General features: G+C 41.3%; 1 protein-coding gene across 1 annotated transcript; it reads left to right on the top strand.

Moving 5' to 3' along the window:
* The first annotated feature begins 43,859 nt into the window (after nt 1-43,859).
* LOC115267934 (uncharacterized) lies at nt 43,860-49,586 on the top strand. The gene is made up of 2 exons (XM_062858118.1): nt 43,860-46,591; nt 47,105-49,586. Exons 1-2 carry the CDS (start codon nt 43,860-43,862, stop codon nt 49,584-49,586), a joined length of 5,214 nt encoding a protein of 1,737 aa, XP_062714102.1.
* Nucleotides 49,587-72,089: the final 22,503 nt, after the last annotated feature.

The following is a 72,089-nucleotide window of genomic DNA, read 5'->3' as shown; positions in this document are numbered from 1 at the left end:
GCAGTGAGCCGAAAATACGTGGCTTTTTTTTGGAATTTTTTATATACTCTACACGTTTTTGTTCAAATTCCATCGTTTTGCTAATCATCAATAGTGCTCACTGATCCTTAACATGTAATGTATCATTACCCATCATAGTCTGTTGAAGTTTTGATCCCAGAGCTATTCTAAGGCCTCCAAAGTACTCTGAAGTTTGTGACACAAATCCAATATTTTCAACCAAATTGTATACACGATGAATGGTCACAGAACATAGTCTACGGTACTCAAAAAGCCGCAGAGCACCCCTAGAATATTCATGGTACATATATGAATTGGGTGATCTAGGTCATCCAAACCACTCTGGAATTCATTTTCTTAAGATCTACAACATCTACCAACGTGTGTGCTCACTCTGTTCAAGAAGTTTAGTCACGTTGATGTCCATTAGACCTCGCAATGCTATGAGCAACTTGATATTGTGGTAGTTGGACGTTCCGTGAAATACAAATGGCCTCCAATACACTTTGAAGTTTGGGTTTTGATATGTACATACTGTATCATGCTTTAGTTGTAAAAAATGTTTGTGGAATGCATTCTATACTGCTTATGGAACCTCAGTGTACAGCTATAATGCTTTTGATGCATTCATGGGATATGCCAGGCTTTCCAAACTATTCTGGAATTAGGACCTTCAAGGTCTACAGGCTCTAATCTTGTTTTTCTTTACTACATCAGCATAATTCTTTTACCATTGTATCTCATTATATTACGAGTATCTCTATTTGTTGCTATTTGAGTGTCCACTGTCATACAAATGGACCCAATGTATTTTGAAGTATGGGACGCAATATCTGTAAATCTTAGGATATTTTCATTGTAGCGAATGCTCGCGGCACATAATCTACGCTACTCTTAGAGCCTCAGAATGCAATTCTGATAATTAGCAACATTCACTTGGTGATCTAGGTCATCTAAACTATTCTGAAATTAAGACCTTCATGCTCTACAAGCTCTACTTTTGTATCTCTTTACTTTATCGATGTAATTCTTTCACTATTACCTCTGTTGTATCTCATAATATTTTGAGTATTTTTTGTGTTACTTTTGCATCCACTGACATACACATGATCTTTATGGCTAAGATGGCCAAAACTTGGTCAACGTGGTTTATGAACAGTAATTTTTCCTTAAGCGATTCCTTCAGAAATTCCTTCAGGAATACTCCCAGGGATTCCTTTACGAATTTCTCCATGGATTCATCCAGGAATTCACTCGGGTATTCCTCCACGAATTCCTTCAGGGCTCCTTAAAGAATTCATCCATGATTTTCTCCAACAACCAATTCAGGGACTAATCTTCAGGAATTCCTCAAGGGATTTTTCCAGAATTTCCTCCAAGGATTCCTCCAGAGTTTCCTCGTCATATTGCCCCAGAAATTTCTCCGGAAGTACCTGCGGGAAGCCCTCCAGGAATTCCTCTTATAATATCTCCAGGAACTCTCCAAAGAATTCCTCAACGAATTTCTCCAAGAATTAATCCAGGAATTCCTTCAAGACATCTGCCTAGAATTCTTCCTAGAATTCCTCCAGGAATTCCAAAAACTCCTACAAGACCTTCTTCGAGAATTTCACCAGAGAACCCTCTAAGGTTTCTGCCAAGAATCCTTTCAGGAAATTCTTCAGATTTACCTCCAGGGATTTTTTCAAGAAATTCCTTCAAGAATTCATTCAAAAAGTCCTTCAAAAATTGCTTTATGAATTCCTCCTAGATTCTTCAGGAAACCTTGAATTCCTTCAAGGATTTCTCCAGGAACTACTCCAAGACTTCTTCCAAGAATTTCTCAAAGAAATACTCCAAGAATTTCTCATGGAAATACTCCAAGAATTTCTCAAGGAAATACTTTAAGAATTTCTCCAAAATTTTCTACAAAAATTCCTCCAAAAATTTTTTTTTAATAATTTCTCCAGATATTCCTCTAAGAATCCGTCCAGGCATTTCTCCAGAAATTCTTTCAAGAATTCTGGCAGGAACTCTAATAAGAGTTTCTCCAAGACTTACTCCAATACTTCTATCAAAAATTCCTCCAAGAATCCCTCCAGGAATTTGGGCAGGGATTCCTTTATAAATTAATCTAGGGATACCTCTGGGGATTTTTCAATAAATACCTTCAGGAATTCTACCAGGAAATTCTACATGAATACCCTCAGGAATTCCTCCAAGTATTCCTTCAGGAAATTCTCCAAGAATTCGTGCAGGATTTCCTCCAAGACATCCGCCAAGAACTCCTTCGACAATCCCTTCCAGAATTCCCTTCCATTAATTCATCTACAGGAATACCTCTAAGAAACCTTTAAAGAATTCCTTCAAGAATCTGTCTATGATTTTTTCCAGGAATTCTTTGAAGATGTTAATCAGGAATTCCTCTAAGAATTTCTATAAGAATACTTCCAGGATTTTTTCAAGAATTCTCTGAAGGAGGAATTCCTGGAGTATTTCCTGGAAGAATTCATGGAGTAATTCATGCGAGTAATTCCGACTTCACGCGAGGAATTCCTAAGGTATTTCCCGCAATTACTGGAACTGAAGGAATTTCAGGAGAAATTTCTGAAGTAATTCCTACAGAAATTCTTGTAGGAATTCCTGCAGTCATTTCTGGCGGAATTCCTGAAATATTTCTTGTAGGAATTCCATGGGTATTCCCCGGAACAATTTCTAGACGATTTCCGGTCGTAATTCCAGGAGGAATTCGTAGAGTAATTCCCGGAGTATTTGCTGGAAAAAAAAATCTGGAATATATACTGGAGTATATCCAGGAAGAATTCCTGGAGGAATCTCTGGAAGAAGGACTGATGAAATTCCTGGAAGAATTTCAGGAGGAATCCCTGTGAGGAATTTCGGGAAGAACCCCTGTTGGAATTGCTGAAGGTATTCCGGGATAAATTTGTGAAGGAATTTTTGGAGGTATTCCTGGAGGAACAACTGGAAGAATTTCTGGATGACACCGTGGAGTAATTTCTGAAGGAATTGCTTGAAACCTAAAGAAATCTTTGGATTAGTTGTTGGAAGAAATCTTGGAATAATTACTGAAAGAGCTCTGGAAGAATTCCTGGAGGAATACCTGAATGAATTCCTGAATGAGTCTATGGAGGAATTCATTGAGGAATTCGCGAAGGAATCCCTGGGGGTATTCCTGATGGAATCCCTTAAGGAATCCCTGGAAGAATTTCTAGAGAAATCGCTGGAGGAATCCCTGAAGAAATTTCTAGGAAAATTCCTGAAAGAATCTTTAGAAAACTTCCTGGAGGAATCCCAGGAGAAATTTCTGGAGGAACTCTAGGGAAAACTTTCTTGAGGAGTTTCAAGGGAACGCCTGGAGAAATGCTTGGGGGACTCCCGTGAAATCCTCGGAGAATTTAGGGAGGAATTCCTGAGGAACTTACCGTGTGCAACACCATCAGTGAGAAATGTATCGCCAACAGCACGCACACGCATGAGAGAAAGATGTATTGAAACAGCCGCTGCTTCGGCTGCTTGTCTGACAGTTGCATACTCGAGTCGTATCGAGCCGAGTGGGAAACGTCGGGAGTATTGTTAGCCGCATGGCGATGACAATCTTTGGCTAACCAAGCCGGTTGTCGCATAAAGGCTGTCATAGGCTGTCACGGGACCACATGGCTTAACGCTAAAAGTTATTCACAAAATATGTGCTCAATAAATATTTTTTTACAAACATGATATGCCTTTCACAAAATGCCCCAGGGGCGGAAAGAAGTTTGTGCCAGCTTTTTTCAAAATTGTAATCTGGCTAAAATATACCACTGATGTGAGATTAAACTGTCTTTTATATTGAAAACATGGCAGTGCATTTCACATGCTAATAAAAAATAATGCTATGCAAAATACTCTACTAGAACAAGACTTACAAGTACATATTCTCTATTTAAAAAATTACATAATACATTAAATGCGTCGAAAATTTTGAGCGTGGGATATACCACGATACTCGACACGTTCAACAGAAGTAAAATGCTCGGGCCGAGCGCAGCGATTTTCTTCACTTCGTGTACAGCCAACGAGAGACGGTTTGGGTGAGAGCCGAGGTTGTCATCGGCGAACGAACGCACAGCGAAAGCAGACGATGTGAGCAGTTCCCGACAGTGATGTTGTATGTCGCATGAGTTTTATTCTGTGGGCTGTCATGAACCATGCATTTACAAGGCTGTCATGGGAATAAGAGTGCGACAGCCATCAAAATGCTATCATGATGCGGTACTTTTGGGAAGCCTGGTCCTGAGGCATTCCCTAGGAACTCGAGGTGGTATTCTAGGAGAACATCACGATGAATTTCTGAGGAACGCCTGGAGGAATTTCCGAGGAACGCCTGGAGGAATTCTTGGGTGATTTCCGACACTTCAAAATACCATTAATAGCATTTGTATGTCAGTGAATGCAAAAGTAACACAAAGAAATACTCAAAATATTATGTAATGTATTAGGTAATCTTGAAACAGTTACATCGATAAAGTAAAGTGATGCAAGAGTAGAACTTGTAGAGCTTGAATGTCTTAATTCCAGAGTTATTTGGATGACCCAGATCATCAAGTGAATGTTGCTAAGTTATCAGAATTGCACTCTGAGATTCTAGGAGTAGCGTAGATTATGTTCCGCGACCATTAGCTACAATGAAAATATCTTAAGATTTACAGATATTGCGACCCAAGAAATAGAACAATTTCATTATTTATATTTTCTCATGGACGTATCACAATTCTCCCTATTCTATCATTATACACAAGAGAGCAAAGCGTCAAAAGTAGTCCCGAATTGTATCTGGAATTGCAATGTGAATTGTTTTCACCTCTGCTGGCAAGCGAAAAGCAAGAGTTTGTGGGATAATAGCTTCACCACCATCCAAAACAGTCAGCGAGCGAGCTATAGGAATGGTGGAATCCCTGGAAGAATTTCATATCTATACACTCAGACTCACGCGAGGCAGTCGACCGTGACTTCACGCTCGACAAAGTGTAGGAGTTTATTTTTCACGGTTTCATAAAGTTTTTACTTCTTCCCCACCGCGCACCGTAATGGAATCAGCGTAGCCAGCCAACCACGCGAAACATCAGAGGTCGCCACTAGTAACTGCCGCGTATGTTCATCGGGTTGCGATGCGGCGCCGGCGACGGCGACGAGGGGATTTGTTTTTTAATGTTGGCAAAATTGTTTTCGATGTAATTGGCCGGAATGATTGTTTCCGAAGTTTAATGGATCGGTGATGGGACTTTTTTGTTTTTTTTTAGGGGTTGATGTGTTCTTTAACTCTTCGCTGTGTATAAATTGATGGAAAAATTGTGTGTTTGATTGTCATGTTTGCCTCAGCCAGAAGTTCTACTTGGCTAACGCTTTTCCAAAACCTGTAATGCTTGAAATAACCATCAATAATTTGAATCTTAAGGGAAGGTAGCATTTTAAATTTGAGGAAAACTGAAAACTGATGGAATTCTGTCTCAAGTCAATAAGACACTTTGCACAGCAAACCGGAAAGATGTGAAGAACTTGCAAATAAATCATGTCATTTAATCAAACAACTGTTTTTAAAATGTCCAGATAATATCAAAATTTGATATTTAAATATCAAACGATGAACTTGCTGCCATTTAGTTTACTTGAACTAAATATGATATAATGAAACTCCAAAACAACATTTCAGATGATATTTTCAGATTTTTTGTATCTAATATAACTGATAACAGTTTGTCTTTATGAACCTCATATCAAAATATGTTATTACTAGTCGTTTTAGTTTCCTCGGAAGCATTAAGTTGCACATGATTCAATGTACTAACAGTTCGATGACTCGTTTACATTCAAAACTTATAAATTCTCTCACTTCCATGTCTCAAATCTCAACCCATACTTTCCACTTTGCATTCAACTGCATTCCAATGATCCTAGGTAGATTTAAGATCACCCTGCTAGAAAATCCCATCCGCCACTACTGCACTGGATCCACACAAATAGAAACAAATGCCACAGTTTCACTTCCGATTTCGAAATCTACTCATTCACTTTGTCGACCCAAAATCCACCCAGTTTTTGCTAGTTTGTTCAACCACCAGCTCCTATTTAGACCACACGAAAAACTTGCCAGACTCTTTCGGTGTTTTTCCCACGTCAATGTCCACAAACCCGTTGTTGGTCTCGCTCGATGGTGCTGTGGTGGTTGGTGCCTGGTGGAGAAACTGTGAAGGTCATAATTCACCCAATTTCAGTTGCTTTGGTGAACAAAACCACCAAATGCGGTGCGATGGTGGTGGTGGTGGTGGTCTGTAGCCAAACAAAGCTCTAGGACATTTCCAAAAGGGACATTTATGTGATGTGCTTGTGGAAGCCTTTCTTTTCCGAGAATGGCGTTGTTGGGGGAAATTGGTAAAAATGATCAATTGTAGAAAAATGAACGGTGGATTCGTTACTCAAATCATAACGATAAGATATGATTTCATGATAAACGAGAGTTTTAAGAAAGTGCATCTCTATTTATCAAATGTTGGAAATATAACCTCTGACAGTAAGTACTAGTGCGTATTTATATTTCCCGTAGTGTACACCTTATGTGTCCAGCTTTTCGCTACCTTCAGTTTCAGTGTGCCAGAGGTAAACATTAGTAAATATGAGATGCCTTGAATATATGTGACTAAGCGTTTTATCGAGTATAGTTAAATTCTTGTTTCTTCCGTAATTCTGTGTCCATCCGAAACTTTTTCATAAAATTGAGTTGACGTTTCATTTCAGGCAACAGGATGATCCAATCAGCATTTGTCAATTTCTCGATTTTTGCTTAGGCTAACCAAGTAAAGTGGAAATTACTACGTTTGATTGCTCTAACATTCATGCACACAACAGAAACACATGTTTGGTGAACAAATTTAGATTTTAATTATGAAAAAAAAATCCACATACTCCGGCGGGAATCGATTCCACGACTCCCAATTCTCTAGATGGGCGCTTCTTTCCTCCAAGCTACGGAGCCACTGCACGATCTCCGTCTCCAGAAGGCACAGAACTGAACTCGATTCCACTAATGCACATGGTTTATTCTTTTTCTCAATCCAAATATCCTTCGCATGAAATAAGATGAACATCTACGTGTCTCTGTTTTGTGCAATGTGCATGAATGTCAGAGCGGGAGAGGAATTATTATCGAAAACTGTCGTAACCCGACTAGATGGGACAAACACAATTATTACAGGTTGTGTTATTTTGTTACAATGATTTTTGTAACAACGGTTGATATAAAACATGTACCGTTAGTAGTTAAAATAACTAAAATTCTATCAAAACTCGTTTCGATTTAAACAAAAATATAACAAGTTGAGATATAATCTTAACAAGTTCTGTTATATTCTTCAAGTTTTGTTATGAATCTCTTGGCTCGAGTGACCAAAATAACAATAATAATCCATCTTTTTCGCGACAAATCTTTCAAAAATCTTAAAGTTTCTGAAACAATTTTGTTAAAAAGATATAACAAAGATTGCAATAAACGTGTTACGAAATTATGTTACAGGCAATTGTATTACAATTCATAATTTAATAAATCTTATTATACATCTGTTTGAATGATTGAAACAAGTTTTGTTTATAATTTTGTTACAAAAAATAAAACAAATGTTAATATAATTTTGTTATAGATATAAACACATGGAAATATTCTTATAAATGAATTATATCAACTATTGTTATTTCTAACAACAGTTATCATAATTTTGTTATGATCTTGTTATATACTTCTGGTCGGGAAGCTTCGGAGAAATCACCGTTACGGTAGGAATTAATGGAAGAATCCATTGAAAAAAATCTCTGCCGAAATTCCCTCAGGAATCCTAGGAGAAACCTCGACAGAAATCATAGGAGTTTGAGCAGGCTCGTGCACAGAAAAGGCGACAAGGGGTGAGTTTTTCCTAGTTTTGGCAATGAACGGAGGAGTGCCTAGTGTATGAAACATCGGCAATGGGAGAGGTTTAACCTCCAAAACCTGTCCCTTGTGCATGGCTTTGAGTTTGAGGGTGGATTTATGGAGAAATCTGATGGGATTTTGTCAACTTTCATCCGGTTTTTTTTTTAAGTCGCCCTCAATCGATCATGAATTGATACTAGTCTATTATACTCAAGCGGCCATCTAATATCCGGAACCATTCCGGGGATATTCCGTATTATGCCGGAGTCAAGGGGTTGCCCAAATGGCTAAAATTGATTACAGTGGTTTTTCGATTTTGTCACGGTTCTATTTAATCACGCTCCATTTTATCACTCTCGATTTAAGCGCTGTATTTTTTCGGTTATATCACGTTATGATGATTGATATTGCCAAGCATATATTCCAAACAAGTGAATCGTCATCAGTCTGATACTTTGCACATTAGTAGAGTAATACGGGGCAAAAGTTCGCATCTAACAGTCTGTACAAATAATAATATTGAACGAAAAGTAAATAATATCGTTTTTCTTCCTAGAAGATGTCGTATTATGCTTCTTTCAAAACGTGATACTAGTTTTTTTCGAGTTCTGTTGTTCTGTGTAATAAAGTATTTCAAACAAATCTTCAATGCAAACTTTACCCAAGACTTTACCTCATACTGGGGCAAATTCGTACATGAGAATTTCATGTTCATCCTTTCATTTAACCACGACATTTGTTGCTTTCCCTTCATGACACTACATTCCAACTGGAACAATGTCTGGTTTCAGCTTCATGTATGCTGCAACAACTATAAACTAAGAAATTTTCTTTCCAATGCCACTAAAGTAATTATAATACGTTGTAGGTAATCATGGAGATACGTATGGTTGATAAGGTTAGATTAGATAATCATAGTAGGTGACGACTTAGGCTAGACGTGAGATAAATTGTAAAATGACGGACATTCATCAAACAACCCTTGAACTGGAAATAAGTCGTTACTTTAATACGTCTTGAACAAAAAACATAAACATATTTAAAAAAAAGTAAAATTATTGAACGGAACTGTAACCCAATGCAACTTCCGTCAGTGTGATGATGAAACATAACTACAAACTTATCAACCAAACTATAGAAGTAAATCAATATGAGACTCCCAAAGACTTACAAAAGATGATGCAAAAATGTTTCGCAATGTTTTTTTCAGACATACAACATAACGTTAGCCATATAGCTGATCTGTTTCCAAAACTAAGTTCAACCCTAGGGGCAAGACAGATACAGCGATAGTAACTCTGTCATCGAAGTGTTGCTCAGAATTCCTCTGGATAGCTTCGGATCACTCTGGTTTTCCCAAAGTGTTGCCTGATACCAGTGAAAAATCGAGCAGTCTTGCCTGATTTCCCGCTTCGTAGAGACGTTTCAGAATGGATTCGAACAAAAAGAGTTACTCAGGATTGCTCAGAGTTGCTCCGGATTGCACATTGTCTTGCCCCTAGGTTCAACCCTGACCTCTGTCGGAATGAGTTGAGGGTATAAACTACAAAAAATATACATTTATTGCATACATACATTTAAATATTAAATCAAGCAAGCCGTGCTATAACCAACACTTTTTTCTAAAGTCATGCCGTGGAAACAGCTGTTGTGGATCAAACAATTGAATTGTAATTCATTATTCAACAGAAATCAGTTGCATTACGAACAAATGGAGGGCGTTGTGTGGCAAGCATAAAATCACAGAGAACAGACGTCCAAGCTCATGCAGTGCGATAGTGTAAAGCATTGCAACGGTTGTTTTGAAATAACTGGGAATATGACCAGGTGTGCACCCCAATTTAGTTCCACCGAGAGAATGTGTTGGATTTACTAGGAAAACAATAATTGTATTGTTGTTCAACTTATTTATAGGGGAGCGGACCCGGTGTGATAATTCCCAGTAAACCACATATCGTAGTAGGATGTCTACGCAACATCGCATTTGATGCCATCAAATATCAGAATCGTTAAAAAAGATGAAACTTATAACAAAAATTATAAGAATAATTGCATATAAATCATCATTGCGGTTTGATATCGATTAACTGTGAATAAGCCGTAAAACATGAAAATCGAAATCGTCACAAGTTGTATGAGCTGACAGGTCATACATAGAGTTAAAAGAGTTTTGATTTCAATCGCAATTACTTGATAAAAATTGTGTCCCAAGCAAACTACGACGACGCTGGCGGATGTAACTCACCAATAAGATTGGTTTGATGTTTTATTTGCACATTTGATTTTCCCCAATCTCCATCATAGCATACCGTCTCAGTAAAAGTTTGCCACTCAGGTACCGCAATCACAGCTCTCTTCACTGAAAATTGAACATAAATTTGTTGCACGGAGATAGGCACCGCACAGAGCTGATTGGAGTGATTATGGCACATCATACACTGCAACCGATAGTATCATGTATGTATTCCTTTATATTACACAAAACCAAATGTAACTTTTAGTTTAGTGTACGTCAGGCAGTCAGTCGTTTTCTGAAGCGAAAAATGGAATCGTGTGTCGCGTTCGGAATTAGTTAAATAAACGTAATTTTGTTGTAATAGTATATAAAATATCTCGTTAATATACTCGTCGCGTTACCGTTAAGGTAGTGCTTCCGGAAATACACATGAAAACACAATAGATAGCCTGAACAACTGGACTTGGCTGTGATTTATTCTTTTACCTTGCTCACCCCGTATCAAACATTTAGCACAAATTATTCCTGCAACTGAGCCTGCGATGGATTCCGATGCTCAAGATGAATCGAATCCAGAGATCCTCCCCGGGAAAACGTTCCTCTCGTTCGCCCTGCATTCGGGTTAACTTTGGTTGGTATAATGCTTCCAATGCACTGCACACACCGCACAACCAGAAACTAAGCTACCATTAAAGGATTGGAGCACTGGATAAATAAACATCTAAATTTGCGGGACATTTTTTCGGCGACGATGGCGACGACGACGACGCGCACGGATGCGAATGTAAACAAGACTAATTGTAATTATCGCAAATCAAACTCGCAACAAGTTGTGTAAGCTGACAGATAATAATGTGATACATCATAGTTCATGTCAGCACAGCATTGCTGCTCTGTATAAACAGTCTGCAAAAAGGATAAGATAAATGTGCCGGCCAAAGAACTTTTAGTTTATATTATCCAAAATTCTTATCATTTTCAAGATAACTTCGTTGGTGTACTGGTATGGTATTGCATCATTGATCTGGAGGTGCTGTGTTCGATGCTGGATATCGATTTTTTTTTTCTTTATTTACAATTTAAAGGAATCGTATTATGAGGACGGTGGCGGACCCAGCGTGCATCAGTGTGATGGGATTTCGTCCGGGTGCCGGTGTCGCGCGCTTTTGCTTCTGTCGTTCGATTTTTCTTTTTCCCTATTCGGAAATGAGCATCTCGTTGTTTCACGTTTTTTGTAGCAACACTGAACGATCACCTGACGTGGGTGATCAGTTGTTTGCTTCTCATATGAAGTGAACAATAGTGCGTCAGCTTGCATGTTCGGTCGTGTCATTTATGGCCCGTTTACATATGTGATAATAATGCGTGACAATATTCTGTCGGACAATTTATTCCACGCTAGTATCGTTTACATTGCCGGTAAAAATTTTGCTGCTAAATCTGGGACAATAAATTGTCCGACTGTGTTGGTACCAAACTATCGTAATGTAAACACTCCCCTATCTGCCAATAAAATTGGCGTGATGGCATAATTAGCTGACAGTTCGTCTACAGACCGTTTACATGATGCTAATTGTGTCGGACAATCTAATATCCTTATAATTGTCCACTAGTTTTAGCACCGAATTCAGAAGCTTCTGATTTTGTCATGCTAATTTTATTGTCTGCTAAAAAGTGTTTACATTGCGCTAAATTGACGCCAATACTGCTCGAAAATGAACTGTCGCGTAGAATTAGCAAATATGTAAACGGGCCATTACAGTTAAATATTGGCGACTAGCTTCCGCGGTTCGATTCGAAATATTAAGTGACCACCTGACGTGGGTGATCGATTGTTTGCTTTCCGAGTGAAGCGAATAATAGCGTGTTAGATTGCATATTTTGTCGCGTCGTTTGCAGTAAATATTAAGCGACCACCTGATGCGGGTGGTCGATTGTTTGCTTTCCGCGTAAAGCTAACAATAGCGCGGCAACCAGCATGACACGAAGGTCATATTACTTATCAAAGTGAATCCAGACCCAACGATACCTTTCTTACTAACAAACACTCCTTCCTGCAGCCTTTGGTGGAGTCGCAGCGGTAAACGCGGGCCTTCACTTAACAAAGGTTGTTACTAATATTCCTTCCCTTTTCCAACCCAACTGCAAGGACGTGGCCGGCGCCGTTATTGTACCATTAAAGAGAGTCTCTGAAGCGTGCACAGTGAGAATATTGACCACTCCCAGTCAATTATTCAGTTGATTAATTGTGCAACTGTCATTGGTTCGGGTCAATCACGAAATAGCAACCATAGATGTGTGCAGTCAGACTAAGCTAAGCTAAGCTAAGCTAAGCTAATTTAAAGGAATCGTATTATGAACCGTAACAAGTCGCATTTTATTCTTTTCATCGACGATTTGGGACATCATAATATTTGTTGCCCGGAATCGAGAAAATTTGTCACGAGTACGTAGGTGGCCTCCACTTTGGTACGCATATAGCAGTTTTGTGCACTTTATGCGAGTGAATTGGATCTTATATGATGGTGTATAACACAAATTATATAGACCAAAATGTTTACTGGGTTAAAGCATGTGACTGTCACGCCGAGGACCTGGGATCGAATCCCACTCCCGACAAACTCGCAAAATGTGAGCTCTTCCTTCGGAAGGGAAGTACAGCGTGGGTCCCGAGATGAACTAGCCTAGGGCTGAAAATCTCGTTAATACAGATAAGAAAAAACTTATTTATAATTAAAAGTGATGAAACTAATTATCAAAATGTTGCTCAAATGCTGTTGTTAAATAAGTGAAATAATCATAAACATCTTGTTATTTGGGCAAATACAGCACAGTGTCTGAGTAGGAAAAATTAAAGTCGCGCTCGTGAAATATTTTTTCAGTAAGCGCCATCATGATGTCGGAACGAGTATTTAGGTGGGAATGTCACCGTCGATGTCGCTACTGAGCTTTTTTTTTCACAAGATTTTCGAGCAATTTTGTACGAGCATGTTCGTCTGTTCTCTGTGATAAAATGCAATACATATGAATAGAAATCAAAAAAATCATTACAAGAAAATAAACATGTATCAGACTTCAATTGCTATGTTTGATATATTGTTCGTTTTTTGTTAGCGTTTTCTGTATACAGGGTGTTAGGTTTTTGAGTGCACACTTTTTAAAGGGTGATAGAGGACCATAAATGGTGAAAAAAATTGTTCTACGCATATGGTCAAATCTCAACCGTTACGTAGTTATTGAACTTCCCATATTTTTGACTCTTATTGCCTTAACTGGCCATAACTTGAAAACGGTCAAATTTATCGCAGTTTTTTTTTGTCCTTATTCGAAAGATTATTGAATTTTCTATCAAATGGCATCTTTGAATCGATTGGTTTAGTTAAATAACTAAGTTTTTTAGAGCAAATATCTCAAAATAGTGTGTTTTAATTTGTTTTTGTCAATTATCTTGGAAACATGTGTAATAAATTAAAATTCTTTCTCTGGCAAAGTTGTGGTTCCTGTTCCACTCTACAATTCGTTGTTTGCCACCAAACTTCTAGCTCTTATCGTATTTTTGGAATTTCAATTTAAATGTGCGGCACAGTGCGCAGCAAAAAAGTGCTTACCTTGACAGTTGCAAATTCATGATCTGAAATGCGATGTTTAAATCGAAATTGCAAGAAAATGATATGAGATAGAAGTTTGATGTCAATGATTAAATTGTAGAGTGAAACAGCGGCCACAACTTTGCCAAAGAAAAAAATTTAATTTATTACACATGTTTCAAAGATAATTGACAAAAACAAATTATTGATCGAAAAACGTATGAGCTGCTTAAATTGCACTTTGAGAATAAGTGGAGTGTCCCAGCCTTTATTCATTTGGATCTCAGTGCAATTGGTAGGGTAAACAGGTATAATATGCCCCCATAAGCAGAAATGGCAATATATCTGAAACTGGCGCCTTATTCCATCTATTGTTCACTGCAAATCGTTGTTACTAGAGCTAGTGAAGTGTTGCATGCGAACTTTGCCATTGGAGAGGTGGTTCCAAAATTTGCCTTTTCAAAACAAACAGGGCAATACGCCCCATCAAAAGAAAAACGTCCAGCCACGTGATAAAACTGTCCCAGGGGATAATTCCAACACATGCTTTTCCTAGGAGGGTCTTTCAACAAGTGTTTAACTGCATAAAAGTTGCAAAGTAACACAAACGAACAGAACTAGCTTCGTTTACAATGAAGTCAGCTCACAAGAGGTAAAATATTACACCAAAAGCCTCGATTTCAGACTTTTTGATATATTTATTGCTTTTCTGTATCAATACACTTACGGACTAGCTTGATGGCAATAATTCTTCAATATTTGATTTCTTATCGATCACGCATGCGCTTGAATCGCTAGGAAATGAAGAGGGGCGTTTTGCCCCGGTGGGGCGCATTATACCCTTTTACCCTACCAGCTCAGATCAATCACAGAGGAGCAACCATTGACATGTAGAAATAGTTAAATTTGATCGTTTTTTTTTTTAAACATGCCGTGCGACATATCAATCGTTATGATTTCGAACGAATGAGAAACAATAGACCAGGGGTTCCCAACCTTTTTCAGGTGGCGACCCTCTCTAAGAATTGTCAAAACATCTGGGGCCCAATGAAAATTCTTGACAAAAAATATGAATTAAATGAACGAATGCGAGTTTTTTGGGTACAATGACCAGGCCCGGATTAAGGATTGTGGGGGTCCGGGGCCCGAGCGGATGTGGAGGCCCTTCTGAGAGATGACCAAAAATGTTTTTCGTTATTTTCGAACAGTACTTGAGCAATGTGAAAAATAAAGCTTATGTTAGCAACCAAAAAAGGTTTATGTGGGGGCCCCTAAAATGTGGGGGCCCGGCCCCCCCAGCCCCCCCTTAGATCCGGCCCTGACAATGACGTAGCCAGAAATTTGCTGTGAGAGGGATTTTCGACGATCAGCGATACTTTTTTTATTCGACACTCACATTTCGTAAACAATGATGTCATGTACATTTAATTTGAGTCGTAGCTGAAGAATAGCGGCGCAGCCGAAATTTTTTTTCTTCTGAAAGCGTTTTATACTGAAAATATGTTCCTTAAATTGTGGCTTTTGGAGGTAGCGGTATTAAAAATTAAAAATTAGTATAATTTGCACAGAATAGAACGAAAATTTAACATTTTATCACAGAGAAACAGACGTCACACTCTACTTGCTTCCCATCGATTATCTTTTTATCGGTTGATTCAAATATTCGATAGTTGGTCAATTGACCTGTCGTGGCGCTGGCATCGTTTTTGCTTCTGCTTGACGTTTGCTCACTACCGCCATCTAGCGGCGGCTTGTCCAAACACAACATGATTAACATTGGGCGATTGGTTTCGTGACGATGATTTTTAATATAATTTGTTCTAAGTGTAACGTCTGTTTCTCTGTGATTTTATTTTGTAACATCCCGCTGGCTTCACGGCCCCCCAGGGGGCCGCGGACTTCCGGTTGGGAACCCGTGACTAAAGTCTATATCAACTAATATGGCCACCTCAGAACATCTAGCACAGGTTCCACGGAGATGTCATCGGGGACCAGAGATACCAGATATAATTTTTTTTCTGTATTATACAGATTTTTGACCTCATATGTAGACCAGATACAGAGTACAGAAAAATACAGATTTTTTAAATGTGATGCAGATTTCTCCAGGAAGCATAAAATTCAAAGTTACTTTTAGTAAATTTAATGAAAACTTTATAAATTGCTGCTTAAACTTTGAAGAATTTATGAAAATTTGTACATTTTCACACATGTTTTAGATGAATAAATACCAGTGAAAAAATTAAAACCGTCAAAAAGTTGTACTTTTTTCGTTAGTTTCTATTGAAATCTAGGACTCTCGGTGTCTGCTATATCCTCAAATCCGGCGATACAGAAAAATCTGTACTGATACAGATTTTTGATAAAATAACCTCACGGTGTGCCAAAAACCGTTATTATCAAAAAAAAAAATGTCCACCAATTTGGCACCCGTCATTCGAAAGATATACTATCCTAGTATCTACTCTGAAAATTTGAAAATCTTTCATCGAGGGAAATTGAAGTTTTTGCCATTTGAGCATATTGCGTTATTTCTATAGAATTTTCATATATGAGTAAATATGGACATACCGTCGTGCGGGGCTTCTTTATACACTTTTTCATGGTTTTTCAACTTTTTGACATTATAACTCCCAGAGTAGTGAATGGATTTCCAAAATTTTTAGACATAATAATCGTGAGTATGTATGTAGGATGTATGCAAAATTTGAACTAAATCCATCAATAAACAAAAAAGTTGTTCATACACCAATCGGACACATGTCATATAGAACCGGATGGGGGCTACTTTGGACATTGTTATCTATAACAATACTACATTTCAAATTCCAGGGTTATTTAGAAAACGACTTTGTACCAATACTGTTGTATGCTGTATCATACATAATATCAATAAAAATATGCGTTTTAAGAAGGTTCTGTGCTACCTTTGGTATTATGAGCAGCGTGATATTGCTATATAGATAGCCTGAAAAAAGGGACCATCAATCCTTTATTTAGGTGAAACGGTCATTTACAATGTATAACGATACAAATATTCGATTGTATATGCTACGTTGATACATTTTGAATGAATTGATCAACCCTTTGAAATTTATGAACTGTAGAAACAATGCTTACAGACCAAATGTTCTGATACGTTATGTATATTTTATTGGTTTATTCGATGTTTTTTCGCGCCCTGACAAGCAATAAACGGTCTGTTTGAAAAATAATTTCATCCAAATGAAGCGAAAACTATTGCTTCACAATAGTCCCAAAGACATCAAACAGATTTGAACCATATTTTGAGTTCAAAAAATCCATATTCAAAAGTGTCCAAAGTAGCCCCGCACGACGGTATCGTGGTTCTACGGCTATTTATGATTTCATCATATATATGTACATTAGTTTTCAAGTACTTATCAACATGTATGATATCCATCCATAGTTTCTGCAAATTTGACAACATTTTGTTAGATGAATCACAAGTTACAGTAATTTGAATAGTTTACTCTGATATCCCAACACAGAGGTTCTCAAACTTTTTGAGCATGCGACCCACTTTTGATTGTTATAGAATTTGGCGACCCACCAGTACGAATTTCCATATCATAAGTCGTTTTAGTAAATTTGGACTGACATTATGAACACACATTTTATTTTTTGAAAAGTTGAAATATGGTTTTAGGGGCCAAGTGATCAATTTCAGTAAACTCTCTGTCTTGAGAACTTCAGATAAGTTTCGAAATGATAATGATGAACCTGGGCGTTTCTGAATACATATTTAACCACACTGGTTCCACAAAACATTATAGAACTCTGCAGATTTCAGGTATTCTACCCCACATTTAAATAAAGAAAACGTAAAATTTATACAAAGGTTTTGGAGATATAGGGTGACATAGGGTATTATCGGCAGGTTTGTTCTCTTCGTCATGGGGGGTTTTGTTGGCCAAATTATCTGAAACTGGGTCATATCATTCAGCTTGATTGGGAAAGATTTGAGGCCAATTTTGAGTTCAATAGGTTTCAAAAAATCTCCCATGACGAAGAGAACAAAACGGCCGAAAATACGTAAGTTCCCCTATTTAGTGGCAATTTTATGCTTCTGTGGAACTTCAAAAGTTTGTTTTGGAATCACTTATTCAGTTTTTATTTCTGTTAAAGTTAGCATTATTGAAATTCAGCATAATTTTACCGAAGGTAAGTTTTTGTGAAGCTCGATAAAAAATAAACATAACATTTGGTGGATATTATTAAATATTCGGTGATTGCAAGGAAAATTGATAATTTCAGCTGATTTTTCGTATTTCAAAGTTTTCTTGAATTTTTTTCTCTTAAACGTGATAAGATTTTCAGCTGTTTTTACAAGCCAAAAGTGACTAAAAATCTTGCTAAAAATGTAATTGCAAGCAACAACTTCAACTTTTTTTTTCGGAACGCAAAGAAAATCTAAAATTTAATCAAAATCTAATCTTGAAAACTAATAGTTTTAGATAGAATCGATTTCAAAACGCAGACAGTAGTTTAAATGTTGAAAATACTTCAGACTAAGTTTGAATAGATTAATACGAATCAAATTTCTAGAAATAACTCTGCAAATTATTTAAGAGAGTATTTATAAATTCAAAATGGCAAACAATATAATTTGACATAAGTTTAGAAAGACATTTATTACTTTATCGTCCAAGCCTCCGCGACCCACCAAAAATCAGTCCGCGACCCACCAGTGGGTCGCGACCCATAGTTTGAGAAACGCTGTCCCAACATATTTCCCTAATATGTTACCTATAATTCAGTTACATATATGTTTCAAACCCGTATACGTCATCAAAACATTTTTTTTAGCAATTTGTATTGAATATACGTGATTGTTGGGCATACATGCGATAAATTTTAAACCATTTTATTGCTGGGTTTGATAGTCACGCTGGTTTAAGAGTTTAAGACATTTATAAAATAATTTGAAAAAGTGTTAGGAAGAAAAACTACCACATGTTTAAAATATTTTCTAGTCTATTATAAAAGAGTAAAAACGTGTCTTTAACATGGATAACCGATCTTTTTTTTAAATAAAAAAAAATATTCCGTCAGATAATTGGAGTTATAGCTTATGGTATTGGATATCAACTCCAATTTATCAAAAATTAAGTGAGATTATGAGATTATCATATTTACACCCTTAAACAACTGCCATGAGGTGTTTGAAATTGTAACAACAACAATATATTAGCATGGGTAGAAATAGACATTTCACTCCTGCACACTTTTTGAGTTCCATTTTGGCCCCATATAAACTGTGCAAAATTTCAGCACGATCGGAGAAACTATATTTTAGCGCCAGCCGTTTTAAGTTTTCATACAATTTACTATGGGAAGAATCACCTTTTCAAAGAAAAATTGCCACAGGTGGCCCCTTATTCCCTAAAAATTAGATTGATGAATGATTTCTGTAGGAAATTTGACGAGGAATCAATCCTCTGAACACCGCAAATCAATTTAAGGCATGTTGAGAAAGATATTGACTGAAAACCGAATAGCATGGCAACGCCGTTTAACATGTAAGGATTAACAATAAATAATAATATATCGTCATTTTATTGATCGGGTAAAGCTTTATGTTTTTTTTAACGAACATTACATCGCTTTGGGGCTGTCCATAAACCACGTGGTCATGAGGGGGGGGGGTTTAGGTCAATGATCATTTTGTATTGACGAATAAAAAAAATTGTATGGACTGATGACCACGCGGGGGGGGGGGGGTGGTTGAGAAGTCCTAAAAAATGACCACGTGGTTTATGGACAGCCCCTTTGCGGTTTTCGGAGGTCTGAATTCTCGTGAAGTTTTCTTCAGAGATCACATCATTCATTTTTAGGGATCAATGGGCGATTTTCTTTGAAGAAGTAAATTCTTCTAATACTAAATAGTATGAACATTTAAAAAAGACGGGCGCTAAAATATAGTTTCTTTGATTGAGCTGAAATTTTGCACAGTTGATATGAGGGCAAAATGGCACTCAAAAAGTATGCTGGAACGAGAGTTTTACCATTTTTCCCATATAACCGTGTCCCAGACTAATACATATGGAACAATACATATAATCCTGTGTTTGACAGTTAGGTTGAAAATTGCATAAACAATTTATATAATTTTCTTATACTTCAAAATGATTAGCTATTGTGCTTCTTGTCGTATTTAATTCAAAGTTATCTTTTTGTTCATTAAACGGAATATAATACTTCTTTTAAACTTCCGATCATGATAAACCGTGCATTGACATAGCATTTCAAGTACAATTTAATAACACATAATAAATCTATTAGACGTACGCAAGGATTTCTTATCATTGATGAAATTTCAGTCGTTGCATAGCTCAGATCCAGCTCGTAAGAAGATACTCAAAGATACACTTTTTAAATTTATTTTATAAACGTCTTAAGCTCCCATACCATTGTGATTATCAAACCCATCAATAGAATATTTGCAACCTATCGCAAATTGGATCAAATATCACGCATATTAAATACTAATTTCTGAAAAGGATAACATTTTTGCTCTGATGACATATACGGGTTTGAGAGTCGCATGGAAATAATTGGATTATAGCGATTATAAGTAAAATTTAGAGAAATAGAATAAATTATTCAAATAACTGTAACTTTAGAGGAATCTCAAAGGAAGGAATTTATCAAAATGTTGTCAAATTTGCAGAAACTTTGCCTAAATATTATATATGTTGGATAGTATTTGAAAAACTAATGTTTATTTGGGTTGAAATTATAAATGGCCGTAGAACTACGATATGTGCATATTTATTCATATAAGAAAATCCTATAGAAATAACGCAATATGCTCAAATGATAAAAACTTCAATTTCCCTCGATGAAAGATTTTCAAATTTTCAGAGTAGAGACTAGGATAGTATATCTTTCGAATGACGGGTGCCAAATTGGTGGACATTTTTATTTGTTAATAACGGTTCTTGACACACCGTGAACCTGGCATCTCTGTCGGGGACATTTCTGGTTTGCAACCAAAGCATGCCGTGCGACGTATCAATCTTCATGATTTCGAGAGAATGGGGTAGAAAAAAATGACTGAAGGGCGATTAATTTAAATACCAACATGTAAGTTACTTTAGTATAATTTGTGTTAATGTATATAGAGTAAAGGAATGAATTTCAGCATTGAAGCTGCTATCAGGAAGCCGCTTTCGATGATTGGTTTATCGCTCCGAAGATGACTGCATACTTCAACAAAATATATCGAGGTTTTGATCACATTGTTTGTCGTACAGATTTCTCAACTTATCGGTATTTTGTTAATGATGTATTTTATTTTTTAAAATAAATTGTGATGTCTTTGTACTTCTATATAATTTTAAAAAAATACTTTTAAAGCGGAATACGAACTTTAAATTTCAACATGATTATTTGTTTAGCCTAACGAATCATTTCATGATGAAGACCTTGAAACATTTTCAATTTTTATGGAAATTGAGCTGGCTTAACATAGATCTCAACATTCAGCAAAAAGCGCGCCTAACTCCGATCGCTCAACCGACAATTCTCCGTTTCGCCATTGTAAGAGAAGTACAAGCTTTCTTTCTCCGGCCGGACACCCCGAACCCCCCAGCTTGAGCATGAGCATTGAATAGTCGGAAAATCTATTTTTTTTTAATCCTAAAACTAATGTTTCGGAAAATTGTCAGCTCCTTGTTCTTGCTGCTTCTGCCGAGGTGCTTGGGCCATCTGGTTCTTTTGGTTCTATTGTGTGTCCCAGGGCTCAGCAGCAAAGGATACCGAAACATTTGTTTCGTTTTACACATTCGTTGCCGCCGTTTCCGGAGTTGTTCTCGTGGTCTTTAAATCTGTGTGAGTGTTTCGCTTGTATTGTGGTATTTCGATGATGGGTCATAAAACTAGGGGGTCGCTCGTAATATTGTATGGTACGTTTTTCCTATTGTTTCAGGTTGACAGTTATGTATGTTGATGTGTACAGTTACGAGTTTTTACTATGGGAACGCACATCTTGTATCCGCTGGGGAGAAAGTTTTCATAGTGGACGCTGCAAAAAGTTGGTCCAGTATATTTTATCAATTCTTAATAAAATCTACGATCACAGTTACATTACATTTCCATATGGAAAAATTCCCAGACATAATATAGCTTTTTATCATGTATTGAACCTTTCCTTTCTCAATATTAGTCACATTTCGATCTTACTTCTGGATCAACATGTGGAAGGGGTGAAACTGCCATTGTCCGTCTCAGCTTCTCTCGTCTCTATTCGCGTATATAAATATAAATTAATTTAAATACGCGAATAAAGACTTATCAGACTTATCTCATATTCAAATAGAGAGAAATCTGCCCTGCCTGTTCGTGGTAAGAGATTGTATAAATACTGGGAAGTGGAACGGAAGATGCAGAATTTCGCAATGGTTGTTGCGCCTGTTTCAAATGGTGGTCTGAACTTTCAGATGATAGGTAAATATGGAAAAATCTCATTATTTGAATTTGGTTTCAACTGCGTAAGATTCAAGTATGATCCCAATGAACGCAATGAACAACAGAGTAATAGCAATTTAAAGCAAACATCAACCTACCTCATCAACTGGGACTTCGAATGAGTAGTGCTCAACCCACTGAAACGCAACCTCATGATAAATTTACACACTATACCGGCTCGTGTGTACAAAGCGGAGTCGTCCGTGTCGAATCTGTCTCCATGTTCCAGCAGTACGGAGACGGAGAGGGTATCCTCTTTCCTCTTGGTTCCGTATTGCTACTACTTACAGTTGCACAGAAACGAGTTGCGGCTTCTATCCCCACCTCTTTATAACCCATCCGATTGAACGACCAACACTGGTGACGACGATGACGACGACGACGACGAGTTCCTCCAATCCGAAAAGAGGAAGTTCAATTTGTTTAGCCGAGCTGTGATTGAGTTAGGCCAAGCCTTCCTGGTTAGGGTTTGGGTGGTGTGCAATCAATTATTAAAGTCATTGTTTTCAGGCTGGGGTAGTGATTTGATTCGTTAGGAGAAGGGTAGACTGAAAAGTGATATGACAGGATTGGGACTAACGTTTGTTGTGATGGAATAACAGTAATTTGAGATTGGGAAAAAGTATGTCAAATTGAAACCGTGTCCAGTTTAGACTGATACGAAAAAAAGAAAATTTCTGCCAGTGGAGTGATCAGAAGTATGGAAAACCACCACCACCAAGGATTGTAAGGAATTCACCAGGACAAACAACTTCGCAGAAAGCCAATCAGTTCCTTCAGAACTTCCTCTTTAGCATCCTCCAGAAAATTCTCAAAGAATTACTCTAGAAAAGCATCTATGAGTTTCCTCAGATATTCTTCCATTGATTCTTACGAGAATTCTTTCAGGAAATCATTCACGGATCCCTTCAGAAATGATTTGTGCGATTCCTTCCAAAATTTCCCGGAAGATTCTTCCAAAAATTTGTCCCAGGATTTCTTTAAGAAATCTACTATGGATTCCTTACGAAATTGCTCTTCTAAACATTATTTCACGGATTCGTTTAAAAAATCCTTCAGAAATTTCTCTATGCATTCCATCAGAAAATCTTTTAAAGATTTGTTTTTATTAATTCGTCCATGGCTTCCTTCAGAATCCGTTCAAGAAGTCTACCAGAGATTTATCAAATTGAAAACTCCCGCAGGAATGTGTCCATTTTTTTACAGAGTTTTATCAAGAAAATGCTGCAGGCATGTTTCCAGAGATCCTTGCATAGATACTTTCAGAAATTCTTCTAGAGATTCTTTCGGAATTTCTCCAGATGTTACTCGAAATTTTTTTTAGTAATTTCTTCGGCATTTTCTCTAAGAATAATTGTTGAAATTTCTTGTGAACTCTTATAGGAATTAATTCAAAAAAAAAATCCTATTTATTTCTACGAGAATTGTTCTAGAAATATGTCAAGAGTTTTTTCAAGAATTACAAAAGCTCATCTTGGCATTTCTGCAGGTATTCCGCATCCAGAGATGCGTCCACAGAATATTAATAAAGGTTTCTCCAGGAAATTTCCTAAAAAATCCTCAATAATGTTTTCCATGAGCCCATCAAAGATTATCCCAGGGGTTTCTCCAGCTAATTTTTCTAAAATTTCTTACAGGATTGTTTCCAATATTTTCTTGGGATTTTTATCAGATAATGCACTAGAGATTAATTCCAAAGTAGTTTCGAAGACTTCTTCACGGATTCAGAGGAGATTTCTTGAAAAAATCCTGCTCGGATTTGTTTGGAAATTTATTCAGGGATTTAATCAAAAACATCAGCAGAGAATTCTTCAAAGTTTTTGGGATTTCTTCCGGAATTTCAGAAAGGGTTTTCTTCAAAACTTACTTACTCTTCAAAACTTACTCAATCACAAATGTTTCCTGGAGTTACCTTAGTAATTTCAGCAGGAATTGCTAAGGATATTCCTCCAAAGATTTTTTCAGAAGTTTTTTCCAGAAATTGCAAAAAACGTTACCGAAAAAAAATCTAGAAAGTATACCTGAAGGAATATCTAAACAAATCCCTGAAGAAAACCCTTGGAAACTCCTGAAAATTTTCTGCAAAGATCCCTGGACAACAATTCCTGAAGCAATTTCTGAAGTTACTTCTGGAGGAATTTCTGGATGAATGCCTGGTAGATATCTAAAGAAATTTCTTAAGATACCTCCTAAATTCCTAAAAAAAATCATGATAATCTTGTAGAAGAACTTATTTCAAGAAGTAATTTCAAGGAAAAAAAGTTTGCAGAAATTGCAAATAAAGGTACTGGTGCTATCCTTTTAGAAATCTCCCAATAAATTACTGATGGATCCCCGGAGGGACTCCTGAAAAAGGATTTTCCTTTTTTTTAATTCCTGGAGATTTATCTGGAGAAATTCTTAGAAGAATTTCTTATGCAATTTCTTATGGGCTCAGAAGTCAGATATCTCTGACCCAAACAAAAAAAAAACCTGAAGGAATGTTTAGGATAAACAATAAAAAAACCTGGAAAAAATTCTTCGAGAATCATTGATCAAATTTCTCGAAAATAAATGAAATGTTTGTAGGAATATTTGAACGAATGCATGGAAGAACCGGAGAACCCTCGACAGACATTTATGGGAGATTTTTTTTTTATCTTTGTTAAATGCAGTGCTGTCATGGTAAAAATAGATAATCCTTAAGTAGTAAGGAAATACAAAAGAAACCTTCGAGTGAAACTTATTTCTCTCATAAGCCTTTGTTTAAGAAATGGCGTACAATCAGTCTAAGTTTTTTCGCACAATCAAGAAAACAAATATTCTGGGTTCTCAAAGCAAAACAACAACCACCTCTCAATAAAATCAATGAAAACTCAAGAAACTTTTCATGGAGTTTCTGGGAATCTTTAAGAGAAATCCCTACAGAAATTAGGCCGATGCAAATATTTAATTTGTTTTATGTCACCCCCCCCCCCCCTTCAAAAATCCGAAAATATTGAAGGGGTGAAAAAAAACATGGCGGCCAATGACTCCATTTTCAATAGATAAATTGTTTTCAAGCAACAATTTTTAAATAGTCGAAAAATATGTTTTCAATAGTGTATATAATTTTAAATTTTTCAATGGTTTTTTTTTTTCGTTTGCTCCTTATTATTTTTGTCCCCCGAGGGCCCAATGAGAGGTCTCGGACATAAAAGAAAAATAATATTTGCATCGGCTTTACTAAAAAATATTTTGTAAAAAAATCTGAAGAAATTTTAGCTTTATATATGGAATTCGTTTTAAAAATCCTAGCAAAGCACGAAATCGTGATGGAATATATGTACGAAATCCTGAAGGAATCTATGTAACTTCTAAAAAAAAACAGCTATAGCATATTCTAAAAGAAACATTGAAAACAACTCTGATAAAATTCTGAAGAAATTTCTTGAGGGTTTTTCGAACAAATCCCTTGAAGATTTTGTGAACGAATCCTTGAAGAGATTTCTGAAGAAATTTGTGAAAGAATACTGGATGATGTTCCGAACAAATTGCTGGAAAAATGTCTGAAGAACTCATTGAAGACATTCTTAATAAATTCTTGGGGAAATCTTTGAAGGTAGAATGCTTGAAGGAGATTTTTGAAGAGTCCCTCTTATAATTCCCAAAGTAACTTCTGGAGAATTTTCTGAAGAAAATCTTAGAAAATGTTTTGAACCTATAAAGAATTTCTGAAGTAATTTATGAAGAATTTATGGAAGGTTTTCTAAAAGAGTCCCTGGAGGATTCTCTAGAGTTTTCCATAGAGCAATTTTTCGGCAAATTATTGTGATATGTTCTTAACAAATTGCTGAAAAGTTGAATGAGGAATAGCCGAAGTGAACCATGGAGATTTATTTGGATGAATTCATGGAATAATGCGGGCAGAAAATATGGAAGAAATTCAAAATGTTTTGATTTTTAAGGTACCACTAGAGGGGCTTGTGGAAAAAAAACTTTGTAGAAATTACCGATTAATTCCGCATAATTATTCTACAGGAATATCAAAGAAAATAATGAAGAAATCTCTAGAGAAATTTCGAAAGATATCCCTGGAAAAATTTCTGTAGAAATCCGTTGAGATATTTCTGTTAGATAAAGCAAAAACAACGCAAGGAAGAGTTTTTAAAAGAATTTCTCAAAAAAACGAAGTAGGAAATTTTTAAGGAATGCAAAAAAGGTTTTTGAAATTTCTGGAGGAAAAATGAGACTTATTTCTGAAGAAATCCCTATGAAACTTCCTCAAACCTTTCTGGAAGATTTTCTGAAAAAAAAATCCTCTGTAGGATTTTCTAAAGGAATTCGTGAAGGGATTTCTAAAGATGGAATATTTTCTAGAGGAATTCTTTGGTGGAATTTGCAGAAATCATTCTGGAGAAATACAGAGAGGAATATCTAATGCAATCCATCCCAGATTTTCTTGATAAATTTCTGGAAGCCCTGAAGGTATTTCTGAAGTAATACCTGAAGAAAATTTCCGAATCAATCCTAGGTGTTTTGTTTTAAAGAAACATTAATGGAATTCTTATGGTATTTCGTGAAGGAATCCATAGATAAATTTTCGAAGGAATTCCTGGTGCAATTTCTGAAGAAACTTTTGCCAAGATTTTCTTTAAAAAAAACTCTGGACGTGTTTCTTAAAAAAAATCCAAGCAGGAATTTCTGATAAAATCCATTTCAACATTTTAACCGTTATGTGTCCGACAACTTTTTGCTTTTTTCTACACCGTGCTTTTTAAATGGGCGCGGGTACCCGGGTACCCTGTCGGCCACATAAGGGTTAAATGATTTAATGCTGAAGGAAGTCCTAAAGTAATCCCTGAAGAAAATTTCCGAATCAATCTTAGGTGTTTTGTGTTAAAGAAACATCGCCAGTGGAGGCGATATGCGTACACATTACACGCGGTGAAATGGGAGCAGGTACGCATATGGCCTCCACTTTAGCATCCTATTCAACATTATATAATACTTAGTGCTAGCTGGGATTGATAGAATTTTATGGTATTTCCTGAAGGATTCCGTAGAAAAATTTCCAAAAGAATTCCTGGTAGAATTTCTGAAGGAACTTTTGCCAAAATTTTCTTAAAAAAAACTCTGTACGTGTTTCTTAAAATATCTAAGCAGGAGTTTCTTATGAAATCAATTCCAACATTTTAAATGCTTTTCTCAAATAAAAAGTAGAAAGTCTTCCTGAACGAATTTCCGTAAACTCTGAGGATTTTCGATAGCAATTGCTGTAGACAATTTCCGATTAAATCTATGGAAGATTTTTTGTAATACCCAATAAAGAAATTTCTGCGTGAATTTCAAGTGGAATTGTTGGCGAAATTTCCAAAGGAATTCCAGGAAAAAAAATTGAAGTATTTTCTAAAAGAATTCCTGAAGACTTTTTTTAATATGTAGATAAATTTGTGAATGATTCTTTGGATGAATTTCTGAAAGAATCTCTGGTGGCATTTCTGGTTGAATTTTTGAAAAAAAAAAACAATTTATTATTATTATTATTATTTTAATTCTTAATCACTTAACCTATTTTACAGCTCTTTTGTCCACTAGGGCACTACGTGAGCGATTCCAATTGGCAGCTGAATTTAAACTTTGTACAGCGCCTAAATGTATTCTATTATATTCTTATTCGAACTGGTTTGCATTTGTGCTGCTTTCACTTTTCTACCCTGTCCTTTTTTTGAAGCGAACGTGTAGCCGCTGCGCCACGGGCTCCGGCACATTTATTTTATTTATTTTTCAAAAGTTTATACATTGATAAAACCCCAATGGAGAAGAACGTGCCTCTGGAGCTAGGGTGGGGCTAATTTCAAAAAATCTCTCCGATATATGATTTCCCAAGTGGAAAGTGATCTACTAGTCGAAATAAGTGAGCTGTACAAAAATGAGCGATTTCGGTTGATATTTAGGGGTGGCGCAAAGGGTTCAAGTGAAATTTTTGCTAGAACAAACTTTCAAAAAACTTTTCAAATTTAATTTTCAAACTTAATTTTTCTAGACTAAATCGGTGATTCTAGAATCCAATTGGGCCAAATTTGTGCTCAAAATTGCGATATCTCCACTGGTTTTCGAGATATTTAAAAAAAAAGTCATATTTTGGTATCCAACTCAAAAAATACAGAAAAACGACATTTTTTTCAAATATCTCAGAAACCAGTAGAGATATTGCAATTTTGAGCACAAATTTGGCCCAATTGGGTTCTAGAATCACCGATTTAGTCTTGAAAAATTAAGTTTGAAAATTAAATTTTAATTGTTTTTTGAAAGTTTGTTCTAGCACAAATTTCACTGAACCCTTTGCGCCACCCCTAAATATCAACCGAAATCGCTCATTTTTGTACAGCTCACTTATTTCGACTAGTGGATCACTTTCCACTTGGGAAATCATATATCGGAGAGATTTTTTGAAATTAGCCCCACCCTACTCTGGAGCCGACCTACTGATACCTGATGAAAGATTTTTTTTTTTAAACGTGAAGTAGCGCAAAAATTTGAAACATTCAAATGGACATATTTTTTAAATATGCGCATATGCATTCTTACAAACATGGTAACGCAATAAATGAAAGAAATAACATAGGTAATTTCTCATATATTTACGAAATTGTGAAAAGAATTTAAATATTTTTTTATTCGCGATTTCCTAGAAAGTTTTTTTTTTGAAAGGTGAAAGCAAAAGTTCCAAAATTTAAATATAATCATTCTGGAAATAATAGCTTCTTTAAAATCCTGTAAACATCTTCTCTCGATAAAAATTCCGAAAAAATATGACATTTAAAAGAATTTTGGAAGAAACTTCTGGCGGTGTTCCTGGAGGAAATCGTGGAGGCAATTAACCCTCTAATACCCAAGTTTTTGATTTTGATCTAAATATCATTTTTCGTCATCTGAAATCGATTTAAGCATGTTTTGGAAGGTGATTTTTTTAATTCTCGATTTCGTGAATTTCAGTTTTTGATTTTTCTAATTTTTATTTTTGAACATTCTCACACTTTTATTTTTTTCCTGGAAACCAATTTGGGGAACGGATTTTTTTAGATGAAAACATTTTGAGATTTTATGATTATTGTTGAAATATTATTATTTAAAATTTTTTTTCACAGAAAATTTTATTTTCCGTGTAATTTTAAGGAAAATAATTTTAGAGTGTTTTCGATTCCCTTAAACTATTAAACAAAGATAGAATGATTTGGGAAAAATTTAAACTATGTTAATTGTAGCGATTCAATACAAAATAAACAATGACTTCTAAAAGGTGACTAAAACATCAATTTTTCAAGGATTTAAAAAAAATGTAAATATGCTTTAAAATACACCAAAAACCATTTTGAGATATACAGAACAGTCCTAAATATCAGACAAAAATATAAAAAAAATGATTTTCCACGAAACAAAAATTACAAAAATGCTCAAACTATACCCCGTCTAAAGGCGGGATTTGGTATTAGAGGGTTAAAAAAATAAATGGAAAGGAATACATTCTGAAAGTATTCTTTTTTTTATTCGTCAATAACTTAACCTAATTTACAGCTCTATTATTGTCCACTAGGGCACAGCGTGAACGATTCCAATTGGAAACTGTATTTACACTTTGTACAGCGCCTTAATGTATACTATTCTAATTGCACTATATCGAACTGGTTGCCGTTCCGCTGCCTTCACTTTCTACCTTATCATGGTAAAATGATGAGCACGAGGATGTTGCTGTGTTGCTGTTTGTTGTTCCTACTTCCAGTCCGATTGGGGGTCCATCATGGGTTGCCGTTCGCCGATGTCCAAGTATCCGGGTTCGTTTCAGCCATGGGCTCAGAAGAGGGTCAGTGTCAGCTGCTCTCAGGGGGAAAGAGCAACTGACGAAAGTGTCGGGGCTGGGATCGAACCCATGACCATCTGCTTATGAAGCAAACGTGTGACCAATTGCGCCACGGGCCCCGACAGAAAGTATTCTTGGAGAAATCCTTTGAAGAATTCCAGCTTCAGTCATTATAAGAAATACCTGCAAGACTGCTCCTTCCGAAATAATTTCCGAAAAAATTTGGAAACGTTAACCAGCTCTGATTTTACAAACACAGCACTGAGTAGAAGACATTAGAAGAAGACCTCATAAATACTGTCTTGAAACAGTAAAGAATGAAACGTTATGTTCGGATCGGTTCGAGTAATTGAACTAAATTTTTGTAGTAGTCCCAGACGACGTACTCAAACTGTAATTCATTTCAATATATTAGTAACATGGTACATGCATAATTAAATTTATACATACACGAAATAGTTTCTTCCTCAAATCTCGCACAACAATGTCCATTTGGGTTCATCTCGAACGACTGCTGGCTAAACTGTAAAGTATGTTACTGTTAACTTTATCAATAACATTTCAAACTCATCATTGTTTACCACTCGCACTATCTCATTAACACTAAATTCATTACTAAAAGTTCACTATTTTCTACACTTTTCGGTAAAAACCTTTAATTTTAATTCCACCAACTTTCAGACTACTTCTACTCCGTTTGTTTTGTTTTGATTACATTCCTCTTTCATGTATTAACGAACATCAATGGCATCCTACCGCAGTTGACCGGTCGCTCATGCAGCGCCAGTTGGGATTCGTTTTTTGGGTATTTTTATTGTGCTTCACCGAGTGAGTGCAGTGGAGCTTGCCTCCGCAACACGTTACTTCCATTTACCATTTTTGTTCCAACATATGTATGAAAACTTTGAAAGACTTATTTATTGTCAAATAGTACTCAATATATCAACTTTTTATATATATATTCTCTCTGTTTTTCTTATGATGTAACCTCCTGAGTAAAAACCTCTAGTGATTGTCCTTAAACCCCTGTTACTTATCCCGAAGTCCATAGGAACCCCCAGTAGCTACTCTTCAAACATCAATCAACTTGAAAACTCGATTAAAGTTTAGTGAAAACTTTCATCAGGAACAAACGAATGGGATGCCCACTGGAGCCCCCAAAAAAGAGTCAAATTTCCACATGTCTGCTCCCACACCTCTACACAGTCAGTCGGGTTTGATCCATGTGGGAATGAGAACGTGTAAAGAAATTTTGTGTAGGTTTACCATTCGGCCAACTCTTTCGTTTCGTTTTTTTTTTTTTTTATTTCTGACTCCGTACCATGGTGACTGACCGGTGACCATACCCAGCAGTGAGAGGGAGCGTGTATTTCCAATTTATCCATCTAGTGGACACAAAACACTCGTCGTCGGAATCAGTAGCAGCAGCAGCAGCAGCCAGCCAGCTTACGCAAAAGTGGAAAGGGAGAACCAGGCAGCACCAGGACGCTTTAATGAAAACTTGAAATGCATGATCTATTTATGGCCCTTGAACTGGTTTGCATGCGGAGAGAAATGATTCCGTATTCGGAAAATGGAACCAACAACCGGCCAGCCGCATCCATGTGTAGACAATACATGATAGATGAACACCATTTCGACGGTAGCCGACCGACCGGCCGAATCAACAACCAGCTTGCTGATGCTGGCTTACTGATCGTTTGGTTTGGCTCTCAAGGAAAGATGTTGCCGTAGCAATTTTGAATGTCCAGGAATGGTTCTCAAACTGTTACAAGCGAGCCACCTACATATGTAGTTCAAACGTAACTGGTGCACTACCTGGTGATGAAACAACTGCGCCCAAAACATTTCGTCATAAATATTGCACGGTACCGGCGACTACCTCGGAACAACCTATAGTGACTGGACCTACTGGATGTCGACTTAGCACACGTGTAGAAGCCTCGAGATTTGCTAGATGAGGACGAGCTCGATGTAGTCCCTCTAGAGGACTGGAGGAATGTTACAAACAGAAGTGGAAATATAAGACATGCTTCTTTCGGGATAAAAATAGTTAAAAAGCTAATTGCGAGGAAGTTGAGCTGAGAACAGCTTATCAAGAAATACGGAAGTTCTACCAGAAGCTCAATGAAGCCTTCCACGGTTGAACGTGAATTCATTGAAAGGTGGGAGCAGCAATTCAATGAGTACCTGAATGGTATTTTTTTTCCTTCTAAACCATAGGGGGATAATCTGCTCAACAGACACCCTAACAGAAGGTTAGGGTAGTGTAGGTCTGACAGGCCGTCTTCTACAACAAAAGTAAAATCCAGGACTACTCTCTCCTCGTACCCACTAAACCATTCCTATGGTCGCCAAACCCTACGTCTCTCTGCCCGTAAGGAAGGGTATCACTACCCTTCAGGCCCTATCAGATGCACCCGTAGGTTGCAGACAGCAGGATCTCGCCTACCCCGACCCTTGCCGGGGACCCCTTTCCAACCGCGGGCTCGGATCCAACCCAGTAGACCGACGCCACGACAGCACCGCTACCGGGACTTCCTCTCCGCGGCCACTTAATCGTTGTAAGGGTCGATTTCGACCGCAGGGCACCGGTATGACCTACGAAGCCGACTCCGAACCCCTGGACCACCTCTTGTACTGCATCTGGACTAGCCACTCTCCGAGTCCACGCGCCACCTCCTCTGTAGTTCCCAGACGATATGGGTGATAGCCGTTGAAACGGTGTTCCAGCCAAACTCATCCCTACACATCCTCTGGACCAAGTTGTCCGGGTTTGTGTCCTCCCCGCATGTGGCAAGCATGCGGTCACGCATTGTGCGAAAACGCGGGCACACGAACAAAACGTGTTCCGCCGTTTCCTCTAAACCATTGCACGCTGGGCATTCGGGAGAATCCGCATGCCCGAAACGGTGTAGATACTGTCGGAAGCAACCATGACCTGTAAGGACCTGTGTCAGGTGGAATGTAACTTCCCCATGGCGCCTATTAATCCAACTATCTACCCTCGGTATCAACCTATTGGTCCACCTTTCTTTGGCGGAGCTGTCCCACGCGCGCTGCCATTTGACCATAGAGGCCATCCTGGCAGTCCTGCGTATGCCTCTTGTGCCGCGCATTTCGAAGCACTCCATGTCCTCACTGATAAGAATGCTGATAGGCACCATACCAGTAATGACGCAGAGAGCGTCGTGTGACACGGTACGGTATGCGCTCGCAACCCTCAGGCACATAAGCCTGAAAGTACTTTCCAGCTTCCGTCGGTAGCATTTAGTACTTAATAGCGTGGTGCCCCACGCCGGGCCGCCATACCTAAGTATGGACGTAGCATCACTAGCCAGAAGCTTGCGCTTACTGGCGTACACCGCTGAGCTATTGGACATCATCCGAGACAGTGCCGCAATAGCTGTGGAGGCTCTTTTACAGGCATAATCGACGTGGCTACCGAAGGTAAGCTTGTCGTCGATCATCACGCCCAAGTGTTTGACAGAGCGCTTAGACATGATAGTGCACTCTCCTACACTGATCTCCGTCTGCTGCGCCGATTGCATGTTGTTAACAACCGTCACCTCTGTCTTGTGGTGAGCCAGCTCCAGTTTCCTGGACCGCATCCACGCCTCCACAACCTTGATCGAGTGGTTGGCAGTCAACTTTACCTCCTCGATCGTTTCACCGTAGACTTCGAGCGTAATATCGTCGGCAAATCCGACAATCACCACTCCCACTGGATACTCTAACCTCAACACCTCGTCGTACATGACATTCCATAACACCGGACCCAGGATGGAACCTTGCGGGACTCCTGAGGTTATGTGAAAGCACTTCCGACCCACCTCCGTGTCGTAGACTAGTACACGATTCTGAAAGTAACTTCCGAGAATCTTGTACAGGTACTCCGGTATCCCCAGACGCAAGAGCGCATCGGCAATAGCAGACCAGCTGGCGCTATTAAACGCATTCCTTACATCCAGAGTCACTACCGCGCAAAAGCGAATTCCCCTCCTCTTAGGCTCGAGTGCTTTCTCGGCGGTTTTTGTAACCGACAAGATAGCGTCTACGGTGGACCTCCCCTTCCGGAAGCCGTACTGGTTACTCGAAAGACCATTTTCGCCCTCGGTGAACCGCAACATTCTATTGAGGATGATCTTTTCGAGCACCTTCCCCGCCGTGTCAATCAAGCATATTGGTCTATATGCCGACGGGTCTCCGGGTAGTTTCCCCGCCTTTGGCAATAGTACCAGGCTCTGCCTCTTCCAAGCTTCTGGGAAAACTCCCTCGTCCAGGCATTTCTGCATAGCAGACCTAAACATCTCGGGAGCCTCTGCAATGGCTACTTTTAAGGCCAGGTTCGGAACTCCGTCGGGACCTGGGGCCTTATCTACGCTAAGAGACTTTGCTATCCCCACAAGTTCCACATCGGTGACCCTCTCCTCATCGCCAGCTCCAGTCCTCGGCTGTCCTACGAAAGGAGGCCAAGGAATAGGATCATGACGCGGAAAAAGTCCTCCAATGATCCCCTCCAACATCTCTGGAGATTGCTCTGTAGAAGCCATCACACCTCTCGTCTTGACCATAACGATCCTGTAGGCGTCACCCCACGGGTTCGTATTGGCAATCTGACAGAGACCCTCAAAGCAGGCCTTTTTGCTTGCTCTTATCTCGGTCTTAAGCGCGGCTTTTGCAGCGGCGAACACCACCCGCCGTTCGTTTCGCTCTTCCTCTGATCGTGCTCGCTGCATCCGCCGCCTAGCCTGTAGGCAGGCGCGGCGCAGGTCCGCAATCGCGTCGGTCCACCGGTAAGCCGGTGGCCTCCCATTTCTAGGGTGGACTCGCCTAGGCATGATCCATAGCATAGCATAGCATAGCATAGCATAGCATAGCATAGCATAGCATAGCATAGCATAGCATAGCATAGCATAGCATAGCATAGCATAGCATAGCATAGCATAGCATAGCATAGCATAGCATAGCATAGCATAGCATAGCATAGCATCGCATAGCATAGCATAGCATCGCATAGCATAGCATAGCATAGCATAGCATAGCATAGCATAGCATAGCATAGCATAGCATAGCATAGCATAGCATAGCATAGCATAGCATAGCATAGCATAGCATAGCATAGCATAGCATAGCATAGCATAGCATTTTTTTTTTTTTTCTTCTAAACCATAGGGGGATAATCTGCTCAACAGACACCCTAACAGAAGGTTAGGGTAGTGTAGGTCTGACAGGCCGTCTTCTACAACAAAAGTAAAATCCAGGACTACTCTCTCCTCGTACCCACTAAACCATTCCTATGGTCGCCAAACCCTACGTCTCTCCGGAACCACCAAGAAGGTATTGCTTCAGAGAGGGGCTAGTGCACATCGCACCCACAAGGTTAGCTGCGTAGCCTGCAGCAACGAACATCGATGACTCGCTTTGGAGAGTCCATCACGGTAGCATGCTGGCGCTTATCCAGTTTCCCGAGTGGTCCTCGCCACTCCCTTTGCCCTCGGAAGGCGGGCAGGGTCAACCCCGCCCGCGCCCTACTGCTGAGCGGACATCAAGAACTGATGCCCACGTGCAACCCGATCTGACCTGCCCGTAAGGAAGGGTATCACTACCCTTCAGGCCCTATCAGATGCACCCGTAGGTTGCAGACAGCAGGATCTCACCTACCCCGACCCTTGCCGGGGACCCCTTTCCAACCGCGGGCTCGGATCCAACCCAGTAGACCGACGCCACGACAGCACCACTACCGGGACTTCCTCTCCGCGGCCACTTAATCGTTGTAAGGGTCGATCTCGACCGCAGGGCACCGGTATGACCTACGAAGCCGACTCCGAACCCCTGGACCACCTCTTGTACTGCATCTGGACTAGCCATTCTCCGAGTCCACGCGCCACCTCCTCTGTAGCTCCCAGACGATGTGTGTAATAGCCGTTGAAACGGCGTTCCAGCCAAACTCATCCCTACACATCCTCTGGACCAAGTTGTCCGGAGTTGTGTCCTCCCCGCATGTGGCAAGCATGCGGTCACGCATTGTGCGAAAACGCGGGCACACGAACAAAACGTGTTCCGCCGTTTCCTCTAAACCATTGCACACTGGGCATTCGGGAGAATCCGCATGCCCGAAACGGTGTAGATACTGTCGGAAGCAACCATGACCTGTAAGGACCTGTGTCAGGTGGAATGTGACTTCCCCATGGCGCCTATTAATCCAACTATCTACCCTCGGTATCAACCTATAGGTCCACCTTCCTTTGGTGGAACTGTCCCACGCGCGCTGCCATTTGACCATAGAGGCCATCCTGACAGTCCTGCGTATGCCTCTTGTGCCGCGCATTTCGAAGCACTCCATGTCCTCACTGATAAGAATGCTGATAGGCACCATACCAGTAATGACGCAGAGAGCGTCGTGTGACACGGTACGGTACGCGCTCGCAACCCTCAGGCACATAAGCCTGTAAGTACTTTCCAGCTTCCGTCGGTAGCATTTAGTACTTAGCGCGGTGCCCCACGCCGGGCCGCCATACCTAAGTATGGATGTAGCAACACTAGCCAGAAGCTTGCGCTTACTGGCGTACACCGCAGAGCTATTGGACATCATCCGGGACAGTGCCGCAATAGCTGTGGAGGCTCTTTTACAGGCATAATCGACGTGGCTACCGAAGGTAAGCTTATCGTCGATCATCACGCCCAAGTGTTTGACGGAGCGCTTTGACAGGATAGTACAGTCTCCTACACTGATCTCCGTCTGCTGCTCCGACTTCAGGTTGTTAACAACCGTCACCTCTGTCTTGTGGTGAGCCAGCTCCAGTTTCCTGGACCGCATCCACGCCTCCACAACCTTGATCGAGTGGTTGGTAGTCAACTTTACCTCCTCGATCGTTTCACCGTAGACTTCGAGCGTAATGTCGTCGGCAAATCCGACAATCACCACTCCCACTGGATACTCTAACCTCAACACCTCGTCGTACATGACATTCCATAACACCGGACCCAGGATGGAACCTTGCGGGACTCCTGAGGTTATGTGAAAGCACTTCCGACCCACCTCCGTGTCGTAGACTAGTACACGATTCTGAAAGTAACTTCCGAGAATCTTGTACAGGTACTCCGGTATCCCCAGACGCAAGAGCGCATCGGCAATAGCAGACCAGCTGGCGCTATTAAACGCATTCCTTACATCCAGAGTCACTACCGCGCAAAAGCGAATTCCCCTCCTCTTAGGCTCGAGTGCTTTCTCGGCGGTTTTTGTAACCGACAAGATAGCGTCTACGGTGGACCTCCCCTTCCGGAAGCCGTACTGGTTACTCGAAAGACCATTTTCGCCCTCGGTGAACCGCAACATTCTATTGAGGATGATCTTTTCGAGCACCTTCCCCGCCGTGTCAATCAAGCATATTGGTCTATATGCCGACGGGTCTCCGGGTAGTTTCCCCGCCTTTGGCAATAGTACCAGGCTCTGCCTCTTCCAAGCTTCTGGGAAAACTCCCTCGTCCAGGCATTTCTGCATAGCAGACCTGAACATCTCGGGAGCCTCTGCAATAGCTACTTTTAAGGCCAGGTTCGGAACTCCGTCCGGACCTGGGGCCTTACCTACGCTAAGGGACTTAGCTATCCCCGCAAGTTCCACATCGGTGACCCTCTCCTCATCGCCAGCCCCAGTCCCCGGCTGTCCTACGAAAGGAGGCCAAGGACTAGGATCATGACTCGGAAAAAGTCCTCCAATGATCCCCTCCAACATCTCTGGAGATTGCTCTGTAGGAGCCATCACACCTCTCGTCTTGGCCATAACGATCCTGTAGGCGTCACCCCACGGGTTCGTATTGGCACTCTGACAGAGACCCTCAAAGCAGGCCTTTTTGCTTGCTCTTATCTCGGTCTTAAGCGCGGCTTTTGCAGCGGCGAACACCACCCGCCGTTCGTTTCGCTCTTCCTCTGAGCATAGCATAGCATAGCATAGCATAGCATAGCATAGCATAGCATAGCATAGCATAGCATAGCATAGCATAGCATAGCATAGCATAGCATAGCATAGCATAGCATAGCATAGCATAGCATAGCATAGCATAGCATAGCATAGCATAGCATAGCATAGCATAGCATAGCATAGCATAGCATAGCATAGCATAGCATAGCATAGCATAGCATAGCATAGCATAGCATAGCATAGCATAGCATAGCATAGCATAGCATAGCATAGCATAGCATAGCATAGCATAGCATAGCATAGCATAGCATAGCATAGCATAGCATAGCATAGCATAGCATAGCATAGCATAGCATAGCATAGCATAGCATAGCATAGCATAGCATAGCATAGCATAGCATAGCATAGCATAGCATAGCATAGCATAGCATAGCATAGCATAGCATAGCATAGCATAGCATAGCATAGCATAGCATAGCATAGCATAGCATAGCATAGCATAGCATAGCATAGCATAGCATAGCATAGCATAGCATAGCATAGCATAGCATAGCATAGCATAGCATAGCATAGCATAGCATAGCATAGCATAGCATAGCATAGCATAGCATAGCATAGCATAGCATAGCATAGCATAGCATAGCATAGCATAGCATAGCATAGCATAGCATAGCATAGCATAGCATAGCATAGCATAGCATAGCATAGCATAGCATAGCATAGCATAGCAAAACGGCACATGCAACAGCAAGTTTCTCAAAACGCTCCTGTTACTCAACCAGCTCAGCGAAACCCTCTGGCAAAATCAAGAAGTAGCGGAAGTACCAAAAAGGTTTCACCTCCAGGCTTTAAATTTTCATCTGGAGACTTTCCGTCGCTTCCGGGAGCATCTAAAACCCCAGTTGCCCCAGTTTTTCGCCCAGAAAACCAACAAACTAGTCAACAGGAACGTCGACAGAATCCAGTTGACCCTTCCGGAAAATTGACTCTTTCTGGGATAGTGGATATCATCTTCGAAACGTTTAATGTCTCCCCCGCTATAAGAAGTTTGATAAACATGGCACTTCCTTTTGTGAGACCTTTTCTGAAGCAACTGACTTCAAAATGGCCGATTCTTGAATCTATCATATCTTTCGATGGCTAACTTGTCCAGTGAGGTCGGAGATATGATTGAAATCCTACAGTGGAATTGTAGAAGCCTAATTAGAAATATAGATGCGTTCAAATTTTTAGTCCACAACACACGCTGTGACATATTTGCTCTTAGTGAAACATGGCTAACTTCCGATAAAGATGTCTCCTTCCACGATTTTAATATTATTCGTTGTGATCGAGGGGATGGATATGGAGGGGTGATCTTGGGGATCAAAAAGCTCCATTTCTTTTATAGAATTGATTTCCCTCCGATGAACGACACTGAAATAGTTGCATGTCATGTTACCATACAGGGTAAAAGTTTCAGTGTAGCCAGTATGTACATACCGCCCAGCGCTAGGGTATCTCGAAGAGATCTTGCGAAAATATGCTGTGCTATGCCTGCACCTTGGTTGATCCTAGGAGATTTTAATGCACACGGAACAGCCTGGGGGTCTCCGAAGGACGACAATCGCGCAACCCTGATATATGACCTCTGCGACTATTTCAATTTGACAATTTTGAACTCCGGGGAAGCAACGCGAATTAAACCTCCAGATCCTCCAAGCATGTTAGACCTCTCAATATGTTCGAATTCACTATCATTGGATTGCACGTGGAATGTAATTCAGGATCCCCATGGTAGTGATCATCTGCCAATCAAAATTTCAGTTACCAATGATTCGTGTCAGGCTCGTCAGATCGACGTCGCGTATGACCTCACGAAGCACATCGACTGGGGTAAATATGCTGAATTGGTCTCAGAGGGCGAGCAGTCGGTTGACGTTCTTCCACCGCAGGAAGAATACCATTTCTTGTCCGGGTTAATCGTCGAAAGTGCTCTTCAAGCGCAGCGTAGGCCGGTTCCGGGAACTTCGATACGGCGAAGACCCCCCACACTGTGGTGGGATGAAGAATGTACCGGAGCCTATCGCGAAAGATCCGCCGCGTTTAAAACCTACCGGAAGCGCGGTACACGGGAGAATTATGAGTGGTATTCCTCTCTTCACAACAAATTCACGAACCTCGTGAAGGCGAAGAAACGTGGTTATTGGAGGAATTTCGTCAACGGTTTATCGCGGGAGACGTCAATGCGGACTCTCTGGACGGTCGGAAGGAGAATGCGCAACGCGGTATCAGTAAATGAGGATCGAGAAAGCTCGCCTCGATGGATTTTCGATTTCGCAAAGAAAGTCTGTCCGGATTCGGTCCAAGTACAAGCGAATATTCGTCGTAATCCACCTGAAAGGAATGCGATGGATTCACCTTTTTCGATACTAGAATTCTCACTCGCGCTTCTGTCATGTAACAACTCTGCCCCAGGAATGGATAGGATAAAGTTCAACTTGCTCAAAGGCCTCCCAGACGTCGCGAAGAGGCGCTTGTTGAATTTGTTCAATCTATTCTTGGAGAGCAACACTGTTCCGGATGACTGGAGACGAGTGAGGGTTATTGCCATCCAAAAGCCTGGGAAGCCCGCGTCGGATCACAACTCGTACCGTCCTATTGCGATGTTGTCGTGCTTACGGAAGCTGCTAGAGAAGATGATTCTCCATCGGCTCGACACATGGGTTGAATCGAACGGCCTTCTTTCAGATACTCAATTCGGTTTTCGCAGAGGCAAGGGAACGAGCGATTGTCTGGCGCTGCTTTCTACAGAAATTCAACTGGCCTACGCTCAAAAAGAGCAAATGGGCTCAGTATTTTTGGATATCAAGGGGGCTTTTGATGCAGTTTGCGTTGATGTCCTTTCAGACAAACTCCACGAGTGTGGGCTTTCTCCGATTTTAAACAACTACTTGTACAACTTGTTGTCTGAGAAGCACATGTTTTTCTCTCATGGAACCTCGGCAACTTCACGAATTAGTTACATGGGTCTCCCCCAGGGCTCATGCTTAAGCCCCCTTCTTTACAATTTTTACGTTAGAGACATCGACGAATGTCTCGTGGAAAATTGCACGCTACGACAGCTTGCGGACGACGCCGTGGTTTCTATCACCGGACCAGAGGCGGAAGATCTGCAAGGACCACTGCAAGATACCTTAGACAATTTGTCTGCTTGGGCTGTAAAGCTGGGTATCGAATTCTCTCCGGAGAAAACTGAGTTAGTTGTCTTTTCTAGGAAGCGTGACCCAGCAGAGCTAGAGCTTCAATTTTTGGGTAGGGAACTCACTCAAGGTTTTTCACATATGTATCTGGGGGTCTGGTTCGACTCTAAAGGCACCTGGGGAAAGCACATTAATTATCTGTATCAGAAGTGCCAACAACGAATCAACTTCATGCGTACACTCACCGGAACATGGTGGGGAGCCCACCCGGAAGATCTGATAAAGCTTTATCGTACAACGATACTGTCGGTTCTCGAATACGGTAGCTTTTGCTTTCAGTGCGCCGCGGAAACACACATCCTGAAGCTTGAGCGTATCCAGTATCGTTGTCTTCGGATCGCGTTAGGCTGCATGAATTCGACGCACACAATGAGCTTGGAGGTACTAGCAGCAGTACTCCCTTTATCAGATCGTTTCGTGGAATTGTCGTTAAGGTTCCTCATCCGCTGTGAGGTGCAAAATCCATTGGTAATTGAAAACTTTGAGAAGTTGATCGAACGAATTCATCAAACAAAATTTATGACAGTGTACTACTCGTACATGACTCTGGAGGTTCACCCTTCATCGAACATTCCCAACCGCGATTGCTTCCCAGACTTCTCCAATTCCACTATAGGTTTTGATCTGTCCATGTTGCAAGAAATCCGTGGAATTCCAGATCCGCTCCGATTGGAGCACATTCCAAAAATTTTTGCAAGCAAGTTTGGTCAAGTCAGTTGCGACAGAAGGTTTTTCACTGACGGGTCAAAAACAAATGATTCCACTGGATTTGGTGTATTTAATGAGCTTCATAGCGCCGCCCATAAACTTCAAAGTCCTTGCTCTGTATATGTCGCAGAATTGGCGGCTATACACTACGCATTAGAGCGAATTGCCTCTCTTCCCTCTGATCAATATTTCATTTTTACGGATAGTCTCAGCTCAATTGAGGCTATTCGCTCAATGAGGCCGGTGAAGCACTCCCCGTATTTCCTGAGCGAAATTCGATCAATTCTGAGTGCTTTATCGTATCAAGCATATCATATCACCTTGGTATGGGTCCCTTCGCATTGCTCGATCCCGGGCAATGAGAAAGCGGATTCACTCGCCAAGGTGGGCGCTATGGAAGGCGATATTTATGACCGTCATATCGCCTTCAATGATTTTTTTTCGATTGCTCGTCAGCATGCCTTGGTCAGTTGGCAACAAAAATGGGATGCAGGGGAATTGGGCAGGTGGTTACATTCAATTCTCCCACAGGTATCGAAGACGGCGTGGTTCAAGGGGTTGGACATGGGTCGAGATTTTATCAAGATAATGTGTCGACTTATGTCCAATCACTACTCTCTGGGCTCGCATTTCTATCGAATAGGACTCACAGATAGCAATCGTTGTAGCTGTGGTGCAGGCTATCAAGATATCAACCATGTTGTGTGGGAATGCCCCGAATACGGTATTGCCAGATCCGATTTATGTGCATCCCTCAGGGCCCGAGGGAAACCAGAAAAGGCAGACATTAGAGATGTGTTGGGCAAACTTGATCTTGTGTACATGAAGCTTGTGTACGACTTCTTGAAACAAGCTGTTCGCATCTGCGAAAGTGTATCCGCGCGCCATCTGTACGTGGGTAGATCTCGACCAATAGCAATAACCGTTTGCGAATTCGATCATGGCGCCCTGTGGGAATTTGCGTTTTCATCGATCTCGCTCTATCCGGTCAACCGTGACAGAATGGATCAACCCATTATAAAAGGCCGAATGAACTGCGTGCTCGGTCTCTTTTTTGGTTTTGCGACAACTCGACGTCATCGACACCATCATCAGCGAACGAACGTGAAATAAAAACAAAGTGCGAATTTCCATCCCACCACCCACTGAAGGTGAAATAGTTGAAATTAGAAGTAGTGATAAGTTGGAAGATTAGTGCGTAATAAAGTATAGTTAGTATAAAAATTAGTGCTAAATAAAGTGTTTGGACTATTATAAACTTACCTGCGCTGTGTATAGACAATTACGAACCTGAAAGAAGAAGAAGAAGATACTGAGAACTTTTACACTTACCTGTGAAGAGATCGTGCCCCCGTTGTGCGAAGTGGTGAATAGTGAATTGAGCACAGAATCGCTTTTTCCTGAGCTCATCGTACATCTGGTCCTTCGAACCGGATTAACGGCCGTCGAACTCCGTCCGTTCCGGTGCTTCCCGCGGTGAGAACAACCGCCATTGCTGCTTCCACATCGCCCTCCGTCGGATCCGCCATCGTTGACACAGCCAGGATCACGTCGTCGTTGGACTGCGCCATCATTAATTGATCATACAAGGCATTGCATTGCCTTTAACAAGGTAATTAGCTTTCCAACAATTCATACCTCTTCCCGTTTGAGCTACGCGGTCTTTTGATTTGCAGACCCGGCTCCTCGCTTCTACACGTGATCTACAACTACTTCTACTACTACGCTTTCGACCATCCCGTCCGGAGACAATCCGGAGCAACTTCTATCGCCTTCTGGATCCAAGTCTGTTGCTGAATTTGATTGTACAAGGCACTTTCTTGCCTTTTCGAAGGTAATTGCATTTCCTAAAATCTATAACCCTTCCCGTGTGATCTACGCGGTCTTACGCTTTGCAGACCACGTCATCCCACCAAAATGTCCACGGAACGGAAAATCAAAGGGTTGAGAAACAAGATCAAGAGTCTCCTGGCCTCGTTCAACCTCATAAAGACGTTTGTGGAGGAGTACGATGAGGAACGAGACACTTTCGAAGTTCCAGTGCGCCTCGAAAATCTCAACAGACTCTGGACGGACATCCAGAAGACTCAGTCTGAGCTCGAATCTATCGACGAGGCCTCCGTCGATGAGCAAATCAAGGAACGGACTGAATTTGAAACCGCATACTATCGTGTAAAGGGTGGACTGCTAGCTGTTAATAAATCGCCTGTCGCCCACACCGTCCAATCGCCTTCTCCTTCAAGCTCGCAAATCCATGTTCCATCGTCGCATGTGCGATTGCCCGATGTGAAGCTCCCGGTGTTTAGTGGAAACATCGACACGTGGCTCAATTTCCACGACCTTTTCGTCTCGCTGGTCCACTCTTCGGTCGAGTTGTCTAATATTCAGAAATTTTATTATCTCCGATCGTCCCTCGCTGGTGAAGCCCTGAAATTGATTCAATCAATTACCATCAGTGCGAATAATTACCTTGTGGCGTGGAATTTGCTAGTGGAGCATTATCAAAACCCTTTACGCTTGAAGCAGACTTATTTGGACGCCCTTTTTGAATTCGCTTCGCTGAAGCGCGAGTCTGCAACTGATTTGCATTCGCTGGTCGAGAACTTCGAGGCAAACGTGAAGGTACTAAAGCAACTCGGAGAGAAAACCGAACACTGGGACCTAATCCTCATTCGCATGCTGAGCGTCCGCCTTGACCCCACAACACGGAGAGATTGGGAAGAGTTTTCGTCCACGCAGCAGGCTGTGACGTTTAGGGACCTCACGTCGTTCATCCAGCGAAGAGTAACTGTCCTCCAAACCATTCGAGGAAAGGCTGTCGACACTCCAGCGCCCCTTCAGCAGTTCAAGAAATCTGTTCAACGTCCGATTGCAAGTCATGGAGCGAGTCAAATCCAACCTGCCAGGAAATGCGTCATCTGTTCTGATCATCATCCACTCTACATGTGCCAGCCGTTCTCTAAACTCGACGTCGAAGCAAAGGAAAAGGAAGTTCGTCGCCACCAGCTCTGTCGCAACTGTCTACGGAAAGGACATCAAGCTCGAGACTGCCCTTCTTCAAGTTCCTGCCGAAAATGTCGAGGTCGTCATCACTCTCTGCTCTGCCCCGGGGAGAATTTCGTCACTGTGAACTCCAGGACACCAGAATCCTCCCAGTCACCATCAGCAAGTCACTCTGCCCCTCGTGAACCTCCGAGAACATCCGCTTCAGCCACTGTCCACGGGCCTTCAAGTCATGCCAGTGCTGGACCAACTCGTAGAAGCGTACTACTAGCCACCGCAGTCGTGAAACTCGTCGACGAGAATGGAATCGAGCACGCAGCAAGGGCTCTACTCGATTCGGGTAGTGAATGTTGTTTTATTACCGAGCCGTTCTCCCAATTGATCAAAGCGCAGCGAACAAAAATCTCCATTCCGATCTCAGGGATCGGGCAGTCGTCAACCTATGCAAGGTACAAAATCACCGCCACTGTTCGCTCAAGGGTGTGTGACTTCTCTACTCCGGCTGAGTTCTTGGTACTTCCAAAGGTCACAATTGATCTTCCGTCTGCCTCTTTCGATGCTTCCTCATGGGACATACCCCCCGGCGTACAGCTTGCGGATCCAGGCTTCTACGAAGCAAACCCGGTTGACATTATCATCGGTGCGGAAGTATTCTTTGAACTCTTCAACGTCCCAGGTCGGATTCAGCTCGGCGAAGCTCTTCCAACGTTGATCAACTCTGTCCTCGGCTGGATAGTTTCCGGCAAGAATTCTAACGGTACTCCGAAGTCTCCAGTGATCGCCAACGTCGCAACTATTTCCGAGCTGCATGACCTCATAGAGAAATTTTGGGCGATTGAAGAAGACAACTCCACTCCCAACTATTCCGTCGAAGAAGCTGCCTGCGAGGATCATTTTCGTCACACTGTAAGACGGAACTCAGAGGGAAGGTACATCGTTCGCTTACCTATAAAGGATGACGTCATCAAACAGCTAGGTGACAACCGTCGCACAGCTGTCCGTCGCTTTCGTATGCTAGAAAGTCGTCTTTGTCGCACTCCGGAACTTTCTCAGCAATATTCCGCCTTCATGGATGAATACCTTGCATTGGGGCACATGAAGCAAGTATACGATCATCAATCTCCTCCGATGCTGTGCTACCACATGCCCCACCACGCTGTCGTCCGAGAAGACAGCACCACTACAAAAGTTCGAGTTGTGTTCGATGCATCGTGCAAATCTCCAGAAGGACCTTCGCTCAACGACGCGCTCATGGTTGGTCCAACAGTACAGCAAGACATACGTTCCATCATTTTGCGCTCCAGAATCCGCCGAGTTATGCTGATCGCAGACGCAAAGCAAATGTATCGCCAAGTACTCGTTGACGAACGTGACACTCCGCTTCAACGAATCGTCCGGCGAAAATCTCCGGATCTTCCACTAGATACGTTTGAACTACTAACGGTTACCTACGGTACCGCAAGTGCACCTTTTCTTGCCACTCGAGTGCTACTCCAGCTGGCGAACGACGAACACGACAACTTCCCGGAGGCAGCAGAGGTTCTACGAAAGGATGTCTATGTAGATGACCTTCTTTCGGGAGCAAACAGCATCGAACAAGCTACGAGACTTCGACGGCAACTGGATGATCTTCTCTCCAAAGGCGGGTTTGAGCTGCGCAAATGGGCATCTAACGAGGAAGCTGTCCTTGAAGGACTTGCACCAGACAACCGAGCTCTACCCGAGCAGGAACAAATAACTGACACATAACTGCAGCATGCCAAAATCAGGTATCATACCAAGGCGAGGTATTGGTCGGTTACCCAGGTATAGAAAATAACTTATTTTGGTATTTTCTAGGTATTTATAGAATACCTCGACGAGTTATTGGTTTGGTGTTGAGGACTGCTTGAGGTATTATTCAATTATGGAAAAATCATTATTTCTATGGAAAAATCGCCTATTATTATTTAGTTATTGCCATACCTGATGTCATTATTCACGTGTTATGCACAGAATACACACCAGTTATTATTTTAGGTATTTTACCTCTTATGCAGGGCTTCTTAATACCTCATTTAGGTTGTAGGTATTCGGTTTTCCATACCTGAGTTTGGTATTCTTCAGTTATTTTCTCCTGCTCGGGTACAAACCTCTTTCGACCTCGATCGCAACCAAAGCATAAAATCTCTTGGGTTGCATTGGGAGCCGGCTTCGGATCTGCTAAAATACAAAATCGAATTTCCACCGGAATCGTCTGCGGCTCCTCTGACCAAGCGGATCGCCCTGTCACAAATAGCGCGTCTCTTCGACCCCCTGGGACTGCTGGTTCCTGTTGTGATATCCGCTAAAATCTTCATGCAGGCGCTCTGGACTCTGAAGGATGAAAATGGCAAAACCTGGAGCTGGGACGAAGAACTTCCAACACCGATGAAGGAGCGTTGGAGCAACTATATGGCAGAGCTACCACTTCTCAACAGTTTGCGTATTGATCGTTATCTATTGACTGCGAAACCTGCGTTCGTTCAGTACCATTTCTTTTCGGATGCCTCACAACACGCGTACGGCGCATGCTGTTACATTCGAACGGCAGATTCCTCTGGAGACTTCAAGGTGGCCCTTCTGACTGCAAGGTCTAAAGTGGCTCCCCTCAAACAACAAAGCATCCCTCGGCTAGAACTTTGTGGTGCACTTCTCTCAGCTGAACTCTATCAGAAGGTCTCGCAATCTCTCGAACTTCAAGGGCCGACGTTCTTCTGGGTAGACTCAACAACGGTACTGAACTGGCTGAATGCTACACCATCTACCTGGACCACATTTGTTGCAAACCGTGTGTCCAAAATACAACAATCAACACAGAACTGCTCCTGGAAACACGTTGCCGGTCATGACAATCCAGCGGACCTACTTTCCCGCGGAATCTCTGCGGAAAACATCCTCGAAAATCAACTTTGGTGGCAAGGACCTGAATGGCTACAACTACCGCAAACGTCATGGCCAACTGGAAATATCGACATCACTTCTAGCACTGAAATATTATTAGAAGCAGAGAAACGAAAAACAGCAGTATGTACAGCATCGTCGGACCCAGCTTTCATCGACCTTTTCACGGAAAGATTCTCTGACTACGACCGAATGCTCAGAGTAACTGCCTACTGTCGTCGGTTCATCGAAAATTGTCGGCGGAACCCAACCAATTCACCATCAACGTACATAACAACGAAGGAAAAGAACGCAGCTGAAGCAACTCTAATTCGCCTGGTGCAGCAACAAGAATTCGCAGAAGAATGGAAACAACTCCAAAAATCCCAGCATGTTACACCAAAGTCTCGCTTACGTTGGTTTCACCCATTCATCTCCGATGATCAGCTGATTCGCATTGGGGGCCGGCTCAATCAAGCACCGCAACCGTATGACAGCAAACATCAGATCATCCTCCCCGCTTCTCATTCGCTATCCAAACTCCTGGTACGATCACAACACAAGAAGCATCTTCACGCGGCTCCCCAGCTACTGGTATCCATTTTGCGCTTACGGTACTGGATCACAGGGGCCAGGAACTTGGCCAGAACAACTGTTCGTAACTGCATCGAATGTGTGAAAGCTCGGCCACAACTTCTAGAGCAATTCATGGCTGAACTCCCCGCTTCGCGAGTCACGGCTGCGCGCCCTTTCTCCGTAACCGGTGTGGATTATTGGGGACCGATTTCTCTACAGCGCATTCACCGACGAGCAGCACCACGCAAGGCATACGTGGCCGTTTTCGTTTGCTTCGTTACCCGCGCCGTACATCTCGAATTGGTCATCGACTTGAGTACCGTCAAGTTTCTTCAAGCCCTACGTCGCTTTGTTTCTCGCCGAGGTTTATGCAGCGATATCTATAGCGACAACGGTCGCAACTTCATCGGAGCAGCCAACGAACTGCGAAAACTGGTTCGCAGTAAGGAACATCAGCAAGCTGTTGCAGAAGAATGCGCCAGCCACAGGATCCGCTGGCATTTCAATCCCCCGAAGGCATCACATTTCGGTGGGCTTTGGGAAGCCGCGATTCATTCCGCCCAAAAGCATTTCGTTAGGGTACTGGGCACCCACACCCTAGCGGAAGACGATATGGAGACATTGCTGGCACAAATCGAGTGCTGCCTCAATTCCCGTCCTCTAATTGCACTCAGCGACGATCCGACCGATTTTGAAACACTGACACCTGGGCACTTTCTGGTTGGTTCTGCATTGAAGGCAATTCCGGATACCGACTTCGCAACTCTCCCATCAAATAGACTGCGGCAGTGGGAACAAGTTCAAAAAATGCTGCAACTGATCTGGAAACGATGGCACTCCGAGTATTTGTCGTCACTCCAGCCTCGCACTAAATGGTGCAATCCACCAATTGCCATCAAATTGAACCAATTAGTCCTCATCAAGGACGAAAACACTCCTCCTATGGCTTGGCCGACGGCCAGAGTCGTCGAAATCCATCCTGGAACCGATGGCATCGTACGGGTAGTATCCGTGCAAACTCCTACTGGTCGCTTCATTCGTCCGGTTTCCAAAATTTGTCTGCTGCCAATTCCACCCACGCAAGAAACATTCGGCAACCAAGCAGCAGCAGCAAACGAATCGCCATCAGCAACCACATCGATGAAAAAATCGTCGTCGTCGTGACCAAAAGTAAACAACAACAGCAGCCGATTTCCATCTCAAATCATTTTCGTCGTACTGCAGAAGATCCTGGCAATCGTCGTCATCCTACTGATGGTTCCAGTGTTGAATCACCTAAAAATAAATACAAGGCCCTTTGAATTAAGGGACAAGGTAAGAACCTGTCCAAATTTCTCAAAATTTTCGAAACCCTCTACCGGGTCTTCTTTTCCATGTTTACATTCTGCAACCGCTGATGAACTTCATCGTCATCGTCGTCGATCATCGAGAACAACCAAGACGAAGAAGGAAAACATGCAGTGACAGCCAAGCGAACACCGAGCACCGACGTCATCGATTCATCGACAAGCGACTGTCAGAAATACGATTTCCGAAGGGGCCAGCATGTTCGCATCTGCGAAAGTGTATCCGCGCGCCATCTGTACGTGGGTAGATCTCGACCGATAGCAATAACCGTTTGCGAATTCGATCATGGCGCCCTGTGGGAATTTGCGTTTTCATCGATCTCGCTCTATCCGGTCAACCGTGACAGAATGGATCAACCCATTATAAAAGGCCGAATGAACTGCGTGCTCGGTCTCTTTTTTGGTTTTGCGACAACTCGACGTCATCGACACCATCATCAGCGAACGAACGTGAAATAAAAACAAAGTGCGAATTTCCATCCCACCACCCACTGAAGGTGAAATAGTTGAAATTAGAAGTAGTGATAAGTTGGAAGATTAGTGCGTAATAAAGTATAGTTAGTATAAAAATTAGTGCTAAATAAAGTGTTTGGACTATTATAAACTTACCTGCGCTGTGTATAGACAATTACGAACCTGAAAGAAGAAGAAGAAGATACTGAGAACTTTTACACTTACCTGTGAAGAGATCGTGCCCCCGTTGTGCGAAGTGGTGAATAGTGAATTGAGCACAGAATCGCTTTTTCCTGAGCTCATCGTACACAAGCTGAAGTCTTCGTTTGATACCCCCGTCCTGTTTTTCCACTTGTCCACCTCGTGACTTTGAATGATACCCAGTCTTGTTGTTTCGCTTGTCCACCTCGTGTCCCTTCGAAAATCGTCTGTTTGTATCATTACAGGTTGTTTGTCCACTCCACGTTTGACCAGCAGCAATAAGCCACATCATGCCGTCATGTGTCAACGAAAAGCCCTTATCACCCTATCCTTTCCTCAAATATTATTGTTACACCTAACCTCGACCAAACCGCGAGTTTTACGGTTCCCCAAAACTAACATAGTATATAAGTCAAAAACATAAAATTGTAAAAAACTAATTGAATTCGGCTCCGTTATGCCTGTTGGCGCATGAGCCTCAAATAAATGATTAAGTAAAAAAAAAAAAAAAAAAGCCGGTGGCCTCCCATTTCTAGGGTGGACTCGCCTAGGCATGGTCGCATCACACGCACGTGAGAGCACCGCTACCAGCTCGTCGCCGTCTAAACCGATTAAGTTTCGCTCACGGCGGAGCGCCTCCCTAAATACCCCTTCATCGAAGTATGATGTCTTCCACCTGCGAGGGCTTGGCCTTGGCCTAGCCGCCTCTTCTTCTATCCGCTGTCTGCTGTTATTGTAGTCGATACTGTAGCGAACCGCCTGGTGGTCGCTGTGAGTGTAGCCATCATCTACTCTCCAGTTCGAACTACTTGTTAGGCCAGGACTACAAAAGGTCACGGCAATAATTGACTCCGCTCCGTTTCGACTATAGGTACTCTTGGTACCGACATTAGCCAAGTCGACATCTAAGATGGCCAGTGTTTCTAGCAGGATCTGACCCTGCTGGTTCGTGAAACGGCTTCCCCATTCCACGACCCAGGCATTAAAGTCGCCCGCTATTACCACCGGCCTTCGCCCTGTTAGCACGGTCGTTAAGCGGTCCAGCATTTGCGTGAACTGCTCGATCGGCCACCGCGGAGGCGCATAACAGCTACAGAAGAAGACCCCGTTTACTTTGGCGACCACGAAGCCCTCATAGGTAGTAGACACCAACTCCTGAACGGGGTATTTACCCGTCGTCCATATCGCCGCCATTTTTCTGGTCCCATCTGAGACCCAGTTGCCGTTGCCGGCGGGTACTCGGTATGGGTCCGAAATGATGGCGATATCCGTCTCCCACTCAGAAACCGCCTGACAAAGCAGTTGCTGAGCCGCATCACAGTGGTTCAGGTTCAGCTGCGTTACCTGCACTGTGATTTGTTGTTCACTGCGGCTTTCTTAAAGGCCGGGCACCCTGGACCACCCATCGGATGTCTGTTTTCGAGGTTTTCCCGGTACAGATCATGCAGATGGGCAGACTCGTGCAGCTTTGGGCCTTATGACCTTCAGCGCTGCATCGCCTGCACAGTTTGCGCCTATCAGGTCCTTTGCAGTCCCACGACTTGTGTCCTGGTTCCAGACACCTGAAGCAAACCTCTGGTGGCTCGTGGAATGTCAGGTGACATACACACCAGCCCACCTTCATACTCCCTACTTTAACGGACTTTTTAACATCCGCCACAGGTAGCTGAACCAAAGCTATCTGTGTCCCTGCTGGCCCTCTCCGTAGCTTAACGGCTGCCGCAGTGCCGTGACGAGCTCTTCCACTTCGGTGATCTCGTCAATGTCCTTGACCTTCAGAGTCGCCTCATGTGTCATAGCCCTCACCTGCACACCCTCACCAAGGACCTCTTCTGCCAGCCTCTTGTAGGTGGCGCCCTTGTGTTCCTTCTGGCGCTTCAGCTCCAGGATCATCTCGCCCGTACGAGTACGTCTAATACTGCGCACGTCGGCTCCAAGACCCTCAAGCTTGGCGTCGCTTCGCATCGTCTTCAAGACGTCCGAGTACTTAGACTGTTCCGTCTTGATGACGATAGCGTCGCCTTTCTCGCGCCTGGCACCTGCCCTCCTACGCCTTGGCTTGGCGTCCTGCACTTCTACCTGCGGATTCACCTTCTTCTTCCTTTTCCGCTCTACCTTTGTCCAAGGAGGGTCCTCTCCTTGGATCGCCCTGCTCTGTGGCTGCTGAGGGCCCACCAATGGTCGCAACCCCTTGTTCCCATCGTTCCGGGACGGGCCAGCCTTTTCAGGCCCACCCTTCCCAGCTTTCCGGGAACCCTGGCTGGGGTCCGACTTTCCGGCATTACCACCGGCTTTCGGGGTTATTATACGCCTGGCCTTGCGGGCGCCGCCAGACAGCTCCTCACCTGACGGCTGCCTCGCCCGCTTCCGCGAATGCTTGTCACGTTTGTCACGAGCATTCGCTTCCACACTCTTCGGACTACCTGCAAAGGAGAAGGCCTCCGTTTGTGTAAACTTCGACGCCTTCTCCTTTGTGGGTTCCGCCGCTGCAGCAGCCAGCAACGCGACCGCGTGCTCCTGCTTTGCCTCATCGACAGACACTCTAAGTCTAAGCAAGGCCGTTTTCAGGTCCTTGCTTATATTCGACTTAGTTGTCGCAAAGTCGATGATTTTGCCAAGCTGGTGCTCAGCAACCTCTAATGCGGGCCGTCCTTTTCCTACTTCTTGGATGATGGCCCTCAGACACCACGCTCCGTCCATGACCTCCGCCGGCTGGCTTGCCGTGGAGTGGACAGGAGCTCCCACGCTTGAGCTACGTAAGCAGCTTCCAGCACCTGACTTCTCACTTCTCCTTGTCGGAGACCTCATCAACCCGCTTCTTGCGAAGGGGTTGATCGCACCACTACTTCCACCTATGTTGATATTTTTAGAATTTTTGCTGATAATGTATTCCCACGAGTTGCACGAGAAAGAATGTCCACCACGCCAGAGCTCTGCATTAACGCGGTAAGGGACAGCTTACTGTGAGGGGTGCCCAGGTACCCCACAGGCTCCGTTAAAGATCGAGCATCTTTTTCACCCCCTCGATCACTCATTCCTCAGCACGGGTCGCTTGACACCTTGAATTGGGGTTAGTAGTCCTATTCTTATCCGGGGACTACGCGGCTGACTCGCAAGCGGGGGGGGGTGCGTCAGGCCCCAGGACATCCGTCCCTGCTGCCCCTGAATGGTATAGAAATACAAATATGCACGGGAGACCATGGTACGGAGGAAACGACCTCTTCAGTGCAGCAGAGGAAGGATATCATTCAACTCCCATGTGTAGGAAAGTTGATGAATGGCATATCACTTCAAAACTAGCAAAGTAGCTGGAAAGGATCTTGCGCTTAGAGAAGGTTAGAATACTATTCAGTCAGGATCTGGGAATCCAAACAGCTTCCGGAGCAGTGGAAGGAATGGGTATTTGCAGTGTAAAAACTTCTGAGCCATCATCATTATGAATGCCGCCTACAAAGTACAATACTAGATCATCTTTCATCGTGTATCACCCAAAACTAATGAGTTCCAGGGAAGTTATCAAGCAGGCTTCATTGACGGCCGATCAACAACGGAACAGGTTTTTACCGTACGGCAAATGTTCCACAAATGCCATGTATACCAGGCCCCAATGCATTACGTATTCATCGTCCTTAAGGCGGCATACTTACGACAGTATCGACCACACAGAGCTATGGGAAATCATGGACAAAGGCAGGTCTCTTGGAAAGCTAGCCAGGACTGGAATACAGTGGTGGACTGGTATGCAAAACTTCATGAGAGTTTCGGGTGAACTATCCAGTTCAAACGGATCTCACCGGGGACTGCGAGAAGGTGACAGAGTTTCATGCATAGGTACTCTTTAACATCGACGACATGAAATTTATTGCCAACATATTTGGAATGGTAGCAGAGCTGTACAGTGTACACCCGACTGAAAAACGAAGCATCAAAGGTCGGAATAGTGGTGAATGGATCAAAGACAAAGTGCATGCTTCTAAATTATCCTGGAACCATCTAAAACCTGTCTGAATCTGCCTATGGCTCTTGCATGCCCTTGATATCTCCCTTAATCGCCTTTCCCCGCCACAGAAACTTCTCTGGGAACCCCCTTATACATACCCTGAATTTACTCAAAAATCTCTTAAAATATTTTTGAACCCGAACTCTCCCAAACTCCACCCCTCTAAAGAGTTTTCATTGAACCCATCGGAAATCTGACAAGACTCATCCCTGAAATTTCTCATGGCCTCTCCTTAAACCCTTTTCCTAAATCCTCATTGCCCCTCTCTTAGTCTGCATTGAAACTCTCTTGGCTATTCACCTGAATCTTATTATTGCAAACCTTTCAAAGTTCATTTGGGACTCTCTTGAACTCCCCCAAAATCCTCCTTAATAGTACCTCAGTCTCTGTTCCTGTAGGTCTTCCTGCATAATTTTTAACACTCCTTCTTTCACATTTCATACTGCCAGAAGAGCGGCATTCTTATACAACTGCTACGAGAGGAATTCAGTGTTAAGAAACGTAGTAGTTCCAGCGCAGGTGGGGCGTTTGAAAAGGAGAGCAGAAATAGGTTTTTTGCAATTTCTCATCGTAATAGGCTGTTTTACCTCACGCAAATCTGACAGGAAAAGGCCTACTTTCCCACACCAAATTAACAGTGCTGTAATGGTTCATTACAGCACTGATTTGCGTTGCGTAATGAACCATTACAGCACTGTTTTCAGTTTTGGTCAACTTCTTGATGCTTTCTGAACGTAGTTTTGAAAATTTGTGACAACTGCACAGTATAACCTGTTATGATCAGATTTTCTTGAACATGGCTATGAACATCAGTGTGCAGATTGATGAAAAAGTTTTGTTTAAAACTATCCTCAAGGGTAATTTATGAAATTGCAAAAAACGTTGTACGCAACTCGGTGCAGAACTCGATTTTTCCAGCACTCGTCGTAATTATCCAACTCGGCAAGCCTCGTTGAATAAATGTACGACTCGTGCTGTAAAAATCGTTATTCTGCACCTTGTTGCGTAAACTACTATTAACAAAGATTTTTAAGTACAAGATAACCCACTCTGGCATTTCTCATACTATCGGTTGGCGAACAGATTCGTTCGACGACAACGCCACATGCAGCGGGAAATCGAACCATTTGAACGAAAATAATCGAGTTAGCTATGGTTTTTTTGCTACGTAGTAGACGTCATTTGAGAGAGTCGGAGGTTGACGTTGCAAAAAGTCAAAGTCCTTTGAAACAGACCATAAAACTCGTTTTGTTTCTTGTATGGGAATTATCTTAAGCTTTTTTATAAACCGTTATGTTGGTTGATGCACGGGGTGAGGTCCGGACAACACTGTGGTGATCATCAGAACACTCACTGAATTAGAAGTGCCGTGATAATTTTCGATCTGCGTTCTAACGACAAGATTAACATTAAACCCTACCGTGCTATTGTTGATGCTGGTTATTCTCGTTATATCAACAAAATTTAATGAGGCGCTGTAGACTTAGGCCAAACCCTTCCTTCCCCAACAGAGTCTACGTAGTTTATGGACAGGCTCTGAGTAGGGACTCTACTGATCTCGGTTGGGATGTGAGTTTTTGCTATGCCAGAAGAGTTCTGGTCACGCCAAAGCTTGGTGTAAGCATTTACATAAAACTAATCGGAGAGTAACACATTTCAATCTGGTCGCAAGTTAATGTTGATGGAATATCCCTCGATTAAGTTGTCTCAAGGGAAAAACTCTTGTGGAACATGGGCTGGAAGAGCTTTTTTCTGTTAAAACAATGTTAATGTTAAGTAAGCGACCCAACGTTACCCAATATACTTTCTAGGTTTAATGACCCAATGTAACCCAACGTGACAAACTTCCACAAAAAAATGCATTCATGTATTTGGACGTAGCACTGCGGAGCACCAAGAAAATGACGTCTAAAGCTCGTTCAAAATTTTCTTTGTTTATCCTTTTCTTTTTCAATCATAGTCACCCGTCGGTTTGCGGCAGTAAATTAGTTCGACCGCGAGTCAAGCGTAGCGACACGTAAAATGCGTTCGCCAGTTCAGCGCCAGAGTGGGTCATATTCTTAATTTATGTATTATATTTCACGGTGTGTCTGGTAGAAGAAATTTATTACAAAAAAATTAGCATCGCTAATTTTTACGTTACGTGAAAGTTGACGCTACTAGCTTTCATTCAAGCCCAACATCGAAATATTCCATCGGGGGAACTTTTTCATACAAAAATTGGGTATGTTTGTTAAGTAGAAATAGGGATTAATTTGGAATTGTTCATTTTGTATGGGGAAAAACAGTTTTCTGAAAAAGTTGTTCGAGATCCCTCGGTGGATTTTTTGAGGGACCGTGCAAATGAAAGCTGGAAGCCTTTATTTTTGAATAGCGAAAAATTTGGCGATGCCCATTTTTTTGTTATAAACCTTTCCCATACACACGCCGTGATTTGGTTTTAAGAACATCTAAGAGAGAGACAGATAAATGATCTAATTGAGAGGTTGTATCAGCAGTGGGTCAGCTCTAGAGGCACGTTCTTCTTCATTTAGGAAATATGTGTCACGGGAGGTCGTACAACGTGAGTAGAAGGAATAATAGTGGGTCTCTAAGAGGATTTGAATTCTTTCCTGGGAGAAATACAGTGGATTTTAGAGGGTTTCGGGAGTTTCAAGGATTTCTAAGGGTTGAATAAGAGTTCCTAAGGAGTTTCAGGAGGTCTCAGGGGCATTTGAAATGCGTTTCAGTGATCTTCAAAGGTTTCAGGGGATTTTCAGTGAATGTATTGGGGAGTCCTGAGGCTTTCACGAGTTCTTAGGGGAGTATCAGGAGGAGGTTTCAGAGTGGTTTCAGGGGTGGTTTAGAGAATTGAAATATTAAGAGTTTCAGAGGAATCTTGGGGTGTTTTAAAAGAATTCAGGGAGATTTTAGAAGCGTTTCACGGGTACTCGAGGATGTTGAGAGGATTTCAGAAGGTTTTCAGAAGCGTTTCAAGGGGTTTTATGGGGCTTCAGTGGATTTTAGTCGTTTTAAGAAGCCCCTGGAGCATATCAGATGCTTTCAGAAGTCCTCAGACAGTTGTCATCTTCCTTAAAGAAGATCGCATTGAACGGAGACAAAATTAAGGAAGAAATAAATAGTGATTGATTGATACACATATCATTGAAGATAGAGCTACAAATTTGGTTCGAGTTAGTGAAACCACTGAAACTGTTAGGAAAACCTTCGATAACCAAGTTCGGTAACGGAATGAAGTCACAAAACTGCGAAGTCTTATCGAGAAGAGTTAAAGGAGCTGTGCCTTTTTGTCGCGTGAAAAAAAAAATGGTCTGCAATCTCCACCAATGTTTCTACTCCCACTTATATCACCCCAGTTTTGTCAGAGTTGGAAGATGCCAATGTTCGTAGTACTTACCTGCTTGATACAGAAGAGGCGAACAATCTATCCGGTGGTGCAATGCACGGCGAGGTCCACCAGTTGAAATCTACAGCGACCACGGAACGTGCTTCAAAGGTGATAGCAGCATTGCGTTGACATAGAGAATCAACGCAAGACTTTGAAGCGCTGGCGTCGTCTGTTACAAGTTCCAAAGCAAAATGGTTGTTTATTCATCCTGTGACGCCTTACATGGGAGGGTATAGCCTGGAAGTGTCTTGTCCGCTCGGAAATGCAATTGGAGCGGTAGCGAAGGCTCCACGAAGACCTGACTATGAAACCCTGGAAACAATGTTGGTGAAAGCCAAGAGGCCATTGCTCTGCATAGGTGAATTAAGGAGGACGCATCGATCATCACTTGCCGGACCATGTAGGCGGAAACGCAGGACCCGAAAATTAGTGATCTGGTTCTTGTTGTTGAAGGTACGGTGCGTGATCAGTGGGTTCACGGACGTGTTGAAAAGGTTATTTCCTGGAGAGGCGAACGAGTACGTCAAGCATGAGTACGCACAGCATCAGAAGCTTGCTGTATGGGACATTATAGAGAGCGATGAACTTGTCGATCATGATGGTGGCTCCAGAGAGGAACCCCGGGGGCATCATACAGGTTCACGAGTGGGCGGATATTAGAATGAACTTCCTCCTACCTCTCCCCAATAATAAGGTCAATGTGGCAAACGATTAATTTATTTATATACTTACGATGCAGGCCAACTCATGTAACAATTCCATTGCTGATTGGTTTTGTTTGATTTTTATTAAGGTTTCATTACAGCAATAATTAAAACTCACAGTTTTATGACTGCTTTTATGGAAACCAATAATAAAATGTTTTATAGTATACTTGCAGATATCCATAAAGACAGATTTTAAGAGTAAACAAAACTTTCCGATATGTAAACTGCCTTTGATAGCATAATTGTCCCATATGAATAGGAAACTCAGCAAATATGGGACTGATATGCGATCATAGGCAGTAATTCTTCTGGCAATCAGTATTACCGCAATAAAACTGTTAAAACTCTCAACAGATGGCGATCCGTTCGATTTATAACGACATCTATTGGTGGAAAAGCAGAAACTACGACACTGCTAGGTTTATTGCGGTCATCATAAAAGTAAGCTTTCGTTTTATTTTCGCTAATTGTGGTCGTCGCCATATTGAAGAATTAGCTTACGTGAATGGAAAATTGTTAATTTTGCTTAAATTAGCAATGAATTGGTAGTTTGCAACCATTTTTATAACATGCTCACATGAATAAACTCTCTCTGCTGAGTTTTCTTGTGATTCGAGATAGTTTTACTAAATTCACAAATTGATTTATTTCATTCCAGGATGATAATATTCACTATTTTCGAAGCGCATTAATTTTATGATTCTGCAACCCCAATATTCACGGTAAATTCGAATGCGCATAAGCCTACCAGCACAATAACTACTAAAATACTACTTTGAAATAATCGCTTTCTATTTACGAATGATGTATCTTCCTGAACTTTGCGTGCCATCGAAGAAGCTTCTCTGCATCTTAAGCTGTCATAGTTTTCATTGAAAAAAAAAACAACAACAATCGAAAATGGGAAATATTTCAACTAGGTTTTAAAACGAGTTTATTGCTACTCTTAATGCGGTTTGCAAAACCTCTTTGAGAGTGGTCCACTTAGCCGGAAGATGCTCTTAAAGAGGTTATCAAGAGGTTTTGATGTATGATTCAGTTTTATTGCAAGTTTTATAAAATTGGTCATGAAGATCTCTTGTAAAGCCGAACAAAACTGAAAATGTTACTTGGGAACGGTTATTAGGCGAAGGCAATTAGGCCGAAGGTAATTAGGTCGAAGGTCATTAGACCATATGATCATCAGGATGAATTGTAATTCAGCAGTTATGAAACTGGACACAGATCTGTTTTTTTTTTATCTTTTTCAACACTTACTGCCAAAATCTATTTCAACAATGAAACTAGAAAGAATATTCTATGTTTGAAAGAAGGAAAAAAATATAATTTGAACATCAGCAGTTTCAGTGCCAAAATAAATTTTGGCAATGATGATACTAGATAGAAAGACCTCAGAGAAAATTGGATTGGGTTGATTTTGAAGCTCCAAAATGAAGCTCCAAATGGGATGGAAAATTGGTAAAAAACTTGAATCCTCATTTTCTCGAAAGTGGGTTTTTGTCACTTACACCCCTTTGCTTCTAACCCCCTCAGTTCATTTTATTTCCTATAGGAAGACTGTCAAAAAACGCAAACCTCGGCCAAACGGACGCTATGTGTTCCAGGCCAAACTTTTTTTCACAAGCGTCGCATCACTTTGCGGACTTCGATAAAGTTTTCAAACTAGCCTCTACTTAAATGTCATTAGTTACAAGATAGGAGACATATTTTTCCAGCTCATAAGAACAATGCAATTGGGTTGTTTAGTAAATAAAATATTGCCATTTTCTTTAGCCTAATCGAGAGAACTCATTTTTCTGAGTATAAGGTGATTTTATTGTGTTCCAATTTCTTTGTTTTGATGGTTAAATAAACAAAACATTTTTAATTTCCGTGGATAGAATGACAGTACAATCAATAAAGTGACAGTTCGCCCCAAAAAAAAAAATTTTCCCCATACAAACTTTAAATGCGTTTTAAAAATTGTTCCCAGGCACCTAAAAATATGAAATTTTGGATTTCGACTAATTTTTGGGACGGAGATTCGATTATGCAATAATTTGGATACCCCTAAAGAACCCAATTCAGTACGTTTGTTCATACTGAATCTCAAACAAATTTTTATCGCAAAACAAAATATAAGGACGCAACCAATCGAAGCCGTATGTTATACAGTTGTTTTGGACACTAAAAGGAATCGTAAAAGTTTTGTTTAGAAAAATCCACCTTGTTGAACCAGCCTAATCTCCAGGAATTTCCTAGGAAAACTCTTAAAAATTCTATCAATTTCTGCAAGAACTTCATTTGAAATATCTTCGAATATTCTTCCAGAAAATCTCATGGAACTCTTACAAGAATTCTTTCAACAGAATGTCAAAGGTTTCATTCCGTTTTTTTTTCTTTATGGATTGTTTTAAACATTTCTCTTGAAATTTCTTCAAAAATTTGACTAATGATTGCTCTACAATATTCAGAAAATTTTCAGAAATTCTTGCAAGAGTTTTTATTGTCTGAAAATTGCTTTAAAATTTTCCTAAGATTTTTTTGTATATTTTGGGGCTTCGTGGCCATGCGGCTGGAGGCGTCAGTCATCTAGGCGTTTCGTAAGCCCCCCGCTTCAGTAGGGGAAAACTTTTCGTCAAACGGAATATTCTCCACTGGGCCACTGGGTGTTATGTGTGTGGTCCGTTGTCATATTTTTTTTTCTGTTCGGGTGAGCCACTGCGACCAGTATTTAGATCTTTTGTGGCATTACCCGTATCCTTAGTATTTAGTGCATGTCGTCATTGTCATTGAGAGGCAATGAAGCATCGATTTCTGTACAGTTCCTGTTTTGTAATCCCAGAGAAGAAATCGATTACGATGAAAAGGTCCCGTTATCATAGAGATTTTAATCCCAGTGAAAGAGCACCCCTAATCAAACACTATCCATTCGAATTCTGAGAAAAACAAAACGGTGGTACTGATATTTATCCATGCATCGGAACTCTAGCCCCATCCAAGTCTTGCTTCTACTTTAGTCCCAGGACAACAAAGAAAAACCCGGGACTTTAGGCTAGTTGCAAAACTCTGTCAAATTAGAGAATGTGTCCTGCAATAAGAATGCACGTGAGTCCTTGAATTACCAGAACTTAACAGTCCTTCATAGGTTAGTACGCAATTGGATACGTAAAGCATGTTTGTTTTCCTAACATCAAGTGTAGTCTCGGGTGGGCAAAGTCCGATTCTTTAACTATCACCAAGGCAGAATAAATGCAATTTTAGAAACTGTCACCAGTAACAAGGACTTTATACCGTGAATCCTTATTACCAAAACACATTACCCCAACTTGACAAACCGGATGTCACTAGGGTTCGGTTTGGTAGATCTTGAACCGTGACGCAACACATAAAGGCGATCTACCTACGTTACGGGCTCCGTTAAAGATCGAGCATATTGTAAACCCCCTCAACCATTCATCCATCAGCACGGGTCGCCTGACACCTTGGATTGGGGTTCCCTGTTTAGTGGATTTTTACCCCCGGAACAGGTGGTCCGTAGTGTTATTCTTAGCCAATTGAGACAACCGCTACCGACACTACACAGCTATCTAGGCTGATCGGGAAAAGAAGTTAACATTGATGGTTAACTTCATATGGACCCGAACAACCGGCAATGTCATATGTTAGTGCTAGTTCAGTCTGTACAACCTATGGTTGAAGACGGTGTATTGTCTTAAAAAAATAAAAAAAAATCTTCAAACAATTTCCACATGAAATTTTAAGCTGGTCGTTTCGAAAATCTTTCAAAGTTTCATTTTGAGATTTTCTGCTGGGATTGAATAAGACTTTCCTCCTGGTATTTTTCAAGAAATTAATCCAGCAAGTCCTCTAGAAATTTATCAGGTTTTTTAAATATCGCATAACATGAGATACCTTCAGGGATTCTTTAAGAAACTGTCCAGGGTGTCTTTCTAGATAATTATTATGATAAATCCTTAGAAATCATTTTAAAAAAATCTTCAAATATATTCCTTTAAAAACACTTCCGGTTCATTAACGAAAATTTTCTATAAATTCCTTTAGAAATTTCTGTCGAGATTCATTCAGAAGTGTTTTCAAAGTTTTGTCCGGAAATGTCATCAGGAATTCCTTCACATTTTTGTTTGCAAAATTTCTTCTGAAGATCCATTCGAAACTTTTCTTCGGAAAGGACTTGTAGCAATATTTACGATGGATTCCTTTAAAAAAATTTCATGGAATTCTCTCATAAAAACTTCTATGGGTCTTAAAAAGTTTCTTCAAAATTTCGACCAGAAATTTCCTAACAGAATTCTAGAGAAATTTCAGCAAAGATTCCTTTAGAAAATCTTCCAGGGATTCCATCAGAAATTCCTCCATAGATTCCTTCAAAAAATATTCGTAAGATTTTTAAAGAAACCTGAACTGCTCGCTTTTTTTTCGAGGGATTCTGTTGGAAATACTGTATGTGCTGAAAATAGGTCAAAATCATCATAGTGCTTCCTTATCGCTAGCCTTCTGCGAGAAGAACGCGATTCCAATCCGTATTTAGATAGGCCTTTTGAAGAGTCTCTTTTCACTGAAACTCCATATAATTTTATTTGCAAATCAGTATCAAGTCTGTTGTAACACATCAAAAACAGAGCACACGTAACATTAAAAATACGAGGAGGAACTTCTTGAAGAATCCCCTAGAATATTTTTGAGGGAATCTCTGAATTCTAGAACGAGTTCCTGAAAATATCTCAAAAGCATTCTCTGAAGAATAGTTCAGAAAAGTCTCAGAAAGACCCAGTATAAATCTGGACGAGTGCCAGAGGCAATTCCCAAACAAATCCTACAAAGACCCTAAAGATGGAATTTCAGGATGACTCCCAGGACAAATCCCTGCGGATCCTATCGAGATTTTTTCAGGGATTCCTTCTGTAATTTATTCCGAAATTTCTTCATCGATTCCTCTGGAAGATCCTTTTGAGATTCTTGAAGTTTTGTTTCTGGAATTTATTCTGGACTTTCTTCTGGTATTCCAAATAAAGATCCTACTGTTTTTTTACATATCACTTAAGAAACTCCTCCAGAACTCATATTTTCATTCCCAGAATCTAGCAGAATTTGAAAAGAACTTTTTGGCGAGTTCCTGAAGAAATGTTTCATTGAGTTCCTTACCAAATCTCAGGGGAAACTCCAGTAAGAATAGCAAAATGTCATTTTTAAAATTACCATGATAAGTTATTTTGTATTTTTTTTTTAATAATTTTAGAACACAATCGTTTTTAAGTTCTGTAAAAACAATCAATGGAAACATATTGGAAACTTGCACAGTAAAGTAGAAAAATTCTTGACGAATCTGAGAAAGAATTTCAGAAGAAATACCTGCAGAAATCGCAGAAAGAATTCCAGAAAAAAATCGCAGAAATAACTAGTTTAGAAATTCCAAAAGTGATCCTGAAGGTGCTGGATAACTTGTTATTAGAAGGCACAGAATATTGCTAATTGATGAATGTTGAGATGAATTAGTGAAGTAAATCTCGTTCTGGTGGGATTCGAACCCACGACTCCATATTCACTGGACCGGTGCTTTAACCAACTGACCCACAGAACAAGTACGATTCTACGGAAAAGGAAGTCAAACGGACTCCGAAGCCACACCATGAGCACTCCATTTTCACTAATCCAGCTCTCGATACATACTATATTAGACACCAACAAACTGACTGCGCTTGATGGCTATGTATGCGGAGTGCAAGAGTAAGCCTTGGCTTCATAAAAACAATTTCGCTCTCACTTGTAGTTAGTGGGAACAAACGCGAGTGTGTTGTGGCCAAGCCGAGCGAGAGATGAATTTGTGAAAAAAGGAGTGTTCATGGTGTGGCGTTGGAGTCAGTATAGCTTTACATTCCGTAGACTCGTAACTTGTTCTGTGGTTTAGTTGGTTAAAGCACTGGGCTAGTGAATACGAAGTCATTGGTTCGAGTCCCACCAGAACAGTTTTTTTTCACAAATTTTATCTCTCAATTTGTCAATTAACAACGTTCTGTACCTTCTAATTACAAGCTTTTCAGTATCTTCAGGAATTCTTTTAAAACTTCTGAAATTCCTCCAAGTATTTCTTCTGGAATTTTTCAAGGAGCTCCTTTAGAGAAAATATTGGATATGGTACATCACGGACGAACCTGCCTTGAGATTATTTTGATTATGAGATAAATACGACGTTGACCTAATTTTATTGCCAAATATTATGCTGACCTGGAGAACGACTTATAATCACACTGGCACAAATTATTGACGTAACGTGCCCCAAAACAATTAGCTTCGTGGAAGGCTCCGGGTCATTTGGCCGAACGCCGTTTGGCCGAATCCGTTTGGCTGAATGCCATTTGGCCGAAAGGGTCGTTTGGCCGAATGCCATTCGGCCAAATGACATTCGACCAAACGGCATTCGGCCAAATAGCCGGACACCGTCGAACTTAACTTCTGAAGTGGTGCGTTGTGTAAATCATCAGGTCCGCTAAACAACGCGCTAAATTCCGGGTTTTAACTGTATTGATAATTGGTAATTGGTTGGAGTTCAGTCAGAGTGGAATAAGCGATTATCCTGCCAGGTAAAAAAAAGCGGAGGAATTCGTTAAACCTGAATTTTTCGACGTTATTTTGATGCAGATGTGTCATTACCCAAAAGAATAATAATATTTCTGAAAATAATGCTACAGATTTGAAATTTCAAGTGCTTGCAGGACATTTTCTCGAAATCATTGAAAAACAGATGGTCCGGTCTGACTTAACGCCGACCAATTTAGGGTTGCAATGTCATAGTAAATACTAAAACATGTTTTGAGTGTACAACATTGAGAACCACTGCAGTTAATAGTGGGTTTCCAAGAAGCAGAACAATGGTTATCTGATGGTGTGTACTGTTCCGTTGTTTGAACTGCTTGGGGTCTCCCGTTGTTGTTGTTCTTGTTGTTGTGTGCGCGTCGACATGACATATGTACCTCTTGGTTTCAGGGGGGTGAATCCCTCCTCTCATCGGCAGCCAGCAATGGCTCCATCCTGAGTGTGGTGTAAGTTTACGTCAAAGACCAGACGGTACTGGCAGAAAGACGAGCCGAGCTGCTGGTTTGGGGAGTCTAGTTGGTCCAATAAATCCATACACACGCCTGCTCATCTGATTACACACAGATGACCAGATGAACGACAATGGAACTCATTCCGTGAATATCGCCCATGCATCGAAACGGGCCGCCGATGCCACAATTGAATCGGATTCTCATACGTTGATTTATCCCGACTGTGGTGCACAGTGGTCGAAAGCGGTACTAAACCATATAGGTAAGGGGTTTGCAAATGGGAGTTTACATATAGATCGTTCAGAGGTCTGGATTCGATTCCCGGCCGGCCAAGGATCTTTTCGTGATAGAAATTTCTTTGACTTTCTAGCCCAAAGGATATCTTTCTACTTGTCATATAACATACAAATATCAAATGGTTATTGGCAGAGAAAACTGTTAACCCTCTAATACCCAAATTTTTGATTATCATCTAAATATCATTTTTCGTCATCTAAAATCGATTTAAACACGTTTTGGAAGATGATTCTTTTTAATTCTCGATTTCATGACTTTCAGTTTTTGACTTTTCTAATTTTTATTTTTGAACATCCACAGTGAGCATTAAGACCTAGCCGAGCAAAAAAAAAACCCTCTGCGTATCGAACATATTTGAACCACTGAATTCCACGACAATATTCGCAGTTTTCGCCAAAGGAATCACTGTGCACTGACCGGAAGAGTAACTGGACCAGAAGGATGGAACCGGACAATGCGGGACCAGATCCAATCAAGCGAATCCAGTGCAAAGCAGTCATGAACATGAGCCACTTCTGTGCTACACCAACAACAACAACAACAACGGCAACACCAGAGCGCAACATGATGACGGATGAAACGGGATGGACCGAACACACGGCCCGACTGAGTTGACAAATAAGGCCCCCATGGCGGTCGTCCAGCAACGTGGTGCGTTCCTAATTTATCCCCTATTCAACGGGAGAATAGACTTTGATGCCCCATGCGTCGTCGTCATCGTCATCGTCGTCCAGGGCATCGGTTCGGTAGATTGGTAGTCGTTGAATTGGCACATTGTTCGGCCCCCAATCGGAACCGGAGACCGACAACGACGACGAAACGGCGATGGACGAAACGCAAGTTTGAACATTAAATTGAATGACGGTTCACCTTAATGTGAACCGGCAATGGCTGGGAAATGTAAATTGGTTAAGTGGATTTCGAAATGTGACCCGTTTGGCGCCGTTCTGATAAGCGCAATGCCGTGTGCGTGTTTGCTGTAGATACAAATATTGATTGGATTGTTTGGGCTTGAGAACATGTGTGTTTATTGGGATATGTTTTGGAAAACGAAACAACAACACAAAATAAAGTGCAAATAATGATATGTACATAGAATCTGTTCCATTGAAGGTTGTTTATGGACAACCTAAATTGAAAGATGCCAATAATTCATATTAAAAAATATGTTTCATTAGGAAGCATTCATTAAGTACGTCACGCTAAAATTGGGAACTTCTGACCCCCCCCCCCCCCCCTCCCCCTTCGTACGGGTTTTTCCTATATCTGATACATTGCATGTCACACTTTCACACACCCCCCCCTCCCATGGGACCGTGACGTACTTCATGGATGGCCCCTTACCCTAAATAAGAGAATTCTAAATGATTTCACAGAAATAGAAAAAGCAAAGCAGAGATAACCGTACCAGTGCTGCAATTTTTCGACAGGCCTTTATGATAGCGATATTTTGCTTTTTTCATTTTCTCCGTTTTGGTTTTCCTGTCAAAGTTGCTTTCCGATCAGCAACACGGGAGCGAAATGAAATAGGTACTCACACTCGCACGCAGCGTGCTGAAGGCGAGAGCTGACAGGGCTAAATTTCCGTTCAATTTTCTGTAGTTGAGTGTTTTCACCCGTGCTAACGTATAGGGCACTCACTCTCACAAGGCACCGCTTGAGACGAATGGCCTTTCAGCATGAGTAGTGTGTGGATGATTGGGAATTGATCTTGTTGGGTCGCTCACGAATGGAGCTCTCGGACTCTGTCAGTTCTCACATCGAGGAACTGAAAACGACCGCCGCAGTCATTCATTTTCGGCTGAAAAACAGGCACTGAAACTGATATTTTGCAGGACTGAACCGTACACATCGTAGTTGCTACTCTGTGATTAACCAGAACAATCGAACTTGCACAGAGATCCAATGAATGTGAAAGCTTCTTAACTGCACAATTCGAGAGTTCAACATTTCTAAGTCAATAACGTCGCCGGCCACGCTTTTACGGTTATCGGGAAAGGGAAGGAATGTTAGTTCGACAACCGTTGCTACTAGAAACCGTGGAATCCACGGCATCCTCACAGTTGTCACGGGAAGGAGTATTTGTTAATAGGGTGGGGTAAGGTGTGGACCTAGGAGCCACCTCTGGTAGGTGATAAGATCCACTACTTATAGGTTGGTTGATAATTTGGTCGCAAAAATACACATACGCCAATGGTCATTTAATATCAAACGACTCAGCGCATAAATCGTTTACTTAACCGTAGAAACTGACTGACCCATGAACACTGTTGCGTGATTCTGATATCGGATTCACACTCCTAAATGATTTCACAGAATAAACTGCAAAAAGGATGAAGTAAAAGACTCAGAAATTGTATCACAAATTTCAAAGATAACTTCATTAGTTTTTTTTTCAAGAGTCTTGGCAGATCGTTGTATCAGAAACGAGAAAAGCACCAGGACCTCCTATCCATTCAAAAATGTGTACTTCTGGATAGGGGTCTGTCGTGATTGGTTGAAAATGAGAAGCGTTTTCAACCGAATTCAGCAATACTACCGTTGCTGAATAGTAATAATCGATCGACTGACTAAAGTTTCTTGTTACGATCAATCCGCAGTCATATTCTGAATGCGCTGACTGGTTTCGTGTCGGATCACTTCTACACTCAGCGAAAAAACTAGCGAAATTCATCGAAATACCTTATGAAAATTTGCTAAAACTAATTCTTATGGATGACATAAGAAAACCTTATAAAAATTGATCATGCTTGCTATGACAAATTTCATTAGATAGACTTATGAAAAGAACAAGAAAATCCTAAAATGATGCAGACTGGATTCGATCCATGAACGTCGGGATCGCCGAGCCCGTGTTTTATCCACACGGCTACCGACGCTTGAGAATGCCATGTTGCTAAACATGGATAAAAGCCAAGCGGTGAGACGATTTTACGTTATAGAGTGACCTTATGAAATTCATCCGAGTCATTATGAATTATTTAAAGGCCGTTTCATAAGTTGGGCCTTATGGTAGACTTAAGGTTATTTGGCTGAGTGTACATATTCTCTCTCATTCTCTCACTCTCTTCTCCGATAAGTGACAGTTGATTATTCGATCGGGAATGTCTACACAAACTTCATAACATCAGTGGGTACTAGTTTCTAAGTAAGTAACCAAATCGAGTTGGATTATTGAATTGGTCCTAATCAATAAATGGTATAATGATATGATAGTTTAAAATCAATTATCTTCTTTTTTTATTTATTAAAGTTTGAAATACATTTACATACAATAATATCTATCTCTACAGGGTCGTTGAAATTAGATGATACTGGAGTCATGGGAGAATTGTCTGTTTCGTATTCATTGTTGGTAACACTCCATTCCACTTTGAAATTAAATACCTGTGCACAGATGATGAGTCAGGTTGTGCAACGGTACATATTAGAGTGGGTCATCGTTTATATGGAAAATTGAAAAATTCAATGGTATCCCTTCAGATCAAAGCTTTTTTGATCTCATTTCAGGACCCAAATAAGTGTGCAAAATTTGGCCACGATCGGTTATGTCTACGTTTTGCGCATCGCGTTTGAAGTTTGTATGGGGTTTTACATGGGAAAACACACTTTTTTTGCATTTCTCTCATAACAAGCTCGAATTTTTCTAAAACCGTGTAACCGATAAAGTGAAAACATAGCCTAGGGTGTCCTGAAAAACTTTGTCGAAGACCGCGAAGTGATCTGATGCTTATGAAAAAAATTATAGCGTAGGCATTGCTTGCCGAAACAGCATGATTTTGTTGCTATTGTTATTCCTTTACACGTTAAAACATAAACACCTGCATGCGGTTCGTTGGTTATAACTATTTTTACAAGCATCGAATCGTTTTGCGGTCTTCAACAAAGTTTTTCAGAACATGCTAGGCTATCATTTTACAGTATCGGTTAAAAAGTTTCAGACAAACTTTTTCAACTTATGACAAAAATGCAAAAAAGTAGGTTTTCCCATACAAAATCCAATACAAATTTCAATTGCAATGCGCAAAGTGTAGACGCAACCGATCGTGCTCAAATTTTGCACAGATACTCAGGACCAGAAACGGAACCAAAAAAGCTTTGATTTGAGAAAACGGTTCCGATGACCCACGCTAGTACATATCTTGAGCGGCCAGATTAAAGATGTTATCCCTTTGTAATTAACGTACGTTTGCCTATGGCCTTTAGTGTAAATTGATCCTATGAGGACATTTACTCTGCCGGTAAACAATTCATAATCTTCCCATGAGAATTTCGTGTTTTGATTTATGCAGCCCTGTACTTGTGCTCTCTTAACGATTGACTGGGGGTACATGGTAATACAGGGCGTGCAATTCTAACATCATAATACATCCTTCAGCAGCTGAAACTGTACCGCGCTCTCGCTGTATACGACGAGTGAGGTTTTTTGAAAGTGTTGTACTTTTTACAAAGGCGCGTGTCCTGAAAGGTTGAGAACCAGCATCGCCCAAAAGCACATGAATGTTTAGTTTATAAACCGAAATTCGCTCAGCGTCCTCTATATTAGGAAATTTTCTCACTAGATGGTGTTGTACGATAATTGATTTGTGTCGCCTATCAAAAAGATCCCGGAATTATTATGATAATTTCTCCCAGGACTATTTCCGTGATCTCTCACGGATTTGTTCCGGAATTTCTCCATGAATCCTTTAAGAACTCTCTTCAGGATTTCTTTATTTTTCTGGGATTTCTTAATTGATATTACCGGTTTTCCTCCAGGAATTTCTTCCAAGAGTCATGCAGTGATTCCTTCAAAGATTCTTCCCAGGATTCATTTAGACTTTAGAGATTCCTTCTGTGACTTTCATTTAATGGGTTTCATTTAATGACTGTAACATATTCTGAGTTTCCATCAAGGATTTCTCCAGGGATTCCTCATTGAATTCCTTCGAAGATTTCTCATAGATTTCATTACCGATTCCTTGACTGATTCTTCCTGGATTTTCCTTTAGGGATTTCTCCCAAAATACTGTCAGGAAATCATTCTGAGATTCATATAATGATTTCTCAAGGATTTCATTCTGAATTTTTCAAAGTTTGCTTGATGAAAAGCAGCGTTTTACACGGAATCCCTCCTTCCAAAAACAATCCTTGAACGACCGAAAATTAAAACCAGACACTTTGGTGGTCTCACCGGATTAAAATAGTTTGAAAAAGATCAACTAAGAGTGACAGCGTAAAGCAAAGCAAAGCAAAGATAACCGTACACATCGTAGTTGCTACTCCGTGATTGACCAGAACAATCGAAGTTGCATAGAGATCCAATGAATGGTGCTTGGGAATAGCTACATACTTTCAAAGTGCACAATTCGAGAGTTCAATATGTGAAAGCCAATAACGGCGCCGGCCACGTCCTTACGGCCATCGGGAAAGGGGAGGAATGCACGCTTCTGATTTCGCCTTCAATATTCGCGTCCCCATCTCCCTACCAAGAAAACCGATCGACTCACGGAAATAGTCGCGCGTTTCCCACAGTATTGAAGTTAGAGTATACGGAGAATAAATTTTCAAGCTTAGATAGCTATTTTCGAATTATGTATTTTACTAAGAGTAGTCTCATGTGTTACCTATGATCGACAGCCGTTGAGGTAATTAAGCCAATTATTTTAAATTTGCTCAATGATTGTTGTGAGCTGCAATCACTTTCTTCTACCATTTTTATCGCTCCAATATTAGGCCTTTGTGGAGCGGACCTGGTGTGATGGTTAGAGCACTTGACTATCACGCCGAGGACTTGGGATCGAATCCCACTCCCGACAAACTCGCAAAATGTGAGTTCTTCCTTCGGAAGGAAAGTAAAGCGTGGGTCCCGAGAGGAACTAGCCTAGGGCTAGAAATCTCGTTAATAAAGATAAAAAAAAATTAGGCCTGCACCAGAGCTACAAGATTATTTTGCAAATATTACAGACTTCAGGAGCCCTCATGAAAACGCATTGGCGAAGTTACCTCAACTTCTTCTTGTATGTAAAGAAAAAAAACTCGGAATAACCTAACACAGTTCCATGTCGTCGGATGACCGCAACCACTCCTTAACCCTCAAAGCCCCAGGGCAAACCTTTTTTTTAACCGGCTGATACTCAGGAACTATAAATATAAAAATAAGTGGTTTTCACTATGATCGATGGGAAGAGTTGCACTTCATGCAAAGGTAATTGTCAAACCGGAAGTCCATGCTTGAACCTGATTTTGC

Source organism: Aedes albopictus, chromosome 3 (assembly GCF_035046485.1).
Source record: "Aedes albopictus strain Foshan chromosome 3, AalbF5, whole genome shotgun sequence".
NCBI classification, from domain to species: Eukaryota; Metazoa; Arthropoda; class Insecta; order Diptera; family Culicidae; genus Aedes; species Aedes albopictus.
The sequence above is the reverse complement of the archived record's forward strand: the minus strand, read 5'-3'. Positions and strand labels throughout refer to the sequence as shown.

Excerpts from the sequence above, each read along its gene's own strand:
- LOC115267934 (XM_062858118.1), top strand. The coding sequence starts at position 43,860 with ATGTCCACGGAACGGAAAATCAAAGGGTTGAGAAACAAGATCAAGAGT. Across the intron at positions 46,592-47,104 it reads GATCTTCTCTCCAAAGGCGG|CATAAAATCTCTTGGGTTGC; the intron begins GTTTGAGCTGCG and ends TCGCAACCAAAG.